Consider the following 66,825-nt stretch of genomic DNA (forward strand, 5'->3'; position numbering starts at 1 on the left):
ACAGCCAGATGCCCAGGAAGCACCCTAGATCCCCAGAAGCCAGGACTATCTTATACTGGTGTAACCTCGTTAGAGGACAACTTGGAAATGTTTATCAGCTTTTAAATGTTCATACCTTTTAACTGGGCATTTTTGCTTCTGGATATTTATCTTTCAGATAGGTCTTCATGTTGTAGGCGAAACCATATACGCAAGAATATCCATTACAATAATGTTTATAATAGTAGGAGACTAGGCACCGCCTAAATGCCTGCCTGAATAAAACACTGGTTAAATGATGGTGATGGTGCTGGCTTTAAAAGTGATGATGTAGAAGGTCAAAGGTGAGAGAGAGGCAAACTTTTCATTGTAAATCCTTTGCTCCCCATAAGAATTTTTATTTAAATTTTGGCCTATTTTTGACGTAGGTAAGGGGTTGGGGCGCCAGAGTGGCTCAGTCGGTTAATCATCTGACTCTTCATTTGAGCTCAGGTCATGCTCTCAGGGTCACGAGATTGCCTCTTCCTTGCCCCGCCTCCTGCCCCCCTGCACCATGTGCACATGCTCTCTAGCTCTCTTAAAAAAAAAAAAAAAAAAAAAAAAGGAATAAGTAAGGGGCTTACAGGGCTTAAGACTCAAAACAATATGAAAAAATGTACATTAAGAAGCTTTGCTCCTGGGATGCCTGGGTGGCTCAGTTGGTTAAGTGGCTGCCTTCAGCTCAGGTCATGATTCCAGCATCGTGGGATCAAGTCCCACATGGGTCTCCTTGCTCAGCTGTCTTCTTGCCCTTTGCCTCTGCCTGCCACTCTGTCTGCCTGTGCTCACTCTAAGAAACAAATAAATAAAATCTTTAAAAAAAAAAAAAACAAGAAGAAGAAGCTTTGCTCCCCCTCTTGCCCTCCCATCCTATTCCCTACCTCCCTTCCTATCAGTAAGTGGTGGTAGCCAGCCTCCAAGATGGCCACCAGTGATCCTCATCTCATGGTAGTCATACACTTGTATGGACCCCTCCTTCACTGTTGGTCTGTGTGACCGATAGCATATGGAAAGAACCATGGCTTGTCACTTCTCAAATTAAGTTATAAGAGACACTGTGGCTGCCATCTGGAGCCCTCTCAATCATTTCTTGGATCATTGGCTCTCGGGGAAGCCATGTTATAAGTTGCCCTGTGGAGAAGCCCACATGCTGAGGAACTGAAGCCTCCTTCCAGTGAGAAACTGAGTGATGTCGACCAATAAAGATGTGAGTGAGGGGCGCCGGGGTGGCTCAGTGGGTTAAGCTTCTGCCTTCGGCTCAGGTCATGATCTCAGGGTCCTGGGATTGAGCCCCGCATTGGGCTCCCTGCTCGGCAGGGAGCCTGCTTCCCCACCCCTCACTACCTGCCTCTCTGCCTACTTGTGATCTCTCTTTCAAATAAATAAATAAAATCTAAAAAAAAAAACAACCCCAAAACCAAAACAACAACAACAACAAAATGACGTGAGTGAGCTCAGAAGCACATCCTTTAGCTCCAGTAGAGCCTTGAGATCACCACAGTCCCTGCTGACAGCGTGACCCCAGACTCATGAGAGACCCCGAGAGAGAACTCCCCAGCTGAGCCTCTCCTGGATTCCAGACCCCTAGAAACTGTGTGAGATAATGAATGTTGTTTTAAGATACTAGGTTTTGGGGTAACTTGTTACACAGCAACAGATAACTAATACACCATTTTCATTAGTTTATTATTTATCCTTCATGTTTCTTTATGTGAGTAAAAGCAGATACAAGTATATGCTTTTACATACCCACTCCTTTTCTTACCCACACAAAAAATGTTGTACTCTATATACCCCATCCTCTGCCTTTTTTTTTTTCCTTCAATGGTACTTTTTGAAGATTTCAGATCTTTACAGAGAGAACATTCTCATTCTTTTTACAGCTGCTTAATTCCTTGTTGCCGGAAACTTGGGTTGTTTCCCACTTGTCATTATTACAAACAATGCTGCCATGAATAGCTTGAAAGTATATCCCTTCCTGTGGTGCCAGGTACTTGTAGGAGAGAATTCTTGAATTGAGGTTCTGGGGTCAAAGGTCCATTGTGTAACTTTGGTAGATGATGCCAGATACCCCTCCTTAGGGGTATTTGATGTGTTTGAATTTTGAACCATTTGCCTGTTCTGCCTTTAAAAATATCTCTGCCGGTGATTCTAATGTTCACATGAGGTGGAGAGCTCACCACAGCTCTACTGTCAACCGATTAGATGCTCTAAGGGGATAAGGAAGGAAAAGATTAAAAACCCAAACTCCACCTGGGCTTTCAAAGCATGCACCCAGTTGGGGCGCCTGGGTGGCCCAGTTGGTTAAGCAGCTGCCTTTGGGTCAGGTCATGATCCTGGGGTCCTGGGATCAAGCTCCATGTTGGGCTCCCCTCTGAGTAGGTAGCCTGCTTCTCTATCTCTCCCTCTGCCCCTCCCCCTGCTTGTGCTTGCTCTCTCTCTCTCTCTCTCTCAAATAAATAAATATAAAAATCTTAAAAAAAAAAAAAAGCATGCACTCAATAAAATTTCAAACAGCTGCTAATGTGAACGAGCTCTCAGGAGAGCTCAGAAACTCTGGGCTGGGAACTGCTGTGATTGTACATAGCCAAGGGTGACGTAGACAGTGGCTTTGGGCTCGGCAGGCTCCTGATGCATCTGGCCAGTGCAGGTGCAGACCACCATGGCTCAGGGTCTGTGTGGCAAGACTTAGCCACTCTTCTCCATGACGGTCTGAGACGGAGCCAGGACAGGCCATGGAGGAAGCTCCAGAAAGAAAGGGTGTCCTGGGTTGGGGGCTGGGGGGAGGGTATCTGTCTACATTATGGCTTGACAAGGCTGGCCTGAAAGAGTTACAGCTGTTTCATTATGTTGGAAAATGGAGTATTCTTAATATAAATTCATGGTGAGGAAAAAAATGCTCACCTCCACAGCCAGCCAGCTGTCTGTATTGTGGATCACTCAATTGTATTTCCACTCAACACTATGTGAGGAACGACCCGAAGCCACTGGGGAATGTTCTGCATTAATAATGAGTCTAGATTGTGCCCAGAGAAGTCAGTCATGTTCAGAGCAAACATGACAGGCCAGCTCTGCTTTGACTCTCTTCTGCAGTTATAATTTTAGTTAACATAATATTTTCCCATTGTTCAAAGATTTTGGCAGCACATCTGCCCAAAAGAAGATGGGCAAAATTCCCTTCATGTTTGAAGGCTTACTTTACCATATGGCAGTGCAGTGTAGTTGGGGGAAAACATGGGATTTATTATCAGAAGATTACATGTTGAGTCTGATGCTATCACTTATTAGCAATTGATCTTGGCGAGCCATTAGCCTTCCCCAGCCCGAGTCTCCCAGTGAGTGAGAATAAGAACAGCTGCCTTGACTGATCGACGGGGCGGTTCTCAGGACTCCCCTCCAAAAAGAAATACTGCAAAAATGCCTTAGAAATAAGTGTATGGTCTGTGCCTGATTGTACAAATGATTATGTACTTTGGAGCCTTGCTTTCATAACTTCAATGTGTATCCATTGTCAAATTCTCCATCTGAATTGATGGCATTGACTCAGAATTGTGTATTGTTCTTATAAGAAGTCACTTCCCCCGTGGCCTTGGTATCAGGCTTTTAAAATACCAGCTTGGTTTTCACAGAGTCACAAGCAGAAGCCACCCCCGTACTGTGGAGGCAAAGCCCTTCTTTTTGCTCTGTCCTGCAACCTTGGGCATCCATGCCTCTTCTCTCTTATCCATATGAAGATGGCCTCTGTGAATCAACCCATCAGCAAAGCTTGTAGGCTCTACCTTCAATATACAGCCAACAGTCTGACACTTGTCACCATCCTGATCGGGGCCACCCGACTTCCGGGAAGAGGTTTCTCCCAGCTCTCCATGCTCTACCTCACCCACACTGAGTACGCCTTTTATGACAAAGCCAGTTCATGTGACCTCACTGCTCAAAAACCCTCCAGGGACCCTTCCTCAGTCAGATCCCACTGCTGCCCGTGAAGCCCATAGGGTCTGCCCCTTGCTGGCCTTACCGGCCTCGTCCCCTGCCAGGCTCAGTTGCGTGGGTCCCAGCTATCTCTTTGCTCTTCCTGAAATGTGCCACACATTCTCCCACCTCTGCAGTTTGCAAATGCTGTTCCTTGCTGAGGGTGCTGTTCCATCCAAATACCACACACTTACTCGTCTCCTCAGGGCTCTGCTCAGGGGCACTGTATCTGCCTGCAGAATGTGAAATACAAGCCCTCTCCAGCCTGGGCACATTCTCTCTCCCTTCTCCTGCTTTTCCCCACAGCCATTTCCCTGTCTGACATATTTATTTGTTTTATTGTTTGTCTTTCCCCTTCTTCCCTCCCATACCTGCTGCCAACTGTAAGCTTCACAGAAGAGGAAACGGTGTCTTATTCATTGTTAAATCACCAGAACCTAGAAGAGTACCTGACTCAGAGTAGGAACGCATGAAAGAGTTGATGACAGCAGGAGCAGATGAAGAACGGATTGCATAAGTGTGACACGTACCTGCGTACATAAGTAGATATTGGATAAGTTGGTATCATGGTTATATGATAGCCAACAAAATGCACTTATTTTCTAATATTTATAGGCCATGTTATAGCTCTCCTTCTATAAATCATCTTTCATGTGTTTTGTACATTTTTTTATAGAAATGATTTTATTTTGTGTACTCTTTATATATGAAGAATTTTTTGTCCCTAGACATATTTTCTGTTTTGAAATGTGCATCGTGGGATAAGACAGTGTTTTAACTTAAGGTGTCTCAAATATCTTTTAAGATGGAATAAGTTACTAAAAAAAGATTGAATAAGTCAGTAATGTATGAACCATTTCCTTCTGTTTCTCTCACTCCAATTGGATTCCCAGAATTGGACTCCTGTGCCTTGGGGGACCACGGCTGTGAACATTCGTGTGTAAGCAATGAAGACTCTTTTGTGTGCCAGTGCTTTGAAGGGTATATACTCCGCGAAGATGGGAAAACCTGCAGAAGTACGTTTTTACTGGGGTTGTCTCACATGACTGTGACTGTGTCTGACCTTTGCATGAATTCTGCCATCCTGATCTCTGCTGAATTCAGTTCCCCTCGAAAGCCACTGCCCCATGACTATTAAATATAATGTGGGGCCCTGGGTGGAATTAGAAAAATGACATCAGGTTAAAAACTAAGGACATGTAAAAAAAAAAACATGGACTTTAGTTGGTTTTAATGGATCAGTATGGGTCCACTAATTATAACAAATGTATCACATTAATATAAGTTACTAATTGGGTCTGGGGTTTATAGGAACGCTATGCTATCTTCTCCAATTTCTGTAAATCTTAAACTTTTCTAAAAAATAAAAATAAAGAAAAATAAAGAAAACAAATAAATGAACAGATGAGAAAAGCCATGGCTAGAGGTACAACTGAAGCTGTTCATTTATGCCCTATGGCCAGAAACAAGATTCTAGCAGCTTCTAGCCCTGCCCTTTATTAGCTGGGCAAGTTGTTTCACCTCTCTGACCCTCTGTTTTTCTTTAATAATATTATCGTGTTGTTGCTGGGAGCAGAAATCTCTTGTAGAGACCCACCTTATGATGAGTCCATATTTATGTGTCAGAAAGCAAAGCCTCTTAGATGGGGCCAAGATGCATCTCTGTTTCATCAAAGGGGAGTGCGTTACCCTGAGCAAATGATTTTCATCCCTATCAGTCATCTTTTCCTCAAGCTTCTCAGAGCACTTGCAAAGAGCAACTTGTGCTGACACGTTTCAAGAAAAGATAGGTAATTGGAATTATGACTCTCATAGTTCATAGACAGGAAGAAAGGTATGGGTCCAAGTGGTTAAGTGATTCTCCAAAGCTATAGGTCAGGGACAAAGCCAAAATTAGATTTCAATGCCAGTCTAAATTGAGGTTTAATCTTCAAAGTTACCGCATCAGACCCACAGTGCTTCCTATTGCTTTCAGAAACTGCCTCTGCAGAAAGCCAATGATTGATTGCATTTAATGGGATATTGAAGTGGTGCTGGTGAGGGATGGGGGGGGATGATAGTGAGGAAGTTGGAAGAGTTTACCTAAATTAGACCCACTGAACTTCATCCTCAATTTTACTTTCTTCCCATGGATCACTGAGCTCCCGTGGGTGTGGGGTCTGGCAGCTGAGATGGGTGAATCCTCCAAGGGGAAGCCCAGGGGAAAATTTATGTTGGTGAAATTGATTTGACTTGCTCTGCTGTCCTCAGGGAAGGACGTCTGCCAAGCAGTAGACCATGGCTGTGAGCACATTTGTGTGAACAGTAATGAGTCGTACTTCTGCAAGTGCCGGGAAGGATTCAGGCTTGCTGAGGATGGGAAGCGTTGCCGAAGTAAGTTGCCTCCAGGTTGAGATGACTTCGTCCATCGGCGGGACTCGGACACTTAGATAACTTCATTCCGTATTTAAAATCTTCCCCCTGTTGTTACAAGTTCCTGCCTTGGGTGCTCTGAGAGTGTTTGCTAGTGACCCATGCAGGAGACCCTTAGTTCTTCAGGACTTTCTCAGTCAAGGTCACGAGTTGTCAGGCTCTTTGCATCTCTCCGTTTTCTCCTAGTTGCTGGCCCTTGCACAACCATTGTGTGGATGCCCAGAGCCTCCCACAGAGCCTGGCTAATCTTGGACAGAATTAGAATCTCTGCCAGCAATTACTATGAGGATCAAAGGATAATTACAGTGCTTTTTCTTCTTGGAAGACCTTATAAGTAAGGGTAGAGAGTGGGAGAGGGACTAAGGGATTTTTCTGTGGGTTTTATTTATTCTTTTTTGCTATTGTTTGCTTCTGTAGGTCTGTCTGAGAGAATTCTGAGAGTTTACTTAGAAGGTGCATTAGGTTTCCTGGAGAAACAGAACCCATAGGGGTGTGTGTGTGTGTGTGTGTGTGTGTGTGTGTGTGTACACATGCACGCATGTGTCTATTTATAGAGGTAGTCATGGAGATAGGGGCAGATGGACAGGGAGAAAATCTGTAGGGCAGGCCAGCAGTCTGGAGACCAGGAAGAGCTGATGTGGCAGTTCTCATCCAAAGGCATTCTGGAAGCAGGATCCCTTCTTCCTTGGGGTGGTGGTGGGGGATTCAGTCTTCCGCTCTGAAGGCCTCCAAGTGTTGGATGAGGCCAGCTCTATGGAGTGTGCTCTCCTTCACTCAAAGTCTAATGACTGAAATGTTAACTCATCTAAAAAATAGCTTCACAGCAGCATCTAGATTGGTGTTTGACCAAAGAGGTGGGCACCATAGCCTAGGCAAGGTGATACATAAAATTAACCATCACAGCACCCCAAAAAAGAGACAGATGGGACACATGAGCTTGGTGAAGTGGGCATTAGAAGAGCCCAGGGCAAGGATTTTTCCCCACTGGGAGATTCTGAGCTATTAGTCCCTATTTGGGCGTTGGGCAGGGGGTGTTGGTGTTGAAATTGTATTTGCTTTTGTTGACACTCTGCTCTAGTGGGCAGGATGGCTCTTTTTTAGTTAAGGCAAAATCAGTTCATTTGCTTTTCAGGTTGATTTTGGGGCATTACCTCAGAGACTCCTTTGAGATAACTTGGGACTCCCACATGTCAACAAAGCTGGCTTAAGTGGAGCTCACTGTCCTCATTCCTCCCCCAGGACGAGAGGCTCCTATCTTTAGTGAGATGTTCTGTTTGAACAACTGAGTTCCAGGATGCTGGCGGGACCCTGGCCTAACGCTGCAGATCTGCCTGCACAGCCCTGTTTTACTGTCACACTACAGCATTCCCTCAGTGGAGGTCATGCCTGCCGTTCTGCTCATTGTGTCTGCCCCAGCGGAATGTTCATGATTTTATTTTTGTGAACGCACGTGTACACATGGGTGCCATTTATCCACACAATGTATTTTTTTGCTCAGCAAATTGAGCTATTGTACACCAGGCACAACCTCTGCAATTTGATTACTAGACCAATTGCCACCCTTTCTGTAGGGGGATCTGTAGTTACCAATCCCAACTTTATAGGAAGCTTCTCCTTTGAGGGAGCTAATGACAGAAGAGAGCCGTAGGCTTTCATGTGATGGGGGAGGGGCACATGGGAGACGCGTGTCTCAGCTCTGCCATCAACTTCCTGCATGGCCTCAGGTGGCTCCGTGACATGTTTTGAGTTTCTTCATGTATACACTGGGTATAATTATTCCTGTTTTCGTCTTCTCACAGCATATTGTTAAGATTGGAGGGCTGTAACTACTCTGAAGCATTTAAAGTACCTCACACATGAGAAATGTCTGTTAATTGAAACTGGAGTGTTTGGGACATCTATGGGAAAAAAATCAGTAGCTTGGGAAAATCAAACCCCAAAGCAACATCAAATAATTCTAGAAATTAATAAGAAATACCCAATCATCCATCTCACTACTCAGGCTTGTGGAGGCTGGGGCTTTCTGAGAGGAGTTTCTCCTTTCCCATGCCCCATCCTGAGTATTAGAATGAAAAAAAAAGGGGCATATTATAAAAGAAAGTTTAAACAGAGATGGGTTTTTTAAAAAATGGATTAATTCCTTGATCTGTCCTGACATGACCACTCAGTCCGGCTCATCCCTGCACAGATGGAGTTGCTCATCTCCCCGTGTTTCCCTCAGGGAAGGATATCTGCAAGTCGACCTACCACGGCTGCGAACACATTTGTGTTAATAGTGGCAACTCCTACATCTGCAAATGCTCAGAGGGATTTGTTCTAGCTGAGGATGGAAGACGGTGCAAGAGTAAGTGATCTGAACTGGGCTTTCTTCTTGAATTTGGCTTGGGAGCAATTGCTCTTTGGAGTATTTTCAGGAAACAAATCCCTCACCTCTGCTTCTCCCTTCATGGAGCTTAACTGAGGCACCTGTGGAAAAACTTTGTTTGAGTTGACAGTAAGTTCATTATGTGCCAAAAGGCTGGAGTGATCTTAGACTGAATAAGCATAGCTGGAATGAGAGAGGCAAAATTTGTCCTCTGGGGAATTACATTCAGTCTGAGCATTGCATTTTAGGAAAAAAGAGAGATCTATGTTTAAACACTTAAAAAAAAATGCCTTCCAAAGTAGCAGAAAAAAAAATTTTAAGTAAATTATTTTGTAATCTCAGAGTAGAGAAGAACTTTCTAGGGGCGCCTGGGTGGCTCAGTGGGTTAAAGCCTCTGCCTTTAGTTCGGGTCATGATCCCAGGGTCCTGGGATCGAGCCCCATGTCAGGCTCTCTGCTCTGCAGGGAGCCTGCTTCCTCCTCTCTCTCTCTGCCTGCCTCTCTGCCTACTTGTGATCTCTGTCAAATAAATAAATAAAATCTTAAAAAAAAAGAAGACCTTTCTAAACATGACATGAAACATAAAAACCATTTTTACTTTTATGTTTTTAAGATTTTACTTATCTGTCAGCTAGAGAGGGAGTACAAGTGGGGGAGCGGCAGGCAGAGGGAGAAGCAGGCTCCCCACTGAGCAAGGATCCTGATGTGGGACTCAGTCCCAGGACCCCAGGATCATGACCTGAGCCAAAGACAGATGCTTAACTGAGCCACCCAGGCATCCCAAAAACCATTTTTTTAAGGATTTTATTTATTATTTATTTGACAGACAACAGATCACAAGTAGGCAGGCGATGGGGAGGGGGGGGAAGCAGGCTCCCTGCTAAGCAGAGAGACCAATGCAGGGCTCGATCCCAGGACCCTGGGATCATGACCTGAGCCGAAGGCAGAGGCTTAACCCACTGAGCCACCCAGGCGCCCCCCACAAAACCATTTTTAAAAAAGAGAAAATGTCTACTAGGAGATTAAAGCTATGATATCTTTTTTAAAAACCTATTATCAGAGATCAAAAAGGTTGATTATTCCTTAGGTTGACAAAGGTGTATTGTAATAGACAATACATTTATTACTAGGTGTCTGAATCAGTACAGCCTTGAGGAAGGCAGTTGGGCAATTTTAAAAGGCAATTCCACTTCTGTTTGTATTATCTAAATATATAGATACACATACATACTTACATACACACACATGCATACATACATATATCCTTTTGTAATGTTTAAATTCTGTTCCATGTGCATGCATTATTTTTTAGAAAAAAAATATTTAAAGAAAAAGGACAATGACAAGCAGGATTTAAGAATTTCAGCACAATGTCAAATGAAAAATAAAGGAAGAAACTGAGGATCTTTGTAGAAAAAGACTCGAGGTACCATTCAAATACCAAAGTGACAGTCACCTCATTGGTGATTTATAGGACAGCGCTGGGGAAGGAGAGAACAGTGGGGAGAAACTGCAGCTCAGCATGAGGACAGAGACACTTTCAGGGAAGCTGAGTGATTAGTTAAGATCATGAACTTCGGGTCAGACTGACCTGGATTTCAACCCCTGTTCATACTACCTGTGTGATCTTGGACAAATTATTTCCCTTCTCCAAGTCTCAGTTTCTTCATCTATAATCTGAGGACAATGCCTCACAGAATCTTCATGAGGATTAAAGGAGATTGTGTATTTACAGGTGCTTAGCCCTGTGCTGGCACATTACCAACCACTCGCCAAACAGTAGCTCTTGTATCGAGCAGCAGCAGACATGTCCAGAGACAGGGCTTTAACGGGGAGGTGATGAGCTCTCCATCAGGAGAGGTGTTCAAGGCCAGGCTGAATGGCTACTGCGTAAGGATGTTATAAGGATATAAATAACAAGAGGGCAGCACTAATGACCTTCAAAGGTCTTGTCCAGCCCTGAAATGGGGGACCTCTTTGAAAATGAAGTTCCGGAGGCAAATCACAGCCCCACTTGCAGTCTCCTTGACTTAACCACGAAAAGAAAATGCCCAAGTACAGTTGGACAGCCCTCTGCAAACAAGTAGCCCGCAAGGAAGCTATCATTCTTCCTGGTCTGGGAGCAGAAGTCTGGTCCTTCTGGCCCTGAAGTTCTTCCACTCCCTCCAGCATCCTTCTTTCCTGGAGAAGCCTTTTGTGCCTCTCTCTCTGCATAGAGGCTGCAAGGACTGATTTTGTTCTGTAAGAAAAGAGTGTGGGGGGAAGAGAGGGAAACAGACCTACTGCTGGAAAATTATTCCAGTATTTCTGCAGGCTGCTGGAGAGTCATGTGTGTGCTTAAATTTTTATTCTTTTGATTCAAGAACAGGCTGTGAATGTAAATGAAGAGGAGACTTGGCTTTTTCCTCTTTTGCTAATAAACAATCAATAAGTTGAGTAACAGGAACAAGCACTTAATGGGGTAAGAGAAGAATTCAACCCCCAACAACACACACACACACACACACACACACACACACACATGCATTAGCATATCATTTGCTTTTGTGTGTCCTTACTTGCTTGTATTATTGTGCTCCACTTTCCAAAACCAGACAACTGCTTGATACAGAAAAGAGAACGTTATATTGCGTACCGTAGACCGTTGGAAATGAGATCATTCATCTGGGATCTGTAAATTCTTTTATGCAGCCCTAAATAACAAAAAGTCTGTCCACACCCAGATTGCCTAAGTATTCACGCGGGCTTTCCTGTCAGCCGTCCAAGTTGCCTGAAGAGCTTCCGTATAGAGAATTCCCAGTGAAGGGGCGCCTGGGTGGCTCAGTCATTAAGTGTCTGCCTTTGGCTCAGGTCATGATCCCAGGGTCCTGGAATGGAGCCCCACACTGGGCTCCCTGCTCATTGGAGAGTCTTTTTCTCCCTCTCCTGCTCCGCCTACTTATGTTCCCTCACTCACTGTGTCTCTCGCTGTCAAACAAATACATTTAAGAAATCTTAAAAAAAAAAAATTTCCCAGCGATGATTCATTTCTAAGTTTGAATGGGTCAGTGGGGTGTTTACAGGTACGGCACCCAAAGGGCACCACCTCCTTCACTTACTCCGTCCACAAGCATTTGCTGAACAACTATTGTGTGCCAGGTATGGGGGGAAAGAAATGGCCCTTGCTGAGGAGAAGCTGGCAGAGCAGAGAGAAGGACACATAACCAGGTAGCTGGTGGGCGGTACGGGGGGCTAACCGACTCTGCGGGGCTGGAAGCTACGGCATGTCAGGGATTTTGCCTCAGTCCCTATTGTCTTCCTGCCGTGTCCACTGCCTGGCGTGAAGCAGGTGCTCAAGAAGCCAGTTTTTGTCAAATAAATTAGTAGTTGTTAGGAAGACACAGAGTAACAAATATCAGCTCAGTGACTAGGAAATTTCGCTGGAAGGAAGAGATGACGGATTTAAGAATTTAAGAATTTCCTTGTCGGCAGTCTGTCAGAATGCCAGCCCTGGGGGGATGTCACCCTCCTGGAGGGAAGTTGTAGGAATCTTTTGTGCTGTCAGACCCTACAGTGTACTCTACCCACAGCCCCTCCCAGACTTGGCTGTCAGTGACCCAGAGTACAGTGTGGGCCTGGTTTCTCTGACAGTTTGTACCTCTGTCTTGTGATTTTGCTTGTGAAGAATATTCTTTCAATCAATTTAACAATGGGGCACCTGGGTGGCTGAGTGGTTAAAGCCTCTGCCTTCAGCTCAGGTCATGATCCTAGGGTCCTGGGATCGAGCCCTGCATGGGGCTCTCTGCTCAGTAGGGAGCCTGCTTCCTCCTCTCTCTCTCTGCCTTCCTCTCTGCCTACTTGTGATCTCTGTCTGTCAAATAAATAAATAAAATCTTAAAAAAAAAAAATTTAACAAGCCACCGGGAAGGCAAATGGGAAAATTACCGTGGATTGTGACTCTCCAAGCCCCTTCTGTCCATCCTGTGTCTGATCTGAGGAACCCAGGGGGCTTTCCAAAGGGGTCCTGCCTCCTGAAGCATGCTTGTCTCCTACTCCAAGTGCGTTTTGACCACTTGGCCATCTTGACTGTCCTTTCCTTCCTGTAGGATGCACTGAAGGCCCAATTGACCTGGTCTTTGTGATCGATGGATCCAAGAGCCTCGGAGAAGAGAATTTTGAGATTGTGAAGCAGTTTGTCACCGGCATCATAGATTCTCTGGAGGTGTCCCCGAAAGCCGCGCGAGTGGGGCTGCTCCAGTATTCCACACAGGTCCGCACAGAGTTTACCCTGAGGAGCTTCAAGTCGGCCAAGGACATGAAGAAAGCCGTGGCCCACATGAAATACATGGGCAAGGGCTCCATGACGGGGCTGGCTCTGAAACACATGTTTGAGAGAAGTTTTACCCAAGTGGAAGGGGCCAGACCTCTCTCCACACGGGTGCCCAGAGTGGCCATCGTGTTCACGGATGGACGGGCTCAGGATGACGTCTCAGAGTGGGCCAGTAAAGCCCAGGCCAACGGTAATAAGGGGTAGAGGTGTAGTGCAGGTCAGTCCAGGGTCAGGGTTCTTAGAGTCACTGGGTGGCCAGGTGGTGAGTGAGAGATGCCCTGAGCTTTGGGAGAGGCTGCTGGTCAAGCTTAGATACACCTTTCCTGTACTGCCCCCTAGAGGCCATGATGGGACCCCCGCGTAGTCTACACCAACCACACCTGACCGGTCCCTGGCCATTTCCTGGCCAGTGTGGGACCTCCAGTGGACAGGAGCGACCCTGCACGCCTTATGATAGCGAACACCCTTGTGTTTGTAGGAGGCAAAAGTTAGCTTTAAAGAAAGTCAAAATGTTGGGAGAGAGCATGACTCAGTTAACTCAGGAAAGCAAAGCCTGTTCTCTGATGTTTTCTAGACTCATGGATGATGTGGGGGAGGGGAGGACGGGAAGTTTCTTTAGTTGTGCCTAGATGCAAAGTGTGGCAGAGGAGCTGTGGCCCCCCAGAAAAAGGAAACCCCAAAGCTAGGATGGTTGGTAGAGCTAGAAGAAGGCGAAGTGACTGGATTCCTTGGGGGAAATGAGAAAATTTGAGGTCTTGAAGCAGTTTGCTTGAAAGCCACTTTCTTTAAGAACTTGTTGAGGGTACATTACTTTAGCAACTGCTGTAAGGGGGGAGAAGGTATGCAGACCAGGGCTTCATCTCAGGTGTTATGGGCCTAGTACCTAGACCAGGCCTGGCACATAGTCCATGTGTGACTAATACTTGAGAGTAAATGAACAAGGAGAGAAAGTACTAGCAGTCTTATTAGTGGACTCCGTCCCTCCTCACAGAAAGGCTGGCTCACACTGACATTCAAACACTCTTTGTGATGGAGGCCATTTTACTGTTATTGTGTACCTCACGGATTGATACCTTTTCCTCTAGGCCAATAGAATAGTAGCCAAAAAGTGTCCTGTCCTGAATCCTCTGAGTGAACTGTAAAAATAGCCTGAGAACGCATATCAAACCCATGAACCCCTCTAGCCTGCATTTTTAAAGTGTACTGGGAGAAGTAGCTTGTCTCCAAAGACAGTATTGTCTCCTTTTATTTGCCTCATTGAGACTGGTCTACTTTCCTCTTTCCCCCATTTAGATTTCCACCAATCACCAAAGGGCAGGTGGTAGGAGATATTGATGTTTATTTGGTTCTAAAATCAACAAAATTTATCTGAAGTGACATCCTCTGATGAATTTAATTAATGAATTCAATATAATTCAAGTGAATTAAATTATGCATAGCTAATATAATCTTAAAATAGTAATTATCCTTTTTAGGAAGTTTGCATGAAGTCACTGGGCTCCTGGACAAATATGTTGATCTTGCCGATAGAACCTACATAGACTTAGAACAAGGCATAACTCTTGCCCCTTGGCTTAACGAGGCACTTTTATGTGTATTTTTTTAATCCGGCCTAATGAATTAGCCAGAACAAGATATCAAGGCTAAAAAATGTTGAAAATGAAGGAGAATTTAAGTTCTTACTGTGTTTTGCTTTCAAGTGAAGCCTATATGGAGGAAGGAGGGAATCTAATTTCTGTTGTTTAGAAAAGGTTTTGGAGCAATCTCATATCCCTGTTGATATCTAAGGTTGGTACTTGGGTTATTCTTTCTGTCTGACATAGAGGATTTCCAAGGGTCTGCAGATTTTCCTTTTCAGCTCAGCACCTCCTCATAAGGCTTTGTCCTTTCAAGAGAAGTAGGTAGAATGCAGCTTCCCTTGCACACCCCCTGCCCCATCATTAAAGGTTCCTATCCTGTACCTTTAAGAAGTAGAAACTAGGTTAGAAGGTCATAAATTGACCTGCTTCTTGGAATTCTCCCAGAAGAGATTCCCATTTAATAAGCCATAAGATACTGCTCTTTTCTACTTTATCCCCAAGGCTAATTCAGGCAGAAGTTGAAGATTTGTTCAATGACCTTGCCCAGAGCTGAGCAAGCAACAGGTTGGTGGTCTAGCTCCCAACCTCCCCTAGTGCCTCATTGGAACCCTCATTGGAACCCCTTCTTTTGTTCATAGAGCTGAAATAAAAATGGCAGAAAGATAAAGGGGGGTTGACCTGGACCCCTCAAGTCACACCACGTAACATGCACCCGGCTTTAGGTATGGTACACGCAACTTCCAGACCCTGGGAACATAGCTCTAACTACCTTCTTCATTTGCTCTGCAACATAGGCATAACTATGTATGCTGTCGGGGTAGGAAAAGCCATTGAGGAAGAACTACAGGAGATTGCCTCTGAGCCCACGGACAAACATCTCTTCTATGCCGAAGATTTCAGCACGATGGGAGAGATAAGTGAAAAACTAAAGAAGGGCATATGTGAAGGTACTGTAATTGACCTCGAGGAGAGCAGCTATGAACGCTTGGAGGAGCAATTCTCAACCTGTTCCTCCCAAGTGCTCAAAAAAGTGCCTCCCTGGTGTTTGGGGCCAGTAATGTCTGGAAACACTATACCCAAAAGGGGGAAACAGGAGAGAGAAGACAGGATTGATTCACAGCTAACACTGCGTGAGCGCTTGCTCTGGGCTTGGCAGTGTGATCAATCTTTTGACACACGAGCACAGTTCATCCCCACAAAGCCCTCTAGAAAAAAACATTGAGCTAAGACACAACCATTATACACAGCACAGAGCTGAGGTTCCATTTTAGGAGATGCCTGTAATTGGACTGGAAAGGGAAGGGAATCCTTTCAAATGTAAGGAACACCTTGCTGCAAGGAGTGGTTCTTCTGTTTACAGAACACAAGCCAGCCCTTTAGAACCTCCATTTTGTTCTGTCCCAGAGCTTTCCGTGCTGATCTCACTGTGCCAGGACAGGTAGAGCAGCTCTGCCCTGGCTCGCTACTCCTGCCCCAGGTTCGGTCACCAGCCAAATCCTAAGCTAAGTGATGTGTTTCACTCCTCCGAAGGAAAGCAATAAGAGGGAGGGGGATGGGGTGAGAGGGCCTTTTTAATGCCCAGGAGAGATTTCACCTCTTGGCTGTTTCCTTCCAACTGAAATACCTCTTAGAGGGGGTCCCCCTGCAGTTTTAGTCCTTGGCCAACGTGACTTTTTTTCCCACCCCAACTTCTAGGCATGGAATTTGTGAGGGCATTCTTAAGTAAGATGCACTTAAGAGGTCCAGGTTTCTCTTACTAGAGAATGTCCCTAGTGTGGTCTTGGATTACCCTGGAAACCAATTGCTTTTTGAAACTGGTGTTACCAAATAAAACTGAAACACCCTGGGTGACAGCAGGTAGGTGGGGAGCTGGTCTGGGACGTTTCCTAAGGAACACACACGCACGCAGACGACTGTCACTCCCTTTGGTCATCTTTTCCCCCTCAGCTCTGGAAGACACTGATGGAAGTCAGGACTCCCCCGCAGAGGAACTGCCAAAGAGGATCCACCAGCCAACAGGTAAAATTAAAAAAAGCCAACAGGTAAATTTTAAAAAGCAGTGTTTCTAGAACTTTTGGTGGATGCTTCTACCATGATTTCCCCCAGACAAAAGTCATAAAAAGTGAGTCAGTAAGATTTGAATTATGCCAACTATGGCTTTTTTTCCTCGATCAGATAGGAAACATTTACTCTATACTTTTAAGCCATATTTGGTAATGTCTCTACTGCCAGTCTTTGGCCACAGTATGTCCCAAAGTAGAGCTGTGTGCCACAGCTAGGAATACTAAGTACCTGACTCTGACCACTGACAGCTGTTATAATCACAAACATGTAAAGCAGGTTTGACTTCAGTTTTCTTTCTCTTTACAGAATCTGAGCCAGGCACCATAAATATCCGAGACCTACTTTCCTGTTCTAATTTTGCAGTGCAACATCGATATCTGTTTGAAGAAGACAGTGTTTCACAGTCCACACAAAAACTTTTCCATTCAACAAAATCTCCAGGTAATTCCAAATACAGTATTGCTTCCAGTGGCTCGATACCAGCCCCTTAGCTTGCCAACAGACTCAGTTGCAAGGAGGAAAGGAAAGGAGGAAGTAGGAAATGGGAAAGGGGGAAAGAGAGGGGCTTAAGTAAAATGAGAACTAGAAAAATTAGCTGAAAGAAATGGGAATAGCCTTCCCTGCAGTCCACACTAGCGGCAGCTCTCGGTGTTGGAAATCCATGCAGCCCTCTCCTGAAATTTACTGGATCTGGCTGTGTGGAAAAAGTTGAACATTTCTTTCATTTTGGTTTCTTCCCTATGCTGATTCAGTCCTATTATTATGCATCTGGGAAGTCTGGTGGGTTACAGAGGTGAGTGAACACTTTCCATGTGCTTTCTCAGGAAGTCCTTTGGAAGAAAAACACGATCAATGCAAATGTGAAAACCTTATCATGTTCCAGAACCTTGCAAATGAAGAAGTGAGAAAGTTAACTCAACGCTATATCCTTTTCTAATACTGTGCTTGTCTGTGTGATTTGAAGAATTTCACCGAACTTCACAGATACTATCTGTCGGTATGTATTAAATGAAGTCATTTCCATAAATCCATGAGTAGTGAACTCGTAGAAAGGCTTTTTTCTTAAGCAACCTGCTAGGTGTTTGAACATCAAGGGCAAGCCAAGCTTCATGGCAAGCTTGGGTCAAGAATTTGGTTGCTCTCTGCCATTCTAGGGTTCAGCGTTTGAGGCCAGCCAGTCAGTACACAAAATAAGAGAAGACAGAGTTAAAATTTAACTCCCTCTCTGCTGGGAGGAAAAGGGTCTGTACAGGTCTGATGTCCATCAAAGGTATGGTAAGTCTCGGCAAAGAATGTAGAATGATGAAGTTTCAAACTCCCATCTAAATTCCAAACCTTTCTTTCGGCCCCAGGCCACACTGCAGCCAGCCACAGTAGGTAAGCATGTAGTTTCTAGAGGACTGGGGTTTTTTGTTTGTTTGTTTGGCAGCTGGGATCTTTTATATCAGCACTCTAAGATGAAACATTTTATCAAGGGAACAGCAGACTCAATGATTCATTAAACCAATATTACACATAAAAGGAATGCTTTGAGATAATGGAGAAATGAGGATTCAGTGTTTTTATATGGCCAGTTGCTCTGAACTTAAAATTTCAGTAAGCTTACTAAAGCTGGCTCATTTCTATCTCAGCATGCATCAACTAGCCTATAGGGAGAAGGTTGAATTCTGAACTCTCTCTTTGCCAATGGGTTTATATAATAAGGAACAGATGTAGCGATTCCCTTTCTGAAAGCTGGAAATCTGTTCCCCTAAGTAAAATAATCTGACAGTGGTTAATGTAGGTGATGAATCCAGGCTCTCATTCTGCCAGGGGGACTGGTGGAGGGTATTAAGGAGCTTACATGAAAACAAATGCTTGTTTTAATGCCCCTCGCCTCTCTCCTTTCCCACCACACTTCGGAGGGTCTGCTTCACGAGAGACTAAGGAAGTTATCTGAAAAAGAGCATAGGTCAGAAGTCTTCAGTGCTGCTACCCTTTGGCCATTATCTGGCATCATGGGTGAAAACTCTCCCATCTCTTTACTCTCGTGACATCATCTTATTAAAACCCAATTCTCTTTACTATATTATTCCCCAAATTGTCACTTCTGGCTCCTAAAGGTATGTTACTGCAAACTAATTTATAAGCAACACAGGTGTGAGTAAAATTTAAAAACATTTTTTAAAGGGATGGCTCAGCTGGTTAAGCCTGACTCGATTTTGACTCAGATGATGATGTGAAGGTTGTGAGATTGAGCCCCACCTCAGGCTCTGTGTTGAGGGTGGAGCCTACTTGGGAATCTCTTTCCCTCTCCCCCCACCTCGCTCCATTCCCCCTCACACACATTCTCTCAAAAAAATATTTTAAAAATTTAAAAAAAACTTTTTTTTTTTGGTAACTCAACTACTTTGCTTTGATGTTGAAGTGTTTAACCTGAAGGGGATTTGTAGTCTTTTTTCTTTTTTTAAGATTTTATTTATTTGGGGTGCCTCGGTAGCTCAGTGGGTTACAGCCTCTGCCTTCGGCTCAGGTCGTGATCCCAGGGTCCTGGGATTGAGCCCCGCATCGCATCAGGCTCTCTGCTCCACGGGGAGCCCGCTTCCCTCTTTCTCTCTCTCTGCCTACTTGTGATCTCTGCCTGTCAAATAAATAAATAAATCTTAAAAAAAAAAAAAAAAGATTTTATTAGAGAGAACACAACCAGGCAGAACAGCAGGCAGAGGGACAAGCAGGCTTCCCACTGAGCCGGGAACCCAATCTTGGGCTTGATGTGGAACATGATCCCAGGACCCTGGGATCATGACCTGAGCCAAAGGCAGACACTTAACTGGTAAGAGTCACCCAGATGCCCCAAGGGATTCATAGTCTTGATAGCATGTGTTAAATGGCTTACTATAAACCTTCAATCAGAGTTAAAAAATTTTTCTAAATGGGGAAAACCAGAGGTTTGTATCTTTGAGGACAAATTTTTACATAGCGACATCCAATTGTATTTGATTGTAAATAAAAATAGACAATTCAGATTCCTCTTCCTTAATTTGAGATTTACTAGAAGAAATGACACAAAGGATGGAAGCCCTGGAAAACCGCCTGAGATACAGATGAAGATATGAAATGTGCTATGTATTTGTATGCCATTGTATCAAATGTTACAACGGAAGCAGCTTGAGCCCCAAAGCTCAGGCTATTGAGTCTAAAAAGTTGTAAAGTAAAACAGGACTAGGACTTAGAAAGCTGGTTTGCTATAGAACACAAAGGCAAAAGTGCAACACTAACTTGTATAAATTTGAGAAAAAGTCCTTCAGAACCCTAAAATGAGATTATCAAGTGAGAATAAATAAGCTATGCAAGCTATTCTGTAACATACTGTGGACATGATTTGCTTTTGCTTTATCCTGCCTTAGTGTTGTGATCTCATTTGACTAAATTAGTTTGCAGTCTTACTTCTGTAGAACACTGGCCATAGGAAGACTATTTTTTTGTATTGGACTTTTATCTTGATATATGTATATGGATGTATGCATAAATTCATAAAACCTATGTACTTGAATTAAGTTGGATTTTTTTAATACAATATTAAAATTCACCACTTCAGAGAATGGTATTCTGTGTAAAATTCCTAGTTCACTTTAAATGCAAAATATGGTTATGTGGGAAACGGTCAACCTCGACTCTCACTGGCAATCTGGAAAACCCAAGTTAAAACAATCAGCTTGGCAAAAATTAGCATTGGACTACAGTGTTGGCAAGGATGAAGAAAATGGGGCTCTTGTACACTAGTGAAAATGCAAATAGGCGTGCTCTTTGGAGTATAATCTGTCAATACGTAGTAAAACTGAAAAGGCACACCAGCCTGCACTCTAGCAGCTGCGCTCACAAGCATCTAACTAGAGGACTTCAGCACATGCACAGAAGGCGACCCATAGAAGAACGCTACTTGAGTTTATAAACCACCAGTTGAAAATAACTGAAATCATCAGAAAGGGAACTGATAAAATTATGTGATCCCTACCTCAGAAATACCATACAACATTTAAAAGGAAGGCACTAGACCTACATGCATACATAGTAAAACTCAAAGCTGAATTTTAAAAAGCCAAAGGTAGTGGTGCCTGGGTGGCTCGGTGGTTAAAGTCTCTGCCTTCGGCTCAGGTCATGATCCCGGGGCCCTGGGATTGAGCCCCGCATCTGGCTCTCTGCTCATCGGGGAGCCTGCTTCCCCCTCTCTCTGCCTGCTTCTCTGCCGACTTGTGATGTCTCTGTCAAATAAATAAATAAAATCTTTAAAAATTAAAAAAAAGCCAAAGGCAGGGGCACCTGAATGGCTCAGTCAGTTGGGCATCTGACGACTCTCGGTTTCAGCTCAGGTCATGATCCATGATCTTGGGGTCCTGGGATGGGTGTTAGTATGGCTCCGTGCTCAGCAGGGAGTCTGCCTAGGGATTCCTTCTCCCTCTGCCCCCCACCCCCCTCCCATAATCTCTAACCAAAAAAAAGACCCCCCAAATGACATCTTTCCCATGGAAGCTACTGTATTTGATGCCAAGTGATTCTTTTTACACAGAACACTTTCAGTAAGTTTGTTTAAATATTTCAAGAGGAGTGTTTTCATCAGAATGTTCTCCCAAAGGGCATTGTGGTAGACTGAGAACATCTCTTTCGTGTATCTTCAATCTTATCTGAAAAATCATCTGATTTTCTCCAAATAGAAAAGTTGCAATTCAAAGTATTAAACCATGTATTTGTATTTGAGTCACCCAGTTGGTCCTGAATGGGCTTTCGCTAGTAAGTACTGCCTGGGTTGGCATTACCTTCTGAGATGTACTCCCAGTTAAGGTAAGGCATTGCTTCCTTAGCTCAACTGTACTTCACTTTCCGTTGAGTCCCAGCTCCCCCTAGTGGCTCTAGACTGCACCCCCCCCAACCCTTAATGTTTAGCTATTAAATACATTTAATCAGTTTTCAAGTTTCTTCATGTTGGGGAGAAGGCCTTCAAAGGAAACAAATGCCTCCAACCAATCAAACTTTACATATGTCTAAAATCTGAAGTATTTCTCCTTTTTCCTCATTTGGCTCTACACAGGTCTTAGGTGTAAAAGTTTTACATTCAGGCTTATTGTGGTGACCTTTACAAGCCTTGATTTCCTCAACTGTCAAATGGAATGAAGTATGATCTCACTGAATTGTCAAGAGAATTAAATGGCTTAATGTGCACATTACTTAGTAAAGTATCATTTTAGATACTCAATTATTAGCCATTATGTTTTTACTCTTCAGCAGTCCATGATGTCTGACACAAAGATGGTAATTTATGTATATGTTGAGTCAATGAATGAATGCTTTACTTACCTTAGCTCAGGAAAGTACTTTGGCAGATTCCTACTCCTTAATTCTCTTTTGAGGCAAACAGGTAGGAGGTAGTAAATTACAGTACATGTATAGATGCTCAAGGCCTACTATCAAAACAAGATGAAGATGAAATTCTGGCCTAGAAAGTCAAAAGCCTATCAAAGAGAATTAAGTAAATGTTTAAGCCCTAAAAGTCATTATTCATCCTACTGTTTGAACTCATGTGATACAAAGCGGAGTCTGTCCTCTAGGGCCTTCCTTAGTTTAGTGAGAAACAGGTGTGATTAATGCCATAAAAAAGGTTCTATGGTAACTCAGAGGCACCCAGTCTAGACTGGAAGAGGCTATTGGGGTAGGCCTGGAAAAGGAGGGCAAGAGGAAAGGAAAGCAGATGCCACAGCAGACATGGGGAGCCCAAGTGTGAAGCGGCAGTTGGAAATAAGGTATGAAAGCAAAGAGAACTGTTTTCCATGGACCAGATCTTCCAAAAGGCCCAACTAACTGCATTCGAGACCAGCCTAGAGTTTGGTTTCTTTTCTAAGTACGTTTTGCCCCTGCCATGATACCATACCAATTGCAGTTAACACACTCCACAATAACCAAACTCTTCTTTGGGACATTTCTATCTCCAAACCTAACAGGTAGCTTAGCACAAGTATGCGATAAATCCAGTTGGCTGGAATTTCCTGCAATCTCCCGCATACTAGAGCTTCCCAGCCAAACACATTACTTTGATTATAATCAGAAAATAACATTTAAAAATACCAACTTAGACCTTCCCAGATCTTCCTGGCCAGTAGTATTTTCTCTATTTCTGGCAGCATTTTAATGGCATTCTTCACAGCTGTCCTAAGCCAGCATGAGTGAGGTTTAATCTCCTTTTCTCTAAACTTTAAATTCCTTTCTTCCTAAACAATGAGTACACAAAAAACACAGATAAAGGCAAAAGCTCAATGACCTTATAGTGTATTATCACTATACAGAAGCCCCAAGAAATCACAAAATTATTTCCTAAAAGCCATCATTCTAAAATGCCTGCAGCCAAAAATCCTGCAACAGAATCATTACAAAGAAATGGTATACTGGTACCTGCGATATTGTATCCTACAGAAACCATTCCTGAAGAAATTAAATTGTAACTTATCAACCTGGAGGGAAAAACAATCCAAAATTAACCTGTATCACTGCACCTCAATTTGAAAGGCAAAATTTACCAAGTAGAAAATAAGCACACAAACTTACTTAACCCAAAGACAAACAGTTCTCACAACCGTTGAACAGACTAATAACACTAGAGGCCAGCAATACTCTGACCAAGCAATTCTTTTCAAGGACAAACTTCAAACATCTTAAACCACCTTGGGCACACTAGTCTCTAGATATGAAAATACGAGCACTTTAGAATGCTTAACAGAGTTCCACAGCTCTGTGGCTCTTAACCAGGAGATGCTACTTTTGAAAACATGGGGTAATATTTTGGGTATCATAACATGGAAAACCATGAGAAATATCCTGCAGTATCCAGTCCTCCACAACAAAGAACTGTCCCATGGGAAAATGTCAGTAGTGCTCCCAGATTGAGAAATACTAAGTTAACTGAACAATCAGTAAGAAAACTAGTTAGTAACAGCTATTCTTCAAATTTTATCTACGACCTCAGATTAACTTCAGACACAAATTAGAATCATGCAGTATCAACCCATTCCCTTTCCTATACAAAACTGGGAATTTCACCCACCCGTGGTTGTTCCACAGCTATTAAAAAAGGACTCTTGTGATTCCAAGTTCAGTAAATACTGGGACATGGACACTCTGTACAGTGTACTGATGGCATCCTCATCTCCTATGTCTCACTCATCTACTACTTGAACTGCCTACGAGCTAAGATCTTTGTTTAGGATCTTAAGTCCAAAAGAAAAGGTTAATTCTGACACGGCTGCAGCCTGAAAGCCCAGCACGGATGTGTAGAGTATACTTTACCAGCAACATATGACTCCGTAAATCAAGATATATTTTTTTCCCAAGTAACTCCTGAAAATGTCCCCAAGGAAATAAAAGAGGGAAAAGGGTTCCAGTCCGACATATTTGGAAGATATGGAATGCAGTTTCCCCAAAATCTGAACACCAAACATACTTCACAATGTATCTTCTAGGAATAAAATATAAAACAAACTTTGGGCAACTGTGGACTTAGCACTTATTGAAGACCTGGGATTCTTCTGAAGCGCTCCAAGTATAGATCTTCTATCTCAACCATTGCACACCCATAGGAAAAATCCTTCATTAAAGTTCAATAAAACTTTTCTCAGACACAAAATTTTGGAAGGGGAGTACAAACCTCATTTTACCCTCTCTACTACTCAAATCTGTAGATCTAAGCCAGATTACAAACTGCAATTCTGATTAAATTCTACATATTGATCTTTGCTGCCTCTCAAACATACTCAAATATAAAATGCCAATAGTATCAACACTTTTAAAAGACTGGAATCTTTAAAAAAAATCTAGTAGAGGAAAGGAACTCTGCACTCCCTTTATAAAAAGGAAAACAAATACTGGGACATAGAGTTCTTAACCAAAAAGTCTTGCCACCACATCTAACTGCCTTATCCCCTCAAATCCTATCTTCAGAAAGGGTATGGAAACAAAAAGATATAAAGGAAAAAACGGCAACGAATACCATGTTTTTAAAACAAGCTGTGGCCAGTTTTATTAAAGAAAAATTGCGTGTGATTTACTTTTCACCAGTCTGTTCTGGCATGCTTCTAATGATATCAGAATCACCTAGAAAATAAAACACAATAGTTTTACAAGTCATTTAATCACAACTGGTAATCATCAAATTAGCAATGGTTATCTTTAAAAGTTCTGACACTAGCTTTGCTGTCATTTCTCAAGATGATCAGATACCTAGTCATAGGCATTTCCCATATAAGATATATCTATCAATCAGACGTGGTTTATCACCAGCATTGATAAAACCAAACCTAGGGAAAGAACTAGGTCTGGGGACACATGCATGGTCTTAATATAGCGAATGTTTAGCCTGCCCTGATTATTACAAAATCAGAACAGCGAGAATATTCGCAGTATTTTATGAATTAAAAACTCGTTAAGTTCAAAATATAACATGATCTGTATTTGTAGGAACTTCTTTTCCTCAACTTAATTTTATCTGTTCTTAGGCAGACAGTAAAAATTCCTTTCTTCAACTATTTCATTTGAATACTCTCCCCATTTATAATTTCACCTTTACCAAGGTCCTAATTATGTAAGTGCTTCAAACCAAATTCATTTCAAAGTAAAAAGATTTCACTTATAACAAGATCTATTACAATGTATTGATATTCATTATCAATTCTCTGTGAAATAAAACTACAGGATATCACTTGCTCTATCCAAATTCTCAGTATCTGAACCTAGGGATCAGACATTGGTATAGCAAAGAATACCTGTAATTACATTATAAAGGAAAAAAATTATTCTGACTTAAAAAAAAAAAAATACCTGGATCAATGATAGCCAGCGTGCATACTCTGTAGTATTTCCCACATGCTGTGCCCAATTCAATATTATTGCCACTGTAGTGATGGACACCAGTTTTGGCCAACATGGCATAGTATTCGATTTCAGATTTCCTTCAGAAACCAGAAGACAAGCAAATGAATAGGGTCACAAATGACTGACAAATAAAATGTCACTACTTTCTTCATTAGTTTTAATGTTGGTAAGCCTTTCCAAAAGTAACTAAACCAGTTGTTACTCTTTAAAAAAGTACCATATCCATTAGCCAAAACAAACCATCCTTTCCTTTGATCCCCTGTAAGAATGGGGTCAGTATCAGCAAGAATCATCAAGTATCTTCTGAATATCTACATTTAACACTTGTAAATTATGCTCATGGAAAAGAGAGTAAGATGTGAAATAAAGTATTTACTTAACAATCACTAGTCACCAGACACTTCATAGAATTCCAGGACAACCTCCTAAGTAGTATATACTCCATTTTTTATAACTAATGAAGACATTCAGGCACAGAATAGTAAGTGAAGGTTCCAAATTCAAGCACATGTTATCTTTAAAAGATAAGCTGTTTCTGTTACTCTCCCGGTGCTGAATCTTAGATGGGGAGTGATGTTATTTACACAAAGCTAACACTTCTGTGTCAACTGAACAGGTGGACACTGAAGGTTTTACAAATCTGAAGAGTTCTAATAGAACAGCACCATTACTCAGATTATGGATCCGCAGACCAGCAGTCGTGGGAGTGCTTGTTAAAAATGCATAATGTCAGGTCCCATCCCAAACCCACGAAATCAGAACCAGCATTTAACAAGATGACCAGTAACTGTGCTGAGAAGCACATAGGAGGTTAAGCTTGAAGACCAAACCACAGGATGGCATGGAGGATGGAGTACTCCAGGAAAGCCAATTATGTACAGACACCCTACCTAAAATCCTGTGAAGTTATGCATTACCACAGAAAAATCAATGTGCCATAGGGAACTCCACAGTCCAAGTTTCTTTAACTTAATTTCCATACTAAGCTCACTTTCCAAACAGTGAAGTCAAGCAAACACTTGGGGAACTAGAAACCTGCAGCTCCACTGCCCGCCTCAACTTTTATCCTATTAGCTCTTCTACACGATAACGAGTTCAAAAAACGATTTTTCAAGAAATGACCTAAAAAGGCAGGACACAAAACACATGGAAATACAAGCATGTGTCTGTGCTTCCCTCAAACTTCGACGTTCTGTGGTTTTTACCCCTCTGCCACACTTTTTTTCCCCCGAAGAGAAGCTTCCACAACGAGAAAACATGATGGCGGTCAGCCCCAAACACCACTTAAGAAACCGTGAATTCTCCAAGTGCTCGCTTGTAAAAATTCTACATAAAACCGAATTCGTACTACGCAGACTGCCCATGGTTAGCACTCCTGGGTATTCACTCCGATCAATATACAGTGGGCGACCCACCCCCTCCAGGTTCCCTTCCATTACCTCAAGGCCGGGCAGTTGTTGGCGAGGATGACCAGCTTCGCTTTGCCGTGTCTGATCATTTTCAGAGTCTGCTTGTACCCCAGCACGTATTTTCCACTTTTCATAACGAGCTGGAGCCTGGAGTTGATGGACTCCAGCGACTTTTTCTACAAAGCAAACATTTCAGACGGACCTTAAGGCCTTGTTTTTGAACCATCTCAAACAGCATCCAGCTTTCTGGAAACCGAGCCCTTTAATAAACTTCCTAAGTCTAGGGTCCTAAATCACTGAGAGAACCACTCGGCTTCCTCCTGAGCCCCTCTATGCCAGTGGGCATGCTGTCTCCCCAGTGTGCTCGGATCTGCCTCCCCGGGGCCAAGACTCAAGTCTTCCACGTGAATCGGCTTCCGGCCCCGGCGCGTTTCACTCACCGTCTTCTTTGCGGCCACCATCTTCCTGTCTTAGGTGCGGGACGGCCCCAACCTAGAACATACAGAGGACAGGACAGGAAGTTTAGGATAGCAGCTCCAAACGGCAACTCGCTGGGATCCCCACACTGCCGAAACCTGGGCCCCGCGGAGCCCACTCACCAAGAGCAGCCGCCAAAATGGCCGGGAGAGAGAAAGGAAAGAGCTCCCACAATGCAAAGCTCTTCACAGCCGAGCCGAGTCGTCGGAACCGGAAGTGAGCCGCAGGCGGAAGGGGCGGGGCAAAAAGACGAGGGCGGTGCTGACTGCTGTTGATTCAGGTAGGTGGAATGGCGGTACAGCTGCGCATTCCCTCTTCCTGCCGGTCCTGAAGTTGCATTAGTGTGTTGCTCCGAGTTGCGGACTGAGGAACCGGGAACGTCAAACCAGGAGGGAGTTGGAGAAGCCGACTGAGAGTGAGGCGGGAGGGGACAGTGGCAAGGGGCGGCGGCGGCTGGACCATGGTCTTAGAGCGGCTGAGCTTATCTATACCGAAGCCGCGTCTCTTGGGGAGGACTCCGGTGAGCCTCAGTTCCTGGGTCTAACCTCCTGCGTCAGTTCCCTTCAGGCCGAAGCAGCTGGGTGCCCTCTCCTGCCCTCGCCCAAGTTGCCGGCCTCTCGGAGAAAGGTGGAGCCCCACGCAGACTTCCCCAAACGCACCTCTTGGGTGGCGGTGTTAGCGCAACTTTATAAGCCGAATTTTCAGAGAGCTCAATAAACAGACCTAATTTACAAATGTTTTTGTTGTGAACGTTGGACCTTGGTATCAATGTCCAGTGACGGATGGGCCGAAATAGCACGCACAGAGCGTCTCTCGCTAGTACCAAAAAACTAAAATCGGACCAGTACCGGTAGGTAAGTCGTTATCGTGTGTCAACTTTTAGGAATATATCCTACAGAAACAATCACAGTTTCTCAAAGTCATGTGAACAAGGATATTTATTTCAACATTTTTTAAAAGAGATTTTATTTACTTATTTGACAGAGAAATCACAAGTAGGCAGAGAGAGGGAGAAGCAGCTGAGCAGAGGAGCTGCTCTCTGCTCTCAGCTGAGCAGAGAGCCCAGCGCCGGCCTTGATCCCAGGACCCTGAGATCATGCATGACCTGAGCTGAAGGCAGAGGCCTAACCCACTGAGCCACCCAGGCGCCCCTTATTTCAGCATTTTTTTTTTTTTTCATTTGTCAGCACACAAGCAGAGGGAGAGGTAGGCAGAAGAAGTAGGTTACCTCCTGAGCAATTAGCACCACTGGGGACTCCATCCCAGGACCCTGGGACCAAGACCCCACCAGAAGGCAGACGCCTAACAGAGCCATCCAGGCGTCCTGATTTTAGCACTTTTTTAAAAAAGCTGTTCTTTTAAATATTTATTTTTAAAGATTTTATTTACTTATTTGACAGAGAGAGATCACAAGTAGGCAGAGAGGGGGAAGCAGGCTCCCTGCCTAGCAGAGAGCTCGATGCGGGGCTCCATCCCAGGACTCTGGGGTCATGACCTGAGCCGAAGGCAGAGGCTTTAACCCACTGAGCCACCCACACGCCCCTATCATTCTTAATATATGTGCTTGTATATGCATAGAAAATTCAAGTCTGCAAAGCTAACCACCAAAACTTAACCACTGGATAAGTTATGAGGAGAGTGGGTGAGGAGAGGACATTTTTTTACCTTACATGTTTCAGTACTACTTGAATTATTGTATAGCATGAATTGCTATGTAAAGTTCCTTTTTAATAATAAAGTGGTGATTTTAAATAGGTCTTTTGAAACACCAGTTATATCTGAAAGTATGGCTGCCAGATCACCTGATTAAAAAATACCTTGAATTATGACTCTTGGACTCCACCCAGGTATGTAGAAGAAATCCCTGATGAGGCCTAGGAATCTGTGTTTAATATGCATCTTTGGGGATTCTTATAAATATTAGAATTTGAGAAGTAAAGAATAGGGAGCACCTGCTGGCTCAGTTGGTACAGCATGCATCTCTTGATCTTGGGGTGGTGAGTTTGAGTCCCATGCTAGGGATAAAGGTTACTTTTAAAAAAACACAAAAAAACTGAAGAATGAGATAACCAAGTTGAGTTTGAGGCATACTTGCTTAGGTAAAGACAAAAATGAAATAATGTATATTATTTGGTTTTTTAAAATATATTATTTAATAAAATTTAATTATTTTTAATGTATATTAATTTGTTCTTTAAGTATAAGGCTTTATACTTTTATATTGAGCCCTATATTTTCAAAGCTTTTTAGTACCCCCATTTTATTTTTTTTATTTTTATTTTTTTAAAATATTTTATTTATTTATTTGACAGACAGAAATCACAAGTAGGTGGAGAGGCAGTCAGAGAGAAAGGAGGAAGCAGGCTTCCTGCTGAGCAGAGAGCCTGATGCAGGGCTCCATCCCAGGACACTGGGACCATGACCTGAGCCAAAGGCAGAGGCTCTAACCCACTGAGCCACCCAGGCGCCCCAGTACCCCCATTTTAGAGATTAAATAACTAAAGTACTTGGTAAGACTTATCTGGGGTGCTTTTCATTATAACAAGTTTCTGGTCCTAACTATATATGTCCTTGATATACTTTAAAGATCCCAGCGATCTTACTAGGGTCTTGTACTGGAAGCCAGAGAAGCCCAAAGCACTTTATGTATGAAACATGATCACAAAATATTTGAGAATTCTGCTTAAGGAATCTTAACTGATTTTGCTACATTTCTTTGGAGACAGTCTTAGGTTCTTGGTTTTTCTATTTAATATCTGCATGACTTGGGGCAAATTGTCTAAGCTCCCTAAGCCTCAGTTTCTTCATCAGAAAACTAAAATAGTGTCTACCTTGTAGTATTGTGAGGATCCCAGTAAACGTAATGGTGTCTAAAGCACCTAGCCGGGGCGCCTGGGTGGCTCAGTGGGTTAAAGACTGACTTCGGCTCAGGTCATGATTCCAGGGTTCTGGGATGGAGCCCCGCATCAGGCTCTCTGCTCAGCGGGGAGCCTGCTTCCTCCTCTCTCTCTACCTGCCTCTCTGCCTACTTGTGATGTCTCTCTGTCAAATAAATAAAATACAAAATCTTTTTAAAAATATTAAAAAAAAAATAAAGCACCTAGCGTAGGGCCTTGTACAGAACACATATGCAGTGAATGTTAGAACTCTTCGTCATTCCAACTCTCATCTCTTCAACCTTCCAACCATAGCCACCCACCCACATCTGAAGTCTTTCACAACTTTACAAAACCTATACACTAGGGGAAGAAGCACTTACCATGCAAAAATGACTTATCTTTTGACTCAAGAAGATTTTATAAAATTTTCCACACTTGTGCTTATTAGAGCAGGAATTGGCAAACTTTTCCTATAGAGCCAAAGAATAAATACTTTACGCCTTTGGGGCCATATGTTCTCTGTGGCAACGATTCAGCTCTGCCGTAGCACAAAAGTAGCCACCGGCAATATATAGTGGGTGTGTTCCGATAAAACGTTTGCAGAATCAAGCAGCTGGCCAGATTTGGCCTGCAGGCCATCGTTTGCTGACCCCTGCATTAAAAGATTACTCTTAACTATTATTAAAAATAACTGCGTTAAGTCATACCCTTATTCTAAAGAGATGTCTGTTGAAGTATGTATGGGTGAAGTGTCATGATTGCAGCTTTTTTTTTTTTAATTTTTTTTTTTAATTTATCTATCTGACAGAGATCACAAGTAGGCAGAGAGGAAGAAGCAGGCTCCCCATTGAGCAGAGAGCCCGATACGAGATACGAGGCTCGATCCCACGACCCTGGGATCATGACCTGAGCCGAAAGCAGAGGCTTTAACCCACTGAGCCACCCAGGCGCCCCTGCAGCTTCTTTTTGAGTCGCTGAAATAAATGTAAATAAAATCTAAAACAAAGATAAACAGATTGCTCTACTGCATTAGAGCAAATGCAGTGAAGTGTTAACAACTGTTGAATTTAAAGTGGAGGGTACATAGGTGGTAGTTTCACTATTCAACGTTTTTGAGTTTGAAAATCTTCATACTAAAAAGTTGGGAAGTATATACGCTTTAAGAAGGATTTTGCCATCTAGATATTATTTTTGTTTTTCTGGATATCAGTTGGTAGCATTTCAGAGTGATTTTTAAAAAAATACCAACAGGTAAATGGGATAGAACAGAATTAACCCAAGACTTCGGTTTTCATTCACTAAAATTGCTGCTCCAAATTTCTGAGAACTCTGCAGCACCTGCTTTCATTGTGCAAAAGTTCATACTTGCTGTTGGAATTAAAAGTGACAGGCTGCATTCCCTCTTAGAGCAAATACTAACAAGTTCATCTGATGTTCATTAGTTCTGTACACTAGCCCATCCCCTTATTGTTAAGCAGTTAAAACGATTATATTATCATCAGCTATGAGTTATTCAATGTCCAGATTTGGAAGCAGCCCATTAGTACAGTTGACTGTTGAACAACTCAGAGGCTAGAGGCACTCACCCCCCCATGCATTTCAAAAATCCATGTATAATTTTTGACTCCTCAAAGACTTAACTACAATAACTTACTGCTGACCAGAAAATCCTTATTAATAACATAAACAATGCATTTTTTATATTCTATATATTATGTACTCTATGATAAACAAGAGAAAATGTTACTAAGAAAACTGTAAGAGAAAGTACATTATAGTACTGTACCAGAAAAAAAAATCCATGTTTAAGTGGTGTTGTTCAAAGGTCAACTGTAATTTGGAACTCTATTTGTTTAACCCAACCTTTACAGTCTTAAATCACCCTAGACATTATACATGCTTAGAAATCTGATGAAGAGAGTAAGGGATGGGCATTCTAAGTTAAAATAGCCTGTAAACCTAATGAATGTTGGATACGTTTCAACTAACTAAACACAGATACACCAATACAAGAATTCTGAACCATTAAAGGACAATAATAAGGAATCCAAAATATTTCTTCTATGCCCTCTGTCCAGACTGCAAATGCTCCAGACTGCACTGGATTAAAAAAATAGGCCAGAGAAATGCTTTTTCCTTTTTTTTTAAAAACAATTTTTCCATCCAAGGAGCATATGTTTTTTATACTCTTGGATACGAAGAACCCAGAGTACTTTGTTCACTATTTTACTGTGAAGGAGTAAAACTTGGAACGTAGGATGATGTCTATAAATGTTTGTTTTTAGGTTATTTTATATTTCTAAGAGTCAGTTTTTGAAATTTTAGTATAAATGGGGTTCCTATGTATCTATAATGTGACATTTTACATATTATCTTCTATAATGTGACATTTTACATATTATCTTCAATAATTTGAAAAGCCTGCCATGGGTTACATGTACTTTCTTCCTTAATAAAGGTGTGATACATAAGCTAAAACACTGATGTTTTTGCTTTTAACTAGAACTTAATTAACTTAATATGGTAATACTGATCAGAATCAGTTAATGGTGAAATAATAAATGCAAATTTGGGACAACATCAAAACATGGGTATGTTGAAGAAAAATGATAAAAGGAGTACTTGGAGGTGAAAAGATTTATGAACTATTCCCATCAAGGTACTATCAGCATTTAAAATCACAGTATAAGTTATATTCAGGTATTATCACAGTAAGACTGAAGGATTAAGATAGGACAAGTAATTGCTAAGAAGGAGAGTGGTCAGGGAGAGGGGAGGTAGGGTAAGTATTGTATATTAGTCTAGATAATTAAGTTGTAAGTAACAGAAACAAACTAGCTTAGTTAAGCATAAGAAGTTAAGCATATGTTGTAGTTTACCAAATGAACAAGAAGCCTGGAGAGCAAGACCCAGATCTGTGTATACTGGTCATTGGAGAAGCAGTCCAATTTATTAGTCACTGGTTCAAAACATGCTCTGCAAACCATAGGGCAGTACCCCAACCTTCAAAGATGTTTTCTCTTGGCTGGTGCCATAACTGAGTGTTTAATGTGCCCCTCCATCATCCTATAGGTTTAGCTTCTGGCTGTGGAGTTAGATGAAAAGACCAGTAAATCCCATAGAAATTAACCCATTACCTTACTTGTCTCATAGTGAAATGAGTTATTTGATAAGATAATGAATGTAGTGTCTTGGTGTAATGTCTTGATGATACTATAATGATGTACAGGAAAAACAAATCTAACCCTATCTCTATTTTTTTTTTAAGATATTATTTATTTATTTGACAGAGATCACAAGTAGACAGAGGCAGGCAGAGAGAGAGAGAGGGAAGCAGGCTCCCTGCTGAGCAGAGCCCGATGTGGGACTCGATCCCAAGACACCAAGATCATGACCTGAGCTGAAGGCAGCGGCTTAACCCACTGAGCCACGCAGGTGCCCCTAACCCTATGTCTATTAAAAAAAAAAAAAAATACTGAAGAGGTCCTATAATTCGTTCACGAAGTGCGTCATAGGGCCGCTCAAGGTATAGGTACCATTTCGGAGGCTTACTATGGTCATTGTTAGTGCAGCTGGCAAACTGGGCACTCAGCCAGGTAAATCATGTTAAGTGGAGGAACATGCAGTCGAGCTCATGTAGGGCTTCTTTCTCTGTTCTTAGAGCCATCCTAGTCCTGAGCCCATTGAGCAAGCATTGAGGGGCTCATGAAAAAGACTTCCATCCACAGGATACCAGATTATTATTGTTCACCTGATTATAAAATGCTTCCTCTGAAGAAAATGGAAGAGACCATGGCTTGGCTGATAAATTATTGCCAAGGAAAAGTAAGATACCCCAGTCAACTCCCAAAAGATAATTGATGGGGGGAAAGTGGGTACTTATAACTGGGCCCAGTAAGCCCTGGTTTAGCATGAAAGCATTAGGACTCAGAGAATTTCAAGATAGTGTTCATATTTAACTAATTTGTGAGTTACTGCATCTCTTTCAAGGAAGAATGGAGTTTTGGAAAACTTTCACTAGCTAAGTAAAATTAAATGTGACTTTAACTTTAAAAAAAGAGCATATTCTGAAGTGGGAGTCTGCCTGTGGACTGACTTGTGTCCCCTCCATACCCCATCCATATGTTGAAGCCCTTACCCCCAATGTGACTCAGTGGGGAGGTAGGTTTAGGAGGTAGTTAAGATTAAATGAGGTTATTAGGGTGAGGCCCAAATGTGTTAGGACTGTGGTCTTGTAAGAAGAGGAAGTCCCAGGGATGCCTGGATGGCTCAGTTGGTTGAGAGTCTGACTCTTGGTTTCAGCTCTGATCTATTTCATGGGTCATGGGATCCAGCCCTGCCTTGAGTCAAACACTTAGCAGGAGAGTCTGCTTGAAGATTTTCTCCCTCTGCCCGCCCCCCCACCACTTGCCCTCTGTCTAATATAACTAAATAAATCTTAACAACAACAACAACAAAAGTCTCCCCTGCCCCAGCCCCATGTGAAGACACGCTGAGGAGATTGCCATCTGCAAGCCAGCAAGAGTTCTCACCAGAAACCAAATTGGCTGGTACCTTGATCTTAGACTTCCCAGTCTCCAGAACTATGAGAAATAAATATGTTATTTAAGCCATCCAGTTAATGACATTTTGTTATGGCAGCACAGTTTATGAAGTCCTTTTAATAGCATTTAAACAAGACATAAATATTTCCCAAATTTTGGCCTATACTGAAAGGTCCATCCACGTATCTCTCCCCCTAAACTTCCTTGCACAAATTCTGTAATTTTGCCCAGGGACTTGGAATCTAGCCAAATCCTTAGCCACTTTCAAAGTACTTCTCTTGGGGCAAGTGGGTGGCCCAGTGGGTTAAAGCCTCTGCCTTTGGCTCAGGTCATGATCCCAGCATCCTGGGATCTCTGCTCAGCGGGGAGCCTGCTTCCTCCTCACTATCTCTGCCTGCCTCTCTGCCTACTTGTGATCTCTCTCTGTCAACTAAATAAATAAAATATTTAAAAACAAAAACAAAATACTTCTCTTTCCTTGAGGCACAGTAACCCTGGACATAATGTTAGAAGGTGAGTTACAGTGCCTATTGTAATGTTACAAAGTGTACTTGCTCAAAGATCCCCCGTCTCCTCCCTGTCTCCTCTTCATTCGAAGGGATCTGTGAGTTGATTGCTGGGCAGCCCAGGCTTTGTCAGGCCTATGCTGCGGGAGGGAGAGAAGAGGGGAAGAAGGGAAGGGAAGGGTAAGAAAGGGGAGAAGTGAGGTAGAGAAGGGAGGGAGGGAGGCCTCTACACACCGTGAAGACTATAGTTGTCTACCGCCGTGACTCATACAGGGAAATCTGTCAAGTTTTAGACAATTTGAGCATCCAAGTTAATAATGATGGTGTTATGATCTGAATTGTGCCCCCCCCTCCCCATTCATATGTTGGAAGTTCTAAACCCCTGTAGTTTGTAATGTGGCTGTTTTGGAGACAGGGCCTTTAAAGAGTTAATTAAGGTAAAATGAGGTCATATGGGTGGGCCTTAATCCAATATGACTGGTGTTCTTGTAAGAAGAGGAGATGAGGACAGAGATGCTTACTGTGGGAAGTCCATGTGAAGATATATATGGTGAACACTGCCATCCCAACCCAGGAAAGGCCTTCAAAAGAAACCAACACTACTGACACCTTGTTCTCTCATTTCTAGTCTCAGAACTACGAGAGAGTAAGTTTTTCTTGTTTAAATCGATCACAGCTCTAAAAAACCAACACAAATGGTAACATGACCCATTGAATATGTAAGAATCCATGAGTTTTTATTTCTTATAAATAAGTGAATAATAAATGGAGGAAAAGGGAAAGTGCTCCCTTTTACTGTAGAATGCCAAGTAATAAATGTAGAAGGAAATATGTAATTAGAAAAACCACTATTTGATAACCATCATAGTAATAATCGGTCCCAGCAAGAATATTAATGTATGCTAACAGTGGCAGATAAAAGTTTGATGAGATATAGGATGTTAGTCTTAAAGTAAATTACAAGGAATAAATTACAATAAATTACAATGAGTAAAATAGTAACTTTTTGGTGGCAAACTTGGCAGACACTACCTTAACTAACCTGTCAAAGTTAACATCACCAATAATGGAGGAAACTGACATCATTTGCTCTCGGTGGGAATTCACAGAGGACGTAACATCGTGCATTCCAGCCAAAACTGCACTGCCTGAAAACAATCCTAAGGAAACACCGCACAAAGCCAAACCGAGAAATATTCTACAAAATAAATGGCCCATTCTCTTAAAAGAGGTCAAGGTCATGAAAGACAAAGACTGGGGAACTACTTCAGATTAAGCAAACTAAAGAGAGGCACAACAATTAAATGTGATGTGTGGTCCCAGATTGGGCAATTGACTGAACTTGACTACCAGGTGGATTAAATAGTATATCAACAGCAAACTTCCTCGTGGTAACAGTACTGACGTTATGTAAGAATAAGACTGCCATCCGAAGCTAGTCTACCAATCAATATCCACTGACCACAATCGCCTCCTCCCCTCTCCAGCTATTTAGTGATGATTCAGATGAGCCCTCCCAGCCCTTCGCCCTCGCCGTTAGGGACACCATCCCTATCCCTGCTTCTGAAGCCTTTTCCCTCTCCTCCTCGACTGCACTCCCCACCTTCTGCCCACCTGGCTCCCTGTCCTTGTCCTCTCCAGCTTTTTCGCTCCCGCCTCCCGGACCACCTCCTCCACCCCCTCCACCTCTGCCGCGCACCCTCCCCTCTCCAGGTGCGCACCGCCACCGCGACGCGCCGCCGTGCGCTTGCGCTGCGCACCCGCCGGTGCCGGGCGGGCTGAGTTGCAGGAGCGCTGCGCCACGGGTGCGTTCTGCACGGGATCCGAGCTCCGGGCCGACGCCCGCACGGGGTCGGGACAGGTGGCTGCGCTGGTCCACAGGGCCGCCCTTCTGCCCGCGATGGGCTGCTCCAGCAGCGCCCTCAACACGGCCGGCGACAGCAGCGGGCTCCGCAGAGGTGAGCAGGGGACCCGGCCCCAACGCCGCCCGGTCCTCGGGATTCGAGTTGGCTTGCTCCCCCGGGGGTCCCGACTCCCTCGGGAAAGCCGCTGGACCCGCGGTGTGGAGGTCCCCGTGCGCCCCGCCGCGCACGCTGCCCGACCCGGGAGGCCGAGGGCTGGGCCCGGGGTCGCCCTACCCGCCGGCGACCGGGGAGGTGGCGTTCAATCCCTACCGCGGTTGGCGGCGGCTTCCCTTAAACAGATGAGTGTTTTCCGACCCTTAAAAGAGGTGCTCTTTTATCTCCCCAAAGTACGAACTTTCAGATTATATAAAGCTGCAAACTCACTGGGAACTGGTAACTATTCGTCTGGTCGTGAGGAGAGACGTGGTACCCATTTTTCTTTTGAGACCTTGCCCTCTCGTCAGCCTTTCAGCATCAAAGATGGTACAGGTGGACGGACGTTCACTCCATCAAGTAGGTTCTTGCTCTATTAAAGAGGTCAGATACACCTTCCCCTATCCTTGGCTTCAGTATTTCCTGACGAATATCCATGGGATAAAAAGTGGTCATCACCTAAATTCAACAAGTGTATTTTGGACGTCTATTATGTCATAGCCAGGTGTCTGGCTAGATGCTGGAGATATAAGAGACCTTCTTGGAGGAGGGGTGTTAGGGGTCAAAGAGACAGGCAATAAACAAGTTAAATGATTAAGTTTCTGACAGTGAGAAGTGCTATGAAAAGAGTAAGAGCAGATTAATTAACTAGAGAGTGACTGGGTTTTATGTGCACTTCTAAGATTTTGAATGGCTAACATTTTTAGACAAAGTTTCGAAGGGTAGGCAAATTCCTTCAAGTTATTTTGGAGTCATACTCAAGGCTAACGCTAGGGGAAATTTTATATTCCAGTTAATTCCTTTTCAGAGGTCTTCTTTTAGCACCTTGTGTTATTCCAATAACAGAAACGCCTTCCCCTCTGATTCTGTAAGTAGAGAGCACAGGATTCTCGTGAATGCTGTTTCAAAGTTCAGACGCCGTGTCCTAGTCAGAAGTATGTTTGTTGTGTTGCAGTTGTTTTCATGGTGTATGATAAATGTATTTCTAAAAGCAATAAAAAGTTTGGAAATAGGCAAAGTCATTAAAACCATATATATAAAAGTGATTCCAAACCCTTTGTCATTGACAACGATGTGAAGTGATGGAAAAATCCATTCCTAATGTACAATACTCGCTAACCTTTCTTTTTTTTTTAATTTTTTATTTTTTATAAACATATATTTTTATCCCCAGGGGTACAGGTCTGTGAATCGCCAGGTTTACACACTTCATAGCACTCACCAAAGCACATACCCTCCTCAACGTCCATGCTAACCTTTCTTTTAAAGAAACGAAAGCCTCATACCTCAAACATGCTCTCAAGAGGTCAGTGCAAAATAATAATAATAATAATAATAATAATAAATTTTAAAAAATTTTAAAGAGGCTAGAACAAGGAACAATTTCTTTGATATTTCACTTTATTTTATGAAACCGGGTAGATTTTGCATTCTGTTCCATGACAAATCCTTGTTGTTTTCAATATGAAAAACTGAGGAAAATTGATGCTTCAAGAAGGTAGACCATATTTTGGTTTCTCTTATCCCCTTCTGTGGCCCCAGATATCCCAGGAGTAGCATACTGATTTAAGAAGCAGAACACTAGGGGCACTTGGATGGCTCAGTGGGTTAAGCCTCTGGCTCTTGGTTTTGACTCAGGTCGTGGTCTCATGGGATGTGAGATGGAGTCCCATCCTGAGCCATGCCTCAGGCTCCACACTCAGCAGGAGTGGGCTTGAAGAGGCTCACCCTCTGCTCCTTCCCCTTGCATGTGCACGCTGTCTCATGCCCCCCCCCCATAAATAAATGGGGGTGCCTGAGTGGCGCAGTTGGTTAAGCCACAGACTCTTGATTTCCACTCAGGTCATGATCTCAGGGTCCTGTGATCCCTGGAGTGGGCCTCTGCGCCCAGTGCAGAGTCTGCTTCAGGATTCTCTCTCCCTCTGCCCCTCTTCCTGCTTGATCATGCTTTCTCAATCTCTCTCAAATAAATAAATAAATAAATGTTTAAAAAATATATAAATAAATCTTTTTTTCTTAAAGCTGAGCACTGTATCATCATTGTAGATTTTATTTTTTACTTCTTAAAGTTTTTTTATTTACTGAAGAGAGAAAGTGCATGCACACATGTGAAGGAGCAGGGAAAGAGGGATAAGCAAACTCCATGCTGAGTGTGGAGGCTGGGTTTGATTCCAGGACCCTGAGATCATGACCTGAGCTGAATTCAAGAGGGAGCTCAGCCACCTGAACCACCCAGACACCACCCCCCCATTACAGATATTTTTTAACTGATAAAAACATGACTCTGGGGAATGTTACTCTTAGGGAAGGGCATAAGTATCTAATAAGGGGAATGAGTTTTTAATCCTTTCAAAACATAATGAATAACTTTGTTTAAAAAAAAAACATTTTATCACCAGTATTAATAACCATCAATATAAGTCACACCCTTTCATTTTTTATTCATGCTTTCCTTATTGTTCTAAGTTTTCCTGGATGTTGTTCTGAAAGAAATGTTAAAATGCCCAACAACCAGGTTAAGCGTATAGAAAATTAATCCACTGCATAAATTGCTCAATGCACATATTGAATCAGTCAACAGGTGTATTTTGCTTCTGATCCCCAATCACACAATACTCTCTTGTAATTGGATACTATTGTATGTTCATCAGCATTTCAACTCCATGATCTTGGAGGCTCAATAAATAATTCATTCCTATTTGTGCAGCTTAAAACTTCTTTAAATCCTAAATCCAATCCTAAGTCTGTGTGTATGAGTTTTAGATTAAAATAAAAATCCAAGTTTATTAAATGTTCTGTAAGTACCTTTATTAAGTGTACCCCTGGTGCCTAACAATACTTGGCACATAGTTGTTGAATTAATTACTTCACTTAATCTTTATGACAATACTGTAAGTATGGTTATCTCCATTTCAAAGATAAGGAGCCCTGTGACCTTGGACAATTATTTACTCTTCAGAGTCAGAGCTGGGCTTTGAATTCAAGTCCTCTGCTTCCAGAGCTTGACCTGTTTCTCCTTAAATCATTTTTTGATAACTAGATTTAAATCTGTTTTTGCCTCAGATCACTCTGGATCCCCATTAGACTTGTATGTCATCCACTTTCCAAACAACAAAAGAAATCTAATTAAGTATAATATAATAATTTAATAAGTTTAATAATATAATTATAGTTTTATCAAAATCCCTAGATAAGATCTATAGTAATAAATATGATACAGTTGTGATATATGTAATAAATACATTTGTTCTATATTAATATATAATGAACATATTTTAATAAGTATTTCTTTATCCCAAATGAGTCAGTAAAATATGAACTTTGTATTTACTTCCAAATATAAACTAGGAATATTTGGAAGACATTTATTTAACCCTAGAGCTATTTTGAGCAGAGTACATAGATGTAGAGAAACTTCTGGTCCCTCCCACAGGGATACAGATAATCCTCATATCCTACCAGACATTCTTTAAATTCACAATATCGGGGCGCCTGGGTGGCTCAGTGGGTTAAGCCGCTGCCTTTGGCTCAGGTCATGATCTCAGGGTCCTGGGATCGAGTCCCACATCGGGCTCTCTGCTTCCCTCTCTCTCTCTCTCTGCCTGCCTCTCCATCTACTTGTGATTTCTCTCTGTCAAATAAATAAATAAATAAATCTTTAAAAAAAATAAATAAATTCACAATATCAACCTTAAACCCACATGGGTTGATGTTAAAATATGAGAACTAGCCTGTAGACTGGATTTGCACTGACAAATTCTGAATTTTCTGTTAAGTAGCTTAAGAACTGTCATACATGACATAATATTAGCTTACAAGCAAAATAATCATTAAATAGTGGTTTGGGCTAGATTACCTCTGAGATCAATTATGACTCTACAGGATTTTTCCTGTACCATCAAAATATGAAGGTACTTATTTTCTGGGCTTAAATGTAAGTCAGATAGCAGCTGTTTGGTTAGGTAGCTGTTAGGCTAAAGAGAAAAAGCCCTTCCACTGATCACATGGCTGTGTTTGCTTGGACCCATCAGACATGGAATCCCACCAAGCTTCTTTCCCTCACCTCTGAAGGTGACTGACTATGGAAAGAGACGTGGGGGACCAGGACACAGGTGGGTAGTCAGTGCTTTCAAAGTGTTGAACAGGGCCTGTATATGCTAGTCACACATAGGTTTTTACTGAATGCCCTAAAATCTAGGAGGAAAGAGGCTTTTCTTTCCAAAAGGACGATTATACAGATTGAGTGGACTTTCTTGTATTTGTGGAATCAAGTCTAAATTTGGGAGCCATATTCTGTTCAAAATTTCTTTTCAGCACCCCGAGGGTCCGGTGGAATTGAACACAAAGGTTTTGTTGACTTTACGGACTTTAACGGACTCACAAGTCTCTAGGTTTTCGTACCTGAAGCGTCCCCCTGTGCTGCCAGCCTCCTATGTCCATGTGTGATCCTTGCCTGCTCTTCCCTAATATAAATGCCAACTATTTCTGGCAGACTTCTTCCTGAAATCTTCCAGCTTCAGCACCAGCACGGACGAAGTAAATAGATGGTCATTATTGACAGTTTCACTGCTAGGTTAATAGGTACATTTCCACTGCTAGCTATAATCATTTGTTTATTCTACCCTCAACTCTCCACTAGCTGCTTGGAGTCCGTGTTACCAAGGCAATTGAACGAGGCTTGAATTTCACACTGTTATGTGAATTGTTCTTTGTACTGTGGAGATACCTTCAGCCAATATTTTCACACAGTGATATTTCAGTCCTAAGTAGACAAACGTTTTTTCTTTGTAATTGAAGTCTAAATATCATCAACATTATAACTCATTTTAATCGGCTTGGCTGCAGATATTATATATAAAAATGGGATTTATTCCTTTATAATGCTGGAAGTCAGGGCGCCTGGGTGGCTCAGTTGTTGGGCGTCTGCCTTTGGCTCAGGTCATAATCCCAGGGTCCTGGGATCGAGCCCTGCATCGGACTCCCTGCTTGGTGGGGAGTCTTCTTCTTCCTCTCCTACTCCCCCTGCTTATGTTCCCTCTCTCACTGTGTATCTCTCTGTCAAATAAATAGATAAAATCTTTTTTATTTGGGTGGCTTTAAAAAAGTCTGGTGGCTCAGTGGGCTAAAGCCTCTGCCTTCAGCTCAGGTCATGATCTCAGGGTCCTGGGATCAAGCCCCACATCAGGCTCTCTGCTCAGCAGGGAGCCTGCTTCCCCCTCTCTCTGTCTGCCTCTCTGCCTATTTGTGATCTCTGTCTCTGTCAAGTAAATAAATAAAATCTTTAAGAAAAAAAAATTCTGGAAGTCTAGACCAAGTCTAGTATGTCTTTGTGTCCCTTCTAGAGCCTGGCACAGAGCTTGGCAGGTCTTTGTGGTTGGGTGGTTATTATATACAGCTAATTAAAATGGAATATAAGAACCACATACGTGGCTCAAAAATTGGAAAACATTTGAAAAATGCATGCTTTGAAAAGTATACCTCCTGCCCTATTCCCACCATCTGCTTAGTTCCAATGATGCCCATGGGTAAATACTTTTATTGAGTGGAGGTTTTTTGGATACTCTTCCAAAATTTGTTTATACATTGCAAATATCATTTCCCACTCCCATCTACAATATACAATGTAAATTTAAAAGATTTTATTTATTTATTTGTCAGAGACAGAGCAAATGAGAGAGAGTGCAAGCAGGGCGAGTAGCAGGCAGAGGGAGAAGCAGGTTTCCCACTGAGCAAGGAGCCAGATGTGGAACTTGATCTCAGGACCTTGGGATCATTCATGACCTGAGCCAAAGGCAGACACTTAACCAATTGAGCCATCCAGGTGTCCCTATAAAATGTATCATCCCCACTATTTTTCACCTTGTGTTTTTTTCACCAAACAAAGTGGAGATCTTTCTATATTGATACATAGAGAGTGTCTTTCTCCTTTTTTACCCTTGCTTAACAATCTATTGTGTGATTTGTTTGGCCAGTCCCCTACTGATGGATATTTGGTTTGTTTCCAATCTTTTCCTGTTGCAAACAAGGCTGTAGTGAATTCCTTTATATATACATCATTTTGAATGCGTGCAAGAGTAGCTGTGGAGCCATTTCCCAAAGTGGCATTACTAAGTCAAAGGGTATGTGCCGTTATGATTTTCATGGATAACTGCGTAAATGCCTTCCTTAAGACTTGTACCAGTTTACTCTCTCATCAACGATACAGTAAGTTTTTGTTTTTTTTTAATAAAATTGAAGGATTTTCGAGATTAGTGCAGCCACATCAAAACATGGGCTTGGGGACGCCTGGGTGGCTCAGTTGGTTAAGCAGCTGCCTTCGGCTCAGGTCATGATCCCAGCGTCCTGGGATCGAGTCCCACATCGGGCTCCTTGCTCAGCGGGGAGCCTGCTTCTCCCTCTGCCTCTGCCTGCCATTCTGTCTGTCTGTGCTTGCTCTCTCCCCCCCCCCTCTGATAAATAAATAAAATCTTTAAAAAAAAAAAAAACCAAAAAACAAAAACAAAAAAAACATGGGCTTGGAGGGGAAGGCAGGAGACAGGTAGGAGTTCCCACTTGGTTCCGGGTATTTAAGACTCTGATCCCCACAAGAATCTTCTAAAGCAAACATCAGTATCAGCAAAAACAGCTAGGAAACTGCAGTTTAGCGAGGAGAGATCACTTGCCCGAGATCTCAGAGCTAGCAAGGGATGGGGCTGCAGCCCAGTTCGTGTGACTCGGGAGCCCCTGCTCTTCTCACAGTCCAGTTCCCTCTGGGGTCCAGCCCCTCTTCTGCCAAACTTGTTGTATGGCCCGACCTGTAGGCAGAACACAATCCCTGTCTGTCCAGTGGGTGCATGGGTGGATGGCTGGATGACAGAGATGGGGATTCAAGGGCATGAAGGTACCACATAGAAAAGCCGAGGGAGAGTAGGAATCGGGACCCAGGGAATAACAGAAACTTGGAAGGCAACGTTGGCTGCGGTGGGCTTGGGATGAGAGTGGGTTGTGGAGAGGGTCTCCTCATCAGGCAGGCAAGAGTCAACACAGCCAAACAAAGCTTCACTGTGTTCTTTTAAATCATGCACCTGTAAGGTTGCCCCACGTCCCAGCTAATGTGCACAGTTTCACTTCTGTGTTAATGTTTTACAACATCGGGTTTAAAACAAAAACCTACCACTTGTGGGGGGTTCCTGCAGGGCTCACCAAAACTGATAAAGAGCACCAAACTTGGCCAGGCTTCAGCACCTGGTGTGTTTAAGGGTATGCAGTTCCAGGTAACTTTTTTTTAAAGCAAAATACCAGACTATAGCTCTCCAAGTGAGTGTTAATGTCTGGAAAGCATCAAAATAACCTCAGAAACCTCTTTACTTTCCCAGAGACGTTGCTGTTGTTGATGTTGCTTGATCCCCTCCCTGGGAGTTGCTGTGTAGCTCTAGCGTTCATTCTTTTGTGCATATTCAAGGATATCAGAGATTTGCCCTTTAAGGGTGAGGACTGAAGGAAAAAACCCACCCACATTTATTTTTTAATTTTTTTTTTTAAGATTTTATTTATTCATTTGACAGACAGAGATCACAAGTAGGCAGAGAGGCAGGCTCCCCACTATGCAGAGAGCCTGACTCGGGGCTCAATCCCAGGACCCTGGGATCATGACCCGAGCCGAAGGCAGAGGCTTTAACCCATTGAGCCACCCAGGTGCCCCCAACCCACATTTAAAAAAAAGATTTATTATGTATTTGAGAGAGAGAGAAAGTGAAAGCATGAGCCAGGGGGAGGGGCAGAGGGAGAGAAATCCTCAAGCCGACTCCCTGCTGAGCGAGGAGCCCCACACAGGGCTCCATCCCAGGACCGGCAGATCATGACCAGAGCTGAAATCAAGGGCCGGGCCGACTGAGCCACCCAGGTGCCCCACATTGTTTTTAATAGCTAAATATCTATGGGAATTGCTTTATGAAGGTGGACAAAATAGGCCAGGTGATGATTGTATGCTCAGAAACAAGGAATGGTCGTTGGAAATAGGCAAGGAAAAGAAAGGTCAGCCTGTGTCAGAGGGGCAAGTTCAACTGACATCACTTTCTTCCCCATGGAAGGGCCCAAGGGGCTGTGGGTCCCCAGGATAACTGGGCTGGGCTGCAGTCACTGGGTGGGCTAGAGTCCTACATCTTAGGGAAGATGACCCTCTTTTCTCAGACTACATACTCAGCAGTCCCTTTGGCTGCTCCTCTAGGCTGGCTTCTCCAATAAGACAAAGACCTCAAGACTCGATAACATGTTCTTTATTCATGCTGAACACTCCTCAACATTCGAGTATGTATGGTTCTGAACACTTGCTTTGAGATGAGCACATGATATAAGGCTGGTTACGAAAGTGAAGTGTCCAAATGTGCCTTAAATAGGAAAGTCAAGATAGAAGATCAAAAAGCATCCATAGACAGCAAAATGGTATTCCTGCCCTCTCTATCTACTTTAGGGTCACCAAAAGTCACATTTCATTTACAAACAGCACACTCTGTAGCCCTGACAGTGTAGTTCAAAGTGGGCATCAAAATAGCACCAATTAACATCAGTTAGAATAAAATGAACTTGACCTCATGAGCCAAAGATTGAAACTTCTCTATGTTTCAACAAGCCTTCCCTATGACCTGAGCTCTAGCCTGCCCATCAACTCATCACTCCCCCCACCAACCCCCCCACCCCCACCTCCAGCTTCCCAGAGTGAACCTCTCTCTCAGTGATTGACCTGCCTCTTCTCCATTAAAAGGAAGGTCTTCAGGATCTACTTCTTTGGATGCACCATCAAACCAAGTTATTGTGTTTTTAGTTTTGTTTTGTTTTTGTCTATGAGCTAATTGCCTATTCCTCTTACCAGCATTTTCCCATTTGGGGACAATACTTCCTCAAGCCTAAAATATATTTGTCCTTACATTCAGTGAAAAGGACATTTCTGCTTTATTCAGAGGCTTGTTTTTAAAACGTTTTTATAAAGGGTCCCTGCAGGATGAAAACATGACACACTATGCAGACTGCCCTGTTTGATCTGTCCTTATCTTCTCAGTCTCCCCCAGCTAATGCTCCTCTAGTCTATTTTTTCTTTTTAGTAAAAGGAATGCTTTCTGACTTTTTTTCTTTTTAGTAAATTTGCAAAAGAAAAGGGACTGTTAAAAATATTAAGTAATATTTTTATATTACTTAATATATATATATTAAGTAATAACACAAGTGGTACAAAAATTAAAAATCATAAAAGTGGTATATGGGGACAGTTTTGAGTACTGGTCAGGTATTTTCTAGACTATCCCTCAGTTGGGTTTTGTCTGCTGGTTTTTTTATTTTTTGTTTGTTTGTTTGTTTTTTTTTTTTTTTACAATGCTCCTGGGGTTGTGGGCTCTGGGAGAAAGATGACAGAAGTAAAGTGCCCTTCACACCACATCATCACATCATCTCAAGGGTACACATTCTCAGTGTGACTTATTACTGCCTCCCTAAGCTTCTCTAATCCTCTGTTTGAAGACTCTGAAGCTTGGGAAAGGGTAAGTGTAGGAATTTATTTTATACTCTCGTCTTACTGAAATCTTCTAGCTTAATCATTGCCGTGATTCTTGGTCAAAACTGCCTCTTCCGGGGCGCCTGGGTGGCTCAGTGGGTTAAAGCCTCTGCCTTCAGCTCAGGTCATGGTCCCAGGGTTCTGGGATCGAGTCCCGCATCAGGCTCTCTGCTCAGCGGGGAGCCTGCTTCCTCCTCTCTCTCTGCCTGCCTCTCTGCCTACTTGTGATCTCTCTGTCAAATAAATAAATAAAATCTTAAAAAAAAAAAAAACTGCCTCTTCCTATATCAAAGCTTTTTCTTATGCCCTGCTTTATGAAGAAGCTCATTCAATTCAATTTTCAAATGTCTGTTCTAGAGCCCCATGTTGGCCTCCCAGGTGCTTAGGACTGTAAGGGGAAGACAAGTAGCTTTTCATTCTGGAAAATAAAATCCCTCACTTCCCACAGTGCGATCTGTACTGTTCCCTCACTGTGGAGGCAAAATCATCTGAACAGAGCGTGGGTCTGCAACCTGAGAGAGTCACAGCAGTGGTCACCTGAAAGTCCTGGGGTCCTACTCCGTCTGCCACTGCTCTTCTAGTCCTAGGGCCTCAGGGGGGCACTGACTACCCGCCCGTCCATTGTGAATACGACTGCTCTGCTGTAAAATTTAATATTTGATCCCAGCCCCCAATTTGCTAACTGCTCATGGGAATACTCGGCTTCTCAGGCACGGGCACCTGTTCCTGCCCACAGGCCTTCATACCCTGCACCCCCCCTGAGTCAAGCACAGGCACCGTGGCTGAGCTAGGGGAACAGCCAGCTCACACCGGTGTGGCCACTTGCTCGCTGCCCTTGGAGCGCAGGGTGGAATAGAACATGCCATTAACCTTAAGTTCAGAGGAGAAATGAGAAGGCTCCTTTTCCTGGACCTCCCTGAGGAGGGGGCTTAGCAAACCCAGCCAGTTCTGTGACATGAAGGAAGCTTGAGAAAAATCTCCCTCTCCGGTGTGGAGCTTACTTAGACCAGCCCGGGCCCTTGACATCACTAAATCAGCATACTCACCTGATCCCCAGTGCTGACTATATGACAGGCAAGCATGAGGATGGAGCCCGGACCCTCTGTCTAAGGATGAGCAGCAATGCCCATGGGGAGTGAGGGACATGACCCCAGCAGTTCTGCCTACTTTTGATCTGTGTCTGTCAAATAAATAAAATCTTTTTTTTAAAGATTTTATTTTGTTTATTTAACAGAGATTACAAGTAGGCAGAGAGGCAGGCAGAGAGAGAGGGGGAAACAGGCTTCCCGGGAGCAGAGAGCCCGATACGGGACTCGATCCCAGGACCCTGGGATCATGACCTGAGCCGAAGGCAGCGGCTTAACCCACTGAGCCACCCAGGTGTCCCAAATCAAAAAAAATCTTTAAAAAAAAAAAAAAAAAGCTGAAGGCAAAGTGCCTCAATGAACAGGAGCCGCTGTAGTACCTCCTGGAGAAGCAGGGTGGGCGAGGTCTGTTGAGGTTGGTCAAGTGTCACAGTGTGGGCTTGTCAGAGACATGATCTTCACTTTCTCTCTCCTCTGCCTCATTCATTGAAATGCCTTTGATTTTAAGACTAGATTTCTGCCCAAATGCTGGATCCCCAGGTGCCAGTAGTGAGCATCAGTCGATGAAAAAAATGTCTTTCTCAGTGGTGAATTCTGTTGCTCATTTCAAAAGTGATGTTTTGTGCAACAGCTTCTTTGAAATAAGAGTGTCTCTTCTAGGAGTCGAAAAATAACCAAAGGAAATGAAGTTGGAACACGATTTCTGCAGGAGGTGACAATTTGTCATTACTTGGCCCTGTAGCTCTTAAATATCAGCCTTTCCCCTCCCCGGCCCAGCATCTCTGCCTTGAGTGTTCCAGAAGTGTCTCCCCAACGACATGGTCTTGTTCCTCTACAGTTAAACCTCAACATCAGGTTTACCTTCAAACTTGATCGAATTTACTCTGGGATGGTGAAAACTCATCTTAGAGAGTTCTGTTAGAAGGATGGCTTCTCTAGTCTTTATTTACCCTCTTATAGGATTTTTTGGTCATGGTTTTATACTTCAGTTATGTGGGGGTTTGCATAAGTTCCTCTCTCTTCAAAATGAGCGCCCTGTTCACATCTACCCATGACAGAATGCACTGTTGGGGATGAGCCCACAGGGACAGTGTTTGTAGACACTTTGGTGAGAGAAATGGGCAGAAACACCTAGAGCAGCACCACTGGTGGGCCCACAGATGTTTGTTGGATAAATGATGGGATGAAATTGAGGACAAAGCAGAGTAAGAAAAGGAGAAGATGAGTAGACTCTTGCCTGGGGGCTGATGCCTGCTGCGTCTTGGTTCCCAAAGGTCCAAAGTAAAGAAACTAGAAATGGTGGCAGCAAGGGAAAATACCAGGGTGCCCCTTTCTCACCAATTCTTTAGAAAACCTGGAGGTCTTTGGGATGTCTAATATGTCACAGCCATGGGATAGGAAATATTGACCTCAAGTTTTCCTCCTTGCTGGGTAGAAACTTTTCATGTCTGATCAGGGTAATGAACTGAGTTGAAAAGCTTCCATCATAATGTGAATTTCAGGTATGTTAGCTCTCGTTCTAATCCCTTCTGTAATGTTGCCTAGTATTTCATTTCTTTGTGTGCCTATCACAACGGTGCTTACAATAAGGGTTCTGTTAGTTCAGCTGTCACAATAAATTTGTTCACGGATCAGCTTACAACAGAACCAAGAGAAATAATGAGCACCAAAGGATTAGGCCCAGAGCAGTGTATGATTTGATAAAATGTAGGGTTCAGAAAACACACACATCTTTTTTTATTTTATTTTATTTTATTTATTTATTTGACAGACAGAGATCACAAGCAGGCAGAGAGGCAGGCAGAGAGAGAGGAAGGGAAGCAGGCTCCCTGCCGAGCAGAGAGCCCAATGCGGGGCTCGATCCCAGGACCCTGGGATCATGACCTGAGCTGAAGGCAGAGGCTTTAACCCACTGAGCCACCCAGGCACCCCAACACATACATCTTTAAACAACTTTGGATGTGGAAACAATGCGTCCCTCCACAGTATTTATTACATAATAATACAGATTAGGCCGAGAATGTCTCCTATGGGTGGACCAAAGATCTCACTGCTTTCCAAGTTTGCGTGCTAGAAGAAAGGATGTCGTACCTTCTTCACTTTCCAGTGTTTAGGGGCATGTTTATCCCAGCTCCTTAAGTTGCAGTTCATTCTTTCTGTTGCTAAGTTAGCTGTAATTTATTGGCAAGGCCACCAGGAGGCCATAAAGGACCTTTGTGAAATTGGAAAAAGATGCCCTCCCCACTCCTGACACCCCTTTGCAGATGCACAAAGGCTGGAGTTCAGCTCTCCCTTGCCCCTCGGCAGGACACCCTCTGTGTTATCCCCCAGCAGTGCCAGTCACGAGCTAGTGCTTTCCACATGCAAGGCGACACACAGAATCCTCACAGCAACTCTGCTAATACTGTTCCCGCTTTACAGCTGGTGAAACTGAGGCACAAAGAGCCATCATCAGGCTAGTGAGGACAGGAATCAGGACTCAGACCCCCTACCTTATGGGTGTTGTTTTTAAGGTCATATGATCTCTGTCCTCTCCTTGAGAACAGATTACCTTCTTCTGTCACATAAGAGAAAGAACTTTTGGGCTGTTCATTAAGAACCATGACTTCCAAAATACATTCATTTCAAAATTCAAGCAGAATGCAATTAATCGATATAAATATAAAATGAATGTGTCACTATACTTAGAACATTCTCTCTCTCTCTCTTTTTTGGTGTTCATTTTATTTCTTTTTTCCTCTAAGTTTTTATTTAAATTCCAGCTAGTTAATATACACTGCAATATTAGTTTAAGTTGTGGAATTCAGTGATTCTTACAAACAGTAACTGTGATACTTACAAACAGCACTCAGTGCTCATCCCTACTGGTGCCCTCCTCAGTACCCATTACCTGTTTAACACCCCCCACCCGCCGCATCCCCTCCAGTAATCATCCATTTATTCTCTATAGTTAATACTTCATGGTCATTTTATTTATTATTTATTTTTTAAAAATTTTATTTATTTATTTGACAGACAGAGATCACAAGTAGGCAGAGATTGAGGAAGGGAAGCAGGCTCCCCGCTGAGCAGAGAGCTCGACATGGGGCTTGATCCCAGGACCCCGGGATCATGACCTGAGCTGAAGGCAGAGGCTTTAACCCACTGAGCCACCCAGGCACCCCATTGGTGGTCATTTTAAAGATGTTTTATCTCCTTTGGGTTACTGTAGGAAAATACAGTGGCATTCTTCTGTAACATTTCCCAGTTTGGTTGGCTGTTTTCAGACTATATTATAAAAATGTTCTGTGTTGAGGACATTTGCCTACTTCAAGCTTATCTGTAAGATTAGGAAAATACCTAAGAATGAAAACTGATACGGTGATCACGTGCATAGATGTTCTAGTTATGTGGCACAAATTGATAGATCGCTTGGACTTGTGACATTCTCTGTGGATAGAGAACTTTTCACAAAGCTTTTGATTTTGGAGAAAAACTTGGCTCGGTCTGATGGCATAATATGTCTTTCAAAATATACAACTGAGTGACTTCGTTTGGGGTGTGTTGTGACATCCCCCACGGCTTTCTGCTCTAGAAGATTGATGCCTCTGGAATGCACCCACAGCAGGCCCAGCTGCATGGAAATCGTCTGTCTCCTATAACTGACAGTACTAATCACTGTAATAACTATTTTACCGGCAAATATAATTTGGCAGACATCTGTGATTAGTATATTAACACATTTCCCTGTTAATTCCCTAAGGCAGCCATCTCCAGAACATCCCTTGTGAGATCTTAATGAATCGTCTTGTCATAATGAAATTTCTTTATAAGCCTGAGAAATCCCTTTTGTTAAGTGGTCTAAAGGGCTATTCATTTGAAAGCTTCATTCATGCTGAGACCTGAGGGAGAGCCAAAGGATAGCCCTTCTCTCTGTTCTGACATCTGACTCCCAGGGGCACCCACTGCCAGGGCCCAGAATCGCCCCCAGTCCTTCCCAAACTCTGTTGCTCCAAGCCTCGGTTTACATTACTTTCCACCTGGGGCTTCAAGCCCAGTCCCAGAGGCAAGATGGGAAATGATTGGATGTGAACAAATGTATTAAAAGGAGAAACAGGAGCACCTGGGAAGCTCAGTCAGTTACGTGTCTGCCTTGAACTCAAGTGTCTGCCTTGAACTCAAGTCAAGATCTCAGGGTCCTGGGATCGAGCCCCACGTTGGGCTCCCTGCTCAGCAGGGCGTCTGTTTCTCCCTCTGACCCAACCCTCTTGTGCACTTTCTCTCTCACTCACTCTCTCTCAAATAAATAAATAAAATCTTTAAAATAAATAAAAAGAGAAACGATTGGCAATGAGTTGAATTAATGATAATACACAAATGAAGGAAGGGAAGAACTATGACATTATTAACTCAGGGAGAAATGAAAACTAATTTATGCAAAGTAATAGCTTACTGTTTGGCTCAGTTCCTCCTAGCAGACATACTTGTTCTATGGACATGTACCTGGATATTACCCAAATAACAAATAATTCTCATTTTCAATGATTGCTTATATACAATGGCTGAATTGAAAGGAAATGTGAATGTGTAAAGGGAGAGGGTAGGGGTGACAGAAGTGGGAGAAGAAGGAGCCCAAATCTTTATTTTCTATGGTGGGACTGAACAGAAATGCCCAAACTGAGAGATTATGAAGTAACAATTTGCTTAGAGATATAGAAGAAAAACATCCCCCCAAAACAGCTAAATGAATTAAGATACTTGCCCCTAGGGAAGTGAGAAGAGATCCGAGGTTTTTTTTTCTTTTTTTTAAGATTTTATTCATTTATTTGACAGAGAGAGACACAGCTAGAGAGGGAACACAAGCAGGGGGAGTGGGAGAGGAAGAAGTAGGCTTCCCTCCGAGCAGGGAGCCCAAAGTGGGGCTCGATCCCACCACCCTGGGATCATGACCTGAGCCAAAGGCATACACTTAATGACTGGGCCGGCCACCCAGATGCCCCAGGAGATCCAAATATTAGCCATGCATCTTACATTAGGTAATGAGATGTATGTACACATATATAACTGGGGTGGGGAGTAACTTAGGGAAAAAAGATTAAAAATAATGAAAAGAAAAACAATTTTCAGGGGAAAAAAATAGAAATATATTACCTAGAGGCCCATTTTAACATGTTTGTTTATTTCCTCCCAGTTATTTTCACCCTCTGTTTGTGATTGTCTTTCTCTTACCCCCTCTTTCCCTTCCAGTGATTAACAATGCTGTAATCATACTGTGATAAAATTGATAGCTAACTTACTGAGCACTTAGGGGCACAGCAGACCGTGTGCTAATACACACTTTATATGCGCCATTTCATTTGATTAACCCCACTGTGCGTGCTGATATTTTAACTTCTATCATAATTATGTTCTTACATTAGCATATGGTCTTCATAATCCTATTTTTTTCATGGAATAAGAATATTCCATCCAGGGCGCCTGGGTGGCTCAGTGGGTTAGGCCACTGCCTTCGGCTCAAGTCATGATCTCAGGGTCCTGGGATCGAGTCCCGCATCGGGCTCTTTGCTCAGCGGGAAGCCTGCTTCCTCCTCTCTCTCTCTCTCTCTCTGCCTGCCTTTCTGCCTACTTGTGATCTCTCTCTGTCAAATAAATAAATAAAATCTTTAAAAAAAAAAAAAGAATATTCCATCCAGCAGAATATGTATCTTTCCCCCAAATTATTTGACTTTTGTTTGCCACCTCTTGCTCTTATAAGGAATACTGAGATGATATATTTAAAGCTTTTTCCTGACATGTATTTTTTTTTCTGACATTTTTGTTTTTAGGATAAATTTCCAGAAAGAGGATTCCTGGGTCATAGAGTAGAATTATGTTGCCAAGTTGCTTGTCTTAAACTGTTTAGGGCATGTTCACGTTCAGTGCTTAATGTGATGCCTCATGCAGCTTGGAGACAAGTAGTGAGAGAGAGTCACTGTCATTTTATGGATGAGATACTTAGGAGCTAAGTCTTCAAGGTCACACAACTGGTGGAAGGGCCAGAATTAAAATGCATGGTTCCCAACTCTTTCATGATTTCTGCTCCTCCTCCAAAATGAAATGAAACCCAGGCTGAGCTATCCCTGTACTTTCCCTTCCCAGATGTCTTGGTCTTCACCTAGTGGAGCGTCTCAGTCATGGGACCCTTTCCTTTCACTGAGGGCCATTCTTCTTCAGGAAAAAGGAAGACCTCTCTAGCAGCCCAAAACCACACTCGAAATCTTCTATCAGGGCTAAGGAGGAGAAAGAGCAAGAAGCAGAAAGGACAGGAGAAAAAAAAGTGAAATATGCTTACTTAGAAAATGGGACAGAAACTATGAGAAGATGTCTGAGGAGCAAACATGAAAACACCGTGGTTTTGGAGGACCTTAACGCTTCAGATAAGGTGTTTGAGCTGAAGACAGTAAAGAAGTTTGACTTAGGGAGTGTTAGGGTCATGGTATGGCCTTTCTTTGTTCAGTTGTACACAGGACTTTCTTGAATGTTAAATCTACTCTTTTTAAAATTTTATTGATTGGGACGCCTGGGTTAAGCCTCTGCCTTTGGCTCAGGTCATGATCTCAGGGTCCTGGGATCGAGCCCTGCATCGGGCTCTCTGCTCAGCAGGGAGCCTGCTTCCCTTTCTCTCTCTGCCTGCCTCTCTGCCTACTTGTGATCTCTCTCTCTGTCAAATAAAAAAAAAAGATTTTATTGATTTGAAAGAGGGGCGTGGGGCAGAGGAAGAGGCAGAGAATCTCAAGCAGACTCTGTGCTAAGCCTGGAGCCCGATGCAGGGCTTGATTCCACAACCCTGAGACTCTGACCCAAGCTGAACCCAAGTCAGACGCTTAACCGACTGAACCACCTAGGCACCCCTACATCTATTTTTTTTTAATTTTTACATTAACATATAATATATTATTAGCCCCAGAGGTACAGGTCTGTGAATTGCCAGGTTTACACACCTCACAGCACTCACTATAGCACATACCTTCCCCAATGATGTCCATTCTTTCTTTCTTTTTTTTTTTTTTTTAAAGATTTTATTTATTTATTTAACAGAGAGAGATCACAAGCAGTCAGAGGCAGGCAGAGAGAGAGAGGAGAAAGCAGGCTCCCTGCTGAGCAGAGAGCCCGATGCAGGACTTGATCCCAGGACCCTGAGATCATGACCTGAGCCAAAGGCAGAGGCTTAATCCACTGAGCCACCCAGGTGCCCCCGATGTCCATTATTTCTTGATGGTGATATTCTTTCTCAGGATAGAAACAAATCAACAATTTGATTTTTTCTTTTTCTCTTTCAAATGAATGATCAAAAAACAACTTTAAATGTGTATTTTTTTCAATCACAGAAGAAAGTGAGTCCTGCTTTGCCCAACCAAAACCACGGACACTGGGAAAAGAATCCACTCTTTTTGGCAAGGTGGAAAAGGAAAGTCCAGCCCCCTTCGAGAAGCTCAAGATTTCAGCAGTGTCTACAGCTAACGGAGTTAAACCTGTCCATGAATGGCCCCTGGCAAACAGTGCTGTGGATCCACCAGCATCCACAGAAGAGGCTCAGCCTCTAGACAGACCCGAGGAGTCGGGGCCACCCCAGCCAGGTGGCAAAGATGATACTCTGGGTATGGGAGGAAAGAAGAAAGACATGGGAGCAGTGGCAGAGGCTCAGCCTTTACAAGGAAATGCTGAGACCGAATCTGGAGGAACAGACCTCAAGTACACCAAGCCTTTGAGGGCCACAGGAGAGAGGAGCTCTCCAGGAGCAGTGGAGGGTACTGAGAATCCACAAACTGCCAGACAGATGAAACTTCTAGGAACATCTGATAAAATCCCTCCTCTGGAAGCAGCCAGAGAGCCACAACCTCAAGAAGCAATGGGCAAAGGTGAACAGACCCAACTCCCAGAAACAGTTCCCAAGGAGAAGGAATCTCCAGAAGTACTGGAAGGAAGTCAGTTTTTGGAAACAGCTGGAGAGCAGCAACTTCAAGAAACGTTGGGGAAAGATGAGCAGTCCCAACCTCTAGAAACCATTCCCAGAGAGAATGGAACACCAGAAATATCGGAAGGAAGTCAGTTTGTGGGAACAGCTGGAGAGCAGCAACTTCAAGAAATGTTGGGAAAAGATGAACAGTCCCAACCTCTAGAAACCAATCCCAGAGAGAATGAAACACCGGAAGTGTTGGAAGGAAGTCAGTTTGTGGGAAAAGCTGTAAACAGTGAGTTGCTCCATAAAACTCCTGAAGGTCCCAGAAACATGGAGCAGAGTCAACTTGAAGGAATGATAGTTGGAAGCATGGAGCATCCAGTGGGAATTCTAGAAATAGGAGCAAATGTGGAAATGGTCAAGCAAATGCACACTAATGAAGAGGACCAACACATTGAAGGTAAATTTATGATGGTTGTTTAGATGTGTTGCATGAGAGATCATCACTGGGGATTGCTGTTTTGGGTGGTTGGACTTCATTTGACCCAGACCAAAAAGGCTTCCATACCTGGAAAATAGGCTTTTGGCTCTCCAGCAGAAATTTTCTACACTTGGTCTTAGCCAAATGGCTGGGAAGCAATCCAGCAAAAATTTTCTAAAGCGGGGCACCTGGGTGGCTCAGTTGGTTAAGCCACTGCCTTCAGCTCAGTCCCGCATTGGGCTCCTACCTCCGAAGGAGTCTGCTTCTCCCTCTGACCCTCTCCCCTCTCATGCTCTCTCTCTTACTCTGAATTTTTCCAAGTTTACTTTTCACTGGGCCCATGTATGGGATGAAGATCCGAAGTAGAGATGAATAGGTGGTTAGTGGGGAACTCACCTAATGAAAGAATGCCAACGAATGGATAGAACAGGGCAGTTTTCATCTTTGCCAATTTATCCTTAGGAAAAAGTAAATCACTGTCAGTCTGCTGCTGTTCTCCCGCTGGCTTCTTGTCCCTATGAGAAGACTAGGGACAATGCATCATCTCTTGGCATATGTGTTTTTAAAATGTACTTGACCTTTATTACAGTCATAATTTTTTAAAAAATGTCTTCTAGGCCATGATCTACATTTTAGTGAGTTTTAGCTGCATACTGCTGGGTAACTGAGGAAAGAAAGCATTCATTCATCTGCTTCTTAACTCATTTACGACCACAGCAGCAGTTTTGGAGTCCCAGTCATATGCCAAGTGCGGGGGCTGCAGGGGTGAGGGATAGGCCCTGTTCTCCAGGGGCTCACAGTCTGGTGGGAAGAAGGCAGAATTTAAATAAATTACCACAGTCTATTGAGGTAAGCGCTTTAATGAAGGTGTATAAAAGTACTCCAGGTATAACAAGAGAGGAGCAAGTAAAAACATGTATTTGTCTGACTAGAGTTAGCAAACTTGGGTCATTCAGGCCTAGGAGAACGACAGTGAGTCAAGTGAGGGCCATGTGTTGTATCTTGGGGAGCTGTGGGCATGATAGTGAACAGGTGCACCAACATGTTAAAAGAGCAGCTGCCTCTTGGCTCTGTCCATGAGCATGGGGGCCAATGTTGCCCATGCTGACTTCTTAGGGAGACAAATTTGTATCTACAATGTCCAGACTTTTATTTATTTATTTTTCAGACTTTCAACTGTTTGCAATTAATGATTATTTTCTTTAAACACCATCATGGCCCAACAAAATAGGTTTATGGGCATGCCTAGACCACCTTTTCATTTAAATATAAATGGAACTTTTTATTTATATTATGTTCTGCTCTCACTTCTTGGGTAATTCTGCAGTCTCATTTTATATAGGGGGATGCCAAGGTAGGAGATGTCAAGTGACATTGGCCATTCAGAGGATCTGAGAGAATCAAGGCAATTGCCTCTCTTGACCCCACCAGAGAAACTTACTAATTAGACCTAGAGAACAGAAGCTGCCCCATTGGAAACCAGCTGTCAGGAACTTTATTGTTAATGACAAATGAGCATCTCTTACTATCTCCTTTGGTTACTTTTCCAGGTGAGACAGGAGAAAAGGTTGAAACAGAGGCCGAGAACGAGAAAGGAAGTGAAGGGCCTGGAACAAAAGAAGAAGAAACAGGGGAAGCCGTGGGTCTTGCCGCAGCCACATAGATTGGCGTGATCGTAGAAGGATGAACGGACACAGTTGTGTTATAACAGAGAAAAAAAATGGACTGAAGTGTGTGGGTATAGATCTTATCTTTTATCTTATCTTTTCATGTGTACGTATTTTATACAAAGAGTGTGGTTATCGTGTTCTTGATTAGGTTTTTCCATAAAACTTCTAAGCCGTACACAGTTGTCTTAGGCACTTAGAACAGTAATACATTCAAGACTGCAGCAGCCATTGCCTGTGACAAGTAGGGTGTACAATTACTGGAGGGTGAGGGTGTTTTCTTCATTATGGTAATAGGTTTATTCTGTTTAGAAAATGAGACTCTAAAAAGAAGGTATAAGCCTTAGTTGTAGGGGGTTGGAGAAAGGGGTTAGCACAAATTAGGGAGCTCCTGATGATAAGGTTACACGGTTATAATTACAATGGGATGAGAAAGAACACAGTGTCAGGGCAAACTCTACCTAGTGTTGCTTTCCTGTGGCAGAATTTAAAGCTGGGAGGAACCTTGGAAAGTGTGTCCCTCTAGTTACGTCTCACTTGAAGTCTGTCTACTGCAGCCGGCTCTCATTTATCATGGTGTGTTCAATGTGTTAACAAAATCCTCATCAAAGGAAGGCATCTCTGGTGCTATTGTAAGATCAGGTATTTCGACACCGAAAGGCTACACATTTTCCATGTGCCATTTTGAATTTTGCACTTACGTGAAGGATTTTAATTGGTGTTCTCCTTTCGACTGACATTAAAGGTATTTTAAATAAATGGACTTTTAATTGTATTTCAGAAGCAACAAACAATAAGAATTCAAGCCTAGATTAGAGGGGCACCGGGATGGGTCCAGTCGGTTAAGCATCCTTCTCTTGATTTTGGCTCAGGTCATGATCTCAGGATTGTGAAATCCAGCCCTGCACGGGGCTCTGTGCTGAGCTTAGAGTCTGCTTAAGATTCTCTCTCTCCCTCTCTGCCCCTCCCCCCCACTCCTGCACAGCCTGTGTGTGCACTTTCTAAAAACAAGCAAAACACCTAGTTTAGTTGCCTATGTGAAGTTTATTCCTTGGGTACTATTATTTTTGTTTGGTTTTAGATTACTGTGATTTAATGTTAGGCATTAGAGGTAGAAAGGAGCTAAGCAATTAGAATTTAAAAACCATTTATAGTGGGGCGCCTGGGTGGCTCAGTCAGTTGAGCATCTCAACCTTTGGCTCCATCCCAGGATCAAGGCCCGCCTCTAGCTCCCTGCTCAGCAGGGAGCCTACTTCTCAGTCTCCCTCTCTCCCCTGACTTGTGCTCTCTCTATCCCAAATAAGCAAATAAAGTCTTTGAAAAAATAAATAAAAAACCATCTATAATATTTCATTAATGTTAAAATATTTCATTAATGTTAAAATCGAAAGTTACTTTTTAAGAATTCTTCCAAAATTTCCAAGGGATTTTGGTAAAAGATTATAGGTGAATGGTAACGATGATAGCAATCTTGTCTACCCTTGAGTGCCTTGTGTTCATTAATATCAGGATAGAATTATATTTTAGAAACACTTGGTGTCTTTTCTTATTTGCAAATATCTATTTTTTACGATAACTGTTCAAATGAATTAACTAGACTCTTTTACTTTAGCTTTGATATTAAAATGACTACTAAGATGATCTGTAAGTAATTTCAAGAATATAGGCTACAGGGAAGAATTATCATCTTTATTCTGATTTTAATATTAGTTTATGTTTGTGACTTTAAAGAGTAGAAGTAGACAGCAAGAGAAAGTACTTGAGTAGGTGACATCCTCTTTTCTGCTGAGTTGCTGGGTTGTGATTTGGAACTGCTGCTGCAGTCTTGGAACTTTTTATCTATCTTTAATGCAGGCATTTAGCCCCTTCAGTGGAACACGAAAGGTGCTTAATAAATATTTGTCAAATCAGTAAATGAATAATGAATACCAAGGGCTCCCATTTACATTGAATTCATTAAAAAAGAGTAGATTTTACAGATCAGTTTGTGTAACACTGACATTTTCATGGGGGCTGCTAAGCTCAGTAACAAGCTGTGTATTCAGTGTAGTTCTGAAAATGGCACTATGTCGTGGCCAGGAAATGAAATAAATCAGAACAGATATAACATCTTTCAAGCTGCCTTTTGTAATCCAAGGGGGTTTTCCCTGACCAAAAGGTATTTTTAAACAGATATCTAGTAAGGAGAAATGATAGCACTTAGTGTAACTATGAATGATCTCCTTAAAAGGTGGAATTCTTCTTTGTGTGAAGCACTTAAATAGTAGGCTTCGTTTACTTAATAGACATGAAGGTCCATTCTCTGTTGTGTAGGTTTTTTTTTTATTGGTAGCATGTGTTAAAGAGACCTGCTCAGAACTAGTTCTTGAACGAATTTTGTCTCAAAGGCATTATTATAGAGTTATAAGTTTTCTAATTGTTTATTAATCTTACTAGTTCCCATTAATTCCCACTTATTAATTTCCATTAATAATAAATTAAAATTAATAATTCTATTATCAATTTCCATTAATTACTAAAATAATTTATTCTTAGCTTTTGTATCTAAATTTATATACATTTCTGGCACTTTTTATACTTTGGCCTTTAATGTGGCTACTAGACATTTTTAGAAACTGTTCTTTTAGATGATATTAGTATTTTTTATTCAAATTAAAATGTTCCATAATATGTGAATATTCTAGAATTGAAACATGTCATCTAAATATTTAGTTTTTTAAATAAAGTAATAAGTGCCTGTAGTAGAACTCAATACAGAAAGGTATAAAATGGGCAGTGAAGTTCTCCCTCCCTTATCTTTAGTCCTTCCATGAAAAGATAAGTTTTCTTGCATATACTTCCACAAGAAGGTGATATATATGCCATGCTTTATGCCTATGCTAAAACACAAGTGTGTATTTATAACCACATTTTAAAAGACAAATAAGAATTTACATAGCCCTTGTGTTGTGAAAAGTACACGTAAAACGACTAATCTATCCTTTCCCGTGTTAGAATTTTTCTCTTTTGCCAAGACCGACCGACAGCATAGCCCAGGGCATTCTTCACTCTGAGAAGAGGTCATCAGTTTTGCCCCAAATTTAAAACATAGAAGTTGGACCAAAGGCTTGAGCTGTTTTGTCATGAACTAATAGAGGAACTATCATTGGGGGTGGATTCTTTCATCCTGGGGTGCTATATAGCCCCAGGATTGTAGCCCCATTTGTGTTCTACTAAGCTAGTCGCAGTATTTTCTACAAATAAGTGGGAGGGAAATGGTGAAGAAATGATTTGCCGGCCGGCAGTCCCAGGAAGGAAGGAATGTTTGATTTACCAACAGAGGGCACCAGTCGCAAGGCTAAGAAATACCCAGTCTCCTCCAGAACTCGAGCCCAGAAGCTGTGCCCTGGGGTGGGGGGAACCAGGAGAGGAATATGTCGCCAACCTGTGACCTTTACTGCCTTTTCCATTTGGGCTTTGGAGTAGGAGCTCTTAACCTAGCTTGGAGCAGTCAAAACACCCAAATCCCTCTTAACAAAGGCTTTTTTTGTTCCACACTTGCCCTTGAATTAAGAATAAGAATGGCTTTCAAAGGAAATGGTGTCGTGTCCCCTTCCGGTCCTGTCCCTACTCCCTAACCAACCCCCCCCCCCCATTTAATGAATCCAAGAGCAAAGGATAGTCATGGCCAAATAACCCTGATAGGGTTTGTATCAGTGCTCTTCAGGAAACTACAAAAACTTGTTTGAGCACCTAACATTACAAACATCTCACTTTTGTAAAGACGATTTGCTGACCACTTGTGAACATCATAAAGCCATTCATTAGCTCACCCCCATGTATAAGGCAAAGGGAGAACGATCCTCTCCTTTTTCTCTCCCCACACCAAATAGCAGGGCACGGCTGTGCCTGAAAGGTTCAAAGCGTTTGCCCACAAGGTGTCATTTAATCTAAAACTCTTGTCAGCTCCTCGCTTCCTCAGAGAGGAGCTAAGTTAATGAGCATTTGGTTATACTTGCAAGGTTTTATTTTTTTTTATTTCTTATTTTTTTAAAGATTTTATTTATTTATTTGGCAGAGAGAGAGAGATCACAAGTAGGCAGAGAGGCAGGCAGGGTGGGGGGGGGGGAAGCAGGCTCCCTGCTGAGCAGAGAGCCCAAGGTGGGGCTCCATCCCAGGACTCTGGGATCATGACCCAAGCCGAAGGCAGAGGCTTTAACCCACTGAGCCACCCAGGCACCCCACTCACAAGGTTTTAATTACAGAAACAGAATCAGTATAATCCTAGACAGCAGCTCACAAGGATGGAATTTCTCTTTCCAGTTGTTACTATCAACAAAAGTTAGGGAACTCCCTGGCATGACTAATCCCGTGAAGATTCACACTGGAGGCTGTTAGCTTCATTTCAGTGATACCACTCAGCAGACTTATTGGACAGTATAGGGAATACTGTAAGCTCACACCCATATCATTATTTCTGTGACTAATGAAAGAAGTCTCCAGACATCAAAGCCAGGTTTTAATAACTTTTGAAGGTGGAAGAAGGTTTAATAATGTGCTAAATTGAGATGAATAAACATGATTTTCCTACCTACTATTGGGAACAGAGATCAGCAAGTCTCACCAGTTTCCAGAAAAAAACAGTTCTGAGAAACCAGTTAGGGATGCTATTTTTTTTTTTTTAAAGAATTGAAGTATAATTGACAAAGGGATACTCACTTTGGTTTGAAATCTGCCTCATTTTTTTTTCCTGTAGAACATAGGTGGTTCTCTGATTTTTTAAAATAAAAGTAACCAGCAAAATATCATCGTGCTATTATATACATTTATGAAAAAAGTAATGCATATTATATTGAGTTGATTTATGCAACCCTGATTCCAAACATTTAAAAAGAATTATTCATGGTAGGGAGAGGGTGGTGGGGTTATGGACATTGGGGAAGTATGTGCGATGGTGAGTGCTGTGAAGTGTGTAAACCTGGAGATTCACAGACCTGTACCCCTGGGGCTAATAATACATTGTATGTTGATAAAAAGTAAAATTTTTTAAAAAAAGAATTATTCAAGGACAAGAACAGATGCTTTTCTATGGCAGCTGAGCTGCTTGAGGGGGGCTTTGGGTTGGGAGGGGTTTCTTTTTTTTTTTTTTTTTTAACATTTTATTTATTTGACAGAGAGACACAGCTAGGGAGGGAACACAAGCAAGGAAATGGGAGAGGGAGAAGCAGGCTCCCTGCAGAGCAAGGAGCCTGACACGGGGCTTGATCCCATGATCCTGACCCGAACCAAAAGCAGACACCCAATGACCGAGCCACCCAGGCGCCCCACAAGGTGACTTTTCTGACCATCACCACCCTCCCAGGAATTCAGTGAGGGCATGGACTAACTAATTCAACCATAGATAGTAGTTATTCAGTCAGTCAGTCCAGATTTGCTTCATGTTTTCTGGATATTAGAGTTTTGTTTAAAAAGTGTCTCTGGTAAAAATAACACTGGTATTGTCTAAGTACTTGAATGTGACATAATGATTATTTAGGTGATAATTCCAAGGAGGGATTTATTATTAAAATAATCACGTTTTTCTTAGTATGAAATGAATACATGTTCATGGTAGAAACTTCAAAAAATATAAATTTTAAAAGATGAAATCTAAATGTTTCACATGATTGGGTCAGTCAAAAATCATGTTGATGTATTTTGGAGGGCTTCTTTTTCCTGTTAGCATCACAAAATACAAAGTTAGCCAAAGCTCAACTATTAATAGAACTTTAAGTCTATTGAACGGCTGTGTGCAGCATTTCTGGATTTTCCTCATTGGATTCTATGAGGGATAATAGGTTTTAGAGAATGTTCCAGTAATACTTGCTATGTTAGTAAATATTGATTAGTGCTATAGGGAGAGAAGCTGTGCCCAAGTATATTAGCACTTGGCTGACCACAATTTATGATAATTTTTTGATATCTTAGGGAAAAACACTGCAACTTAATATTTTATTTGGAATTACTTTTAATGCTAACTGCTAACCCAATGTTATAGAAAAGACTGTAAGCTCTTTAGCAGGCAGAGAAAGTGCCCTACTGAGCCTAGTATAAATTTGGCACTCGGTAAATATTTATTGATGACCAATGGTTTTTATTCTTATATAATCTTGATGATTTCCTCAGAATTGAATATAACTGGCTGTAGAGGAAAATATGGCCAAAATTTTTATAGAATTATTTTGTACTGCTGGTTCAATATTTACAATTTTGATTGAATTTTTATTAGAAATAAAATGTTTGAAAGTTTTTTGTGGCGTATTTTCTATCTGAGTTTTTATTACAGAAACACACAAAATTACCTTTGACTCATTGTATCCTTCCATAAGAAAAGTATTTTTTAAATCACACCCTCTGTGAAAGGTAAGGAATCTGCCAATAGCCGAGAAAGATGGGTGACTCCTTTTAGACTTCTCATGATCCATTAGTGATAACACATTTTGAAGAGATTGCTATTCTGTATGTTTGAAAGACTAACAGGAAATAAATTGTTCTTTTTCACGTTTAGCAAAATCTAGTGATTCTCCTTTGGTGTAGAAAGAAGACTCAAAATCCCAACCCAGCCGGGGCACCTGGATGGCTCAGTGGGTTAAAGCCTCTGCCTTCGGCTCAGGTCGTGATCTCGGGGTCCTGAGATTGAGCCCCACATCGGGCTCTCCTGCTTCCCCCCGCCCCTCTGCCTGCCTCTCTGCCTGCTTGTAATCTCTGTCCAAAAAAAAAAAAAAAAAAAAAAAACCACAACCTAGCCACTAACAAGTTGATTAACTTGGGTACCAGTATTTTATTTCTAGCTTTTATTTTCTAGGGTTTGATTTGAAGCCAAGACCTATATAACTGTGCCCCTTACGCCCAGCCTGGCCTGGTCTAATTTCCTGGCCAGTCAGGGAGATTGGTTTAAGAATGGGCCCCTAACCTGAGCTGGACCAGTCAGACCTTTCTCTGGGAAGCTCCTGCCAGAGATAACGGAAAATGATGTCTTAGTGCAGGTGTTAGGACCTTATGAGTCTGTATGCCTGGGCCTGCAGCTAGTTCCCCTAAGAGACAGCTGGAGCCAGGACATTTCTGGAGTATGCATGTACTCTGGGCTTCTCTGCTACACAAGCCTATGAATTCCTTTCCACTTACACTAGTATGAGTTGGGTTTCTGTCACTTACACATAAGAGTCTTGATATTAAAAGTAGAAAGAGGAGGCGCCTGGGTGGCTCAGTGGTTAAATCCTCTGCCTTCGGTCCAGGTCATGATCTCAGTGTCCTGAGATGGAGCCCCACATTGGGCTCTCTGCTTAGTGGGGAACCTGCTTCCTCCTCTCTCTCTGCCTGCCTCTCTGCCTACTTGTGATCTCTGTCTGTCAAATAAATAAATAAAATCTTCTTAAAAAAAAAAAAAGTAGAAAGAGGTGTTTTACAAATGAGCTGGAGAAAATATTAGCTATCACAGCAGAAATGAATTATGATGAAAAGATATACTAGAAAGGATCAACAGAGCCTCAAAACAATTTTGTACAAAGATTAGTAAAATTGATAAGCTTCTGGACAAGACTGATTAAAAACAAAAACAAAACAGAAGCCTAAGTAAGCCATATTAGGATTCAAGAGATTGGAAAAATGCCTACAAGTGTGAAAATTTAGATGAAGTGTGCAAATTCCACAACAATGTAAATCATCAAAACTGACTGAAGGAAAAGCTAGAAAAGCTGAATGTTCCTGCTACCATGAAAGAAATCGAATCAGGGTTTCACAAATTCTCCCCAAAGAAAACTATCAAGCCCAAACTTTTTTTTTTTAAAGGATTTTATTTATTTATCTGACAGAGATCACAAGTAGGCAGAGAGAGAGGGGGAAGCAGGCTCCCCGCCGAGCAGAGAGCCCAATGTGGGGCTCCATCCCAGGACCCTGGGATCATGACCCATGCTGAAGGCAAAGGCTTTAATCCACTGAGCCACACAGGAGCCCCAAGCCCAAACTTTTTAATAGGTAAATTCTATCAAATGTTCAAGGATAGATGGTTCACAACCAGGAGGGAGAAGCCAATCTCACGGATGAACATAGATGTAAAGATCCTAAACAAAATGTATCACTCTAAATTTGAGGGTACAAAACATATAAATACACACACACACATGAACATATATAAACACATATATTGACCAAGTTGAATTTATTTTACAGGAGGTTGGTTCTATATTATAAAAAATTTATCAGTTGTATTTAACATATTACCAAAGTGAATGAGAACAATCATGATGATGTTACAGATACAGAAAAAATTCAGTAAATTTCAACAGCCACTTTGAACTCCAGTATCATCTCAGTGACACCTTCTCTTTCCACTGACCTTTTTATTTTTTATTTTTTATTTTTTTTAAAGATTTTATTTATTTATTTGACAGAGATCACACGTAGGCAGAGAGGCAGGCAGAGAGAGAGGAAGGGAAGCAGACTCCCCGCTGGACAGAGAGCCCGATGTGGGACTCCATCCCAGGACCCTGGGATCATGACCTGAGCCGAAGGCAGAGGCTTTAACCCACTGAGCCACCCAGGCACCCCCACTGATCTTTTTAAAACTTGTAATCCCCGGGGCTCCTGGGTGGCTCAGTGGGTTAAAGCCTCTGCCTTCGGCTCTGGTAGCTGCTCAGCGGGGGCCCTGCTCCCC

The 66,825-nt window shown here is 42.5% G+C and overlaps 3 protein-coding genes and 1 non-coding gene across 8 annotated transcripts in view; 2 read left to right on the forward strand and 2 right to left on the reverse strand.

Moving 5' to 3' along the window:
- MATN2 (matrilin 2) overlaps positions 1-20,302 on the forward strand; it is a 134,842-nt gene extending 114,540 nt beyond the window's left edge. The window contains exons 11-19 of one of the 4 annotated variants that reach the window (XM_059394915.1): positions 4,881-5,003; positions 6,238-6,360; positions 8,588-8,743; positions 12,849-13,262; positions 15,447-15,599; positions 16,600-16,671; positions 17,023-17,157; positions 17,541-17,639; positions 19,748-20,302. In XM_059394915.1, coding sequence (XP_059250898.1) covers positions 4,881-5,003; positions 6,238-6,360; positions 8,588-8,743; positions 12,849-13,262; positions 15,447-15,599; positions 16,600-16,671; positions 17,023-17,157; positions 17,541-17,639; positions 19,748-19,803 — 1,331 coding nt within the window. In that variant the 3' untranslated portion in view covers positions 19,804-20,302. The remainder of the gene's footprint in view (positions 1-4,880; positions 5,004-6,237; positions 6,361-8,587; positions 8,744-12,848; positions 13,263-15,446; positions 15,600-16,599; positions 16,672-17,022; positions 17,158-17,540; positions 17,640-19,747) is intronic. The other 3 variants (XM_059394916.1, XM_059394913.1, XM_059394914.1) reach the window with 3 other exon arrangements.
- Positions 20,303-24,726: 4,424 nt separating this feature from the next.
- On the reverse strand, positions 24,727-27,701 carry RPL30 (ribosomal protein L30). The gene is made up of 5 exons (XM_059392919.1): positions 27,617-27,701; positions 27,458-27,509; positions 27,048-27,193; positions 25,555-25,685; positions 24,727-24,831 (listed from the first exon to the last, which is right to left on the reverse strand). Exons 2-5 carry the CDS (start codon positions 27,476-27,478, stop codon positions 24,782-24,784), a joined length of 348 nt encoding a protein of 115 aa, XP_059248902.1. The 5' UTR covers positions 27,479-27,509; positions 27,617-27,701; the 3' UTR covers positions 24,727-24,781.
- LOC132014783 (small nucleolar RNA SNORA72) lies at positions 25,006-25,137 on the reverse strand. The gene has a single exon (XR_009403423.1). It is a non-coding gene; the product is annotated as a small nucleolar RNA SNORA72 (small nucleolar RNA).
- Positions 27,702-36,946: 9,245 nt separating the features above from the next.
- On the forward strand, positions 36,947-60,643 carry ERICH5 (glutamate rich 5). 2 transcript variants are annotated; one of them, XM_059394919.1, is made up of 3 exons: positions 36,947-37,381; positions 55,435-56,466; positions 58,038-60,642. In XM_059394919.1, the coding sequence occupies exons 1-3, from the start codon at positions 37,324-37,326 to the stop codon at positions 58,148-58,150; spliced, it is 1,203 nt and encodes a 400-aa protein (XP_059250902.1). In that variant the 5' UTR covers positions 36,947-37,323; the 3' UTR covers positions 58,151-60,642. The 2 variants fall into 2 exon arrangements, with proteins under 2 accessions (XP_059250902.1, XP_059250901.1); XM_059394918.1 differs by lacking the exon at positions 36,947-37,381 and adding an exon at positions 37,411-37,840 and having other exon boundaries at positions 58,038-60,643.
- Positions 60,644-66,825: the final 6,182 nt, after the last annotated feature.

This window comes from Mustela nigripes, chromosome 3 (genome assembly GCF_022355385.1).
Source record: "Mustela nigripes isolate SB6536 chromosome 3, MUSNIG.SB6536, whole genome shotgun sequence".
Taxonomy (NCBI): domain Eukaryota; kingdom Metazoa; phylum Chordata; class Mammalia; order Carnivora; family Mustelidae; genus Mustela; species Mustela nigripes.

Coding starts and splice junctions, on each gene's coding strand:
- RPL30 (XM_059392919.1), bottom strand. CDS start 27,478: ATGGTGGCCGCAAAGAAGACG. Junction 27,194..27,457: donor TGGTGGCCGCAAAGAAGACG/GTGAGTGAAACG, acceptor TTTGCTTTGTAG/AAAAAGTCGCTGGAGTCCAT. Junction 25,686..27,047: donor AACAACTGCCCGGCCTTGAG/GTAATGGAAGGG, acceptor TGGTTTCTGAAG/GAAATCTGAAATCGAATACT.
- ERICH5 (XM_059394918.1), top strand. CDS start 37,627: ATGAGTGTTTTCCGACCCTTAAAAGAGGTGCTCTTTTATCTCCCCAAA. Junction 37,841..55,434: donor ACGGACGTTCACTCCATCAA/GTAGGTTCTTGC, acceptor TTTCAATCACAG/AAGAAAGTGAGTCCTGCTTT. Junction 56,467..58,037: donor AGAGGACCAACACATTGAAG/GTAAATTTATGA, acceptor TTACTTTTCCAG/GTGAGACAGGAGAAAAGGTT.